The sequence below is a fragment of the Oryzias latipes genome, chromosome 23 (assembly GCF_002234675.1).
Source record: "Oryzias latipes chromosome 23, ASM223467v1".
NCBI lineage: Eukaryota > Metazoa > Chordata > Actinopteri > Beloniformes > Adrianichthyidae > Oryzias > Oryzias latipes.
Window position 1 is genome coordinate 13412314 of NC_019881.2, and position 72089 is coordinate 13484402.

The 72089-nt window shown below is 38.4% G+C and overlaps 2 protein-coding genes and 1 long non-coding RNA gene across 4 annotated transcripts in view; 1 reads left to right on the forward strand and 2 right to left on the reverse strand.

The window, feature by feature from the left end:
* Positions 1-13369, reverse strand: part of LOC105357079 — a 16610-nt gene extending 3241 nt beyond the window's left edge. The window contains exon 1 of the long non-coding RNA XR_911098.3: positions 12768-13369. This is a non-coding gene — a long non-coding RNA (uncharacterized LOC105357079). The remainder of the gene's footprint in view (positions 1-12767) is intronic.
* Positions 13370-15818: 2449 nt separating this feature from the next.
* Positions 15819-28681, forward strand: gpr37 (G protein-coupled receptor 37). The gene is made up of 2 exons (XM_004083134.4): positions 15819-19151; positions 26975-28681. Exons 1-2 carry the CDS (start codon positions 18117-18119, stop codon positions 27791-27793), a joined length of 1854 nt encoding a protein of 617 aa, XP_004083182.1. The 5' UTR covers positions 15819-18116; the 3' UTR covers positions 27794-28681.
* Positions 28682-51312: 22631 nt separating this feature from the next.
* Positions 51313-62383, reverse strand: LOC105357081 (serine/threonine-protein kinase pim-1-like). Of its 2 annotated transcripts, XR_002872829.1 has the most exons (7): positions 62173-62383; positions 61852-62019; positions 61515-61601; positions 60975-61128; positions 53082-53252; positions 52166-52993; positions 51313-52044 (listed from the first exon to the last, which is right to left on the reverse strand). XR_002872829.1 is itself a non-coding variant. In XM_023952593.1 (5 exons), the coding sequence occupies exons 1-4, from the start codon at positions 54170-54172 to the stop codon at positions 52896-52898; spliced, it is 654 nt and encodes a 217-aa protein (XP_023808361.1). In that variant the 5' UTR covers positions 54173-54183; the 3' UTR covers positions 51313-52044; positions 52166-52895. The 2 variants fall into 2 exon arrangements, 1 of the variants encoding a protein (XP_023808361.1); XM_023952593.1 differs by lacking the exons at positions 60975-61128; positions 61515-61601; positions 61852-62019; positions 62173-62383 and adding exons at positions 53327-53507; positions 53969-54183.
* Between the last annotated feature and the right edge of the window lie 9706 nt (positions 62384-72089).

The following is a 72089-nucleotide window of genomic DNA, read 5'->3' on the forward strand; positions in this document are numbered from 1 at the left end:
AAAAGATTTGCAAGTTAAAAAAAGATATCTGCTCATACATGTTCAGACACATAGTTGACGTTCGGCTTAAATCAGTAACATCAGTTAATGTGATCTTTTTTTTGGAGGCAAATTAATTCTTGGGGGAGTTTTTTTATTTCTATTTCACTGGATCCAAATTGTATTCAACCTTGTTTGTTTTTATTATCCTGTGTTTTTTTTTCACATGACCTTTGTGCTCATGAGAAAATAGACATTTTCAACTACTTGTTTACCCAGATCTGATTCACAGATGTGTGTCCCAACCTTTACGTCGCGGCTCGTATTCTTTTGTCTGTTCCATGTCAAACAGAAGTGGCGCTTTGTCTCTTTTATGAGGCCGTTCTCGCTTTCTCCCTCATTACATTCAGAAATGTTGACAAATTGGAGCCATTCTTCAGCGCGGACATGTTGATGTGTTTGGCCTCTGCAAAAATTGCCCCGTTACCGTTTAGCTGTGTTGTGACTGTTCTGACAGGCTGTCTGAACGTGCGAGTGGTTCGCTCACTGCCTGCCTTTTGTCATTTCTCTGGGTGACTGATTTGCAGGACAGCTGAATGACCGTCCAGTCATACAGGATGACAGACTGATTAAATGTATTTGTACGGGTGATTGACTGGATGGTATCGGTTTGTGGGTCTGAGTCATTGACTATCTGACAGAATGAGTTGTTAAGGAGTTGCACTCAGCTGTACCTCTATGACCCAATTGTTTCGGCTTGAAAATTGATGTTTACCAGATGCTAAACTGTTCTAACAGGCAAATAATTTACAGCAGTCTGCTTTAGCTGTAACATTCAATGAATGGCGTCAGCAAGGCCAAGCTATTTTCAAATTTGAAGCATTAAAAGAACATTTAAATGTAGCAGTTCCTTTAATCGCCACTGGGGGCTGATTTCAAAAGAGAGTAACTTCCCATTTACTCACTTTACACAAAAAATAAATGTATTCATAATTTTGTTCCAGACATATTTTTGAGCAATGTTGCTTTACAATTTATTTTCTTTGCTCTTCACTTCTGATATGACTGTTCAATTGTGTACATTACTAGGGTTAGGTTTCTTTGATTGGCAGGGAGGTGGATCAAGCAAAATATCATAAAAACAAATAAAAAAAACGTATTTTTTAACTGAAATTTACGAAAAGCATGTTTGGAAGAAATCATAAAAAAGACATATAAAAGTGTATATTGTTAGATGTTGGCCTTAAACAGCAGGACTGCAGGAAAAAAATTGATCAAATACCTAGCCAAAATTGTAAGCCTATTGATGTAAATCGAACCACTTTGACTCCAAAATCACCTTAATTTAGCAATCAAATTGACATGTAAAGTAGCATCTGAGAAAAATAAAAATCTTCAATCATTCTGGGAACAAGAAAACAAAAGCACACACACACAATATAGTAATACAGAACAAACTAACAATGAGTTTGTGTCTTTTTTTCTGGCTTGTAAACCTGCTTGTAAACTTTTTTTTTTCATTTTGTCATTTTACTCATCTTCCTTCTTTCTTTTGTCTGCTTTGTGCTTCAGTGCCATCGGTGGAACTCTGATTCAGAGAGGATGTTCTGTTTAAGTATAAAACTGTACATAACGATTGAACTTATGCATGACCTATTAAATGTAATTAAACTGAAATGAAAAAAGAGTTAGTATATGATTTCACATCTCAATGTTTGTCTTTCGAGCAAGAAAAACAAGCAAAAACTGGTCATCTTCACTTTTTTCATTAGCAGCTGTTAGTTTTCATTTTCACAAAGACTTTCAGATCAAATTGTTATCATTGACCAAAATCAAAGTTTCCATCCAACAGATGTGTTTTTAATATTTTATTTTGTTTAATGAGTTTATTTTTTTGGTTTTCCTTTCATGATGACAAAATTTGACTGTAGAAAAAATGTGACGAAAGTAAAACTGTTTGGTTCACATTTTATTTTGTGTTTTTGTACTTTTATTGAATATTTCAAGTTATTAAAACTAAAAAAGAACAGAAATCCTTAACTGTTGAAATTTGCTCGAGGGGTTGAAGGTTTTCAGCACCATGGATAGCTCCAAAATCATCCTTCCTTCTTTAAGTAAGTATAATAGGAAAGAACAAGAAAACAAAAGCATGAGTGATTTTTTTTTTAATGGCTGGATAACATTCAAGTGTCAAGGGGTTAACGATGTCAAAGTAAAAGCACAGACTGAAAACTAGAAATCCAGTGGTTGCATTTTGGTAACAAGTTAAAGACTGGATGTATCATTTTTGTTGTGCGTATTTGCTTACAAAGGTCAAAAAAGAAAAAGCATCAGCATTAAATGATCAAAAAGACGGTCATTATTATTATTTTCTTCCCTCGCCTGCAGTGAGTCATTGCAGTTCATCACATGTTCCCTCCCTTCATCTCAGTCTGCCCTCATCCAAAAACTTTTGAAATTATTCATCATTTCTCTGGTTCTGCAACACTACTTTCCACTACATTCCGATCTTTTTTATTTCCATTCGTCTTCCTCTGCCTGTTCCCATCAGTGTCTTCCTCTCTTGAGCAAACCTTGCGAGCAGGAGAGCAGGAAGAAGGTCACCATTCGGCTTCCATCAGTTTGGCATCCTGTTCCCTCCATTCGAACAAATGCATTATTCATGGCTTCATGTTTTTTTAATTGTTTTTTTTTTTTGTTCATCAGTATCAGACTATTTTTTGTTTGCTTTCATCCCTCTTTAGCATTTTTCCTCTCTGCATCTATTTGTGTCCTTTATCTTATCTCATCGCCACAACGATACACTTCTACTGTTCTACTAATAATAGCTACAATAATCCTAACTCTCTTGTTCGTCGTGTTATCAATGCTTCACACCAGCATCTACAATGATGATATTCCACATTACTTTTATTTTTGTTTTAGCCAGAAAATGTTGGTATTCTAACCCACTACAGTGATGAAAACTTGTTTTTTCCATTTATTGGCATAAATTAAAAAAAAAAAAAAAAAAAAAAAAATCCAAGTCATGACATTATTTTACCATTCAGTACATTTTTATGGAAAATTAATGACACATTAAATGAGCAAATGATAAATTGTTTTTTTTTTTTCCTGTTGGGGGGTAATGTTGCTTTTCCCCCCTTGACAATTGTGACATTACTGCTTACAGAAAAAGCTGAAGTCAACTACCTCTAAAAAAAAAAAAAAAGAAAGAAAAAATAACGAGAAAACCATTAAATTTTCATAATGAGAATCATTTTTTATCTTTACAGTAACTAGTAAAAAGTCAAATTTTCGACAAACGTACAGAGTCTGAGTCATTGAGTGAGGTGAGCTGCTTTTAGTAGGCTGTCTCATTTACCAACTGAAATTTTATTTTATTTTGTCAAAATTTGGGATGTGCAATACATTTCTGGAAAAAAAATAACATTAAATTACTACCACTGTGATCCCATAGTAATGTAGGCCTATATTACTGAAAAGAAAAAAACTTGGTGTACCTGAAAAATAAAAGTAAGAGCAATGGGTTATTAATCATTTTGAGGTATTCTGCTTTGTTCTGCCTTTTTATGTTAGTTTGCTCTCCTTCTTGGAAAAAGATTTAAGGAAAAAAAAAAGCAGAAAGCATTTTGAAATCTGCAGCATCACCCAGAAAATAATTATCATGCAAATCATCTCAAAACAGCATCTGTGCTTGGATTATATAAGTGTTTACATAATGATCTCCTAAACACAAAGTTAGAGACAACAGACGTCACAAGTGTTTACTCTAGTAACCAGCTTCTATTCTTACCTCAAAGGCGGCTCGATCATAAATAGGGTTTAATTACTTCTGTTTTATTTAGGTTTGTCGATTTTTGGTTTAACTTTTTTTGTTCATTTACACAAAATTTTAGGCGATGCTATAAGATCAGTGTTTGCTGTGTGTGTTCGATTGTCTTTTGTTTGTGTTGCCGATTGGTTTGGTTATGTGACAAAGTGCTGATGAATGCAACGCTCACTGTGATTTTCTGAAAGCTAACCAGATCTTCACGCATTACATGTCTTTGACTTTGTTTAGCTTTCTTTTTAAACAATTTGAAAAGATGAAAACTATTGTAAATTGGATGCACGTTCAGGTGATACCAATATTTGAAAAAGAACTAAAAGTTTTGTTATGCTATATAGTATGCTATAAATGTGGTCTACAGGTCAAACCCTTTTGTAACCAAGTATGACTCTGCAGCAAGCGTTTGACGATGTGAAACGGTTTTTCCAGAGAACTTCTGATGCTACATTCACACGAGGCTCGGAAATGCACCGTCGAGCGACCGCTTCCAATGAAAGGTCTACATAAATACACGTTTCAGGCTTCTGCGTTGAAAACTCTTGTTATTGCGTCGCCATGCAAGTCTGTTCTTGGGTTCTAAGTACAAAACACGCTGCAATTACATCATGTGGCAAGTTAAACCAGTCGAACTGTGACCAACTAGGCACTTGGATTTGGTAGTGATGTATAGGAGCATCCTTCTCTAAACACAGAAGTGCCTGTTGACAAATGATTATGGAGGAGAAATTAATCATTTCAGTTTGTGCCCAGTCAGCATTATATGACACCAAGTCTTTCATGTATCGCAATGGAGCTGTGAAAGAAAAAACTGTAACATAACTCACAATATTTACAAACACTCCAGTATTTCGCACCAGGCCTCTTCTACTGTGAATACTTGAAGACCAAATACTAAAATCAACGTTCAGCGAGTTCTTGAACGCTCCACACATGCTTAGTGTAAACGTAGCTGAAGACTGCAGTGGATCACACATCAAAAGCCAGTAGTGGAATGAGTATTAAAACTGTTTCCTGTGGTCTTTTAATATGATTATGCCATTTTAGCCTAAATTTCAAAAACTTGTGTTGTTTTTCTAGAACATCGTTTCTGCAAAGTGGCAGCCCGGCCCCTTTTCCCCTCCCCGTTGCTAAGACTTCTTAGTTTACAAGCTCTGCCAGAAGTTTCCAGCCCCGCACACCTCCTACCCAACATTACCAGTGCAACAAAAACGGTGCGTTTGAAGCTATCCAGCCGTACAGTTCTGATCCAGGTCAGACGAGGAAAACGAAGACGTATGGATCTAGTTGTCCAAAAGTGGATGCATCAGAAGGATGTGGCCCAGTGTCATTTTTTTTACATGACAAATACAACCTTTTTCAAACTCAATATTTTTGACTCCTCTTGATTTTTAATGATTTGAATACAGAAAATACTCAAATGCAATTTTGATATTAAATTTTATTTATACATGGCCTCCATCATCAGAAAAATGCCATAAGAACATGTTATGAACTCCAAAAGCACAATATTTGTCAGTGTGGGTCTTTAAAATAAACGTCATTGAAGTTCCAAAACTTCTTATTAACTTGATCACTTCTGGTTGATCCCATTGATCTCCTCACCCCCCCGAATACTGCCTTCATAAGCGATGTGGCTGTTTGAAGCGCTCCTTATTGTACATTCACAAAACCTTCATACATTAAAGTCCTATCTGATGTCAGGGACAAGCTGCGAGTGTGGTTGCCTCTGATAGGACTTGTTGCTCAAATGACCTGCTGGCACGGGATGTAAACTTTCTTATCTCCTATTGGCGGGGTCTGCCAGCTGATTTATCCCCTGTTCTCTCTGCAGCAGCATCATAACTCCAAGCCGCTTTTAGTATCCCAATTTCAAGCCGCACTGTTTATTGCAAACTGTAATGTTTGGCTTTGTCGTAAAATATTACATGAGCCCTTTTTCATTGGAAGAAGCGGCGGCGGTACTGTACATGGACGTATTAGACAAGCACCGCCGAATGCTCCGCCATCTCAATAGCTTGTAACAAATGAGTGTAGATAAGGCTGTTTAGGTGGAACTGCGGCACTTCATCATTTTCTGCGGCAATAATTATTGTACTTCGGCTTTTTTTTCTTCTACTCACTCCGGCTAGAGAGGCTGGTTGGTTGAATTATGCATATTTGTTTGCTGCTTTCATTACAGAAGCAGATGTCTCTGTCTAAATAATAAAGGGTTTTAGAGTGTTATGTTGCTTCTCTGTCTCTGGCTGCAGAGATGATGAGCGCTGTGGGGCTCGCAGCTCACCGTGACTAAAACCTTTTGGCTGTGCTGCGCGTGATCTCGCCGCAGTTCAAGCTGACATCCAGTCGCTGCATGGTCAGAGGCTTATTTTGCAAGAGAGTTTCTTTTTTTTTTTTATCTTTGGGTCGTGTCTTTTCGCCATCATCGTCATTGCTTTCCGTGTGACATATAAGGCTGTCAAGTGGCTAATTCACTGCAGATGCAAACCAGTTCAACTGTGAAACTTGTCACAAATGTGCCTTTGCACATCATTTGCTTGTTCCACCTAGTTTTTCTTTTTTTTTTTTAAGTTGCTTGAAGGCTTACAAGCTTTTTTCCAAATTGTTTGTTATTATCACCCTCAGGTTTCCTCAGGCTAAAAGAAAACCCTGATAAATGTTTCATTTTTTCCCATTATTATTGTTGCTTGCTACATAATCGGCGCATATGCTTAAAGTTTTGGCTTCCGGCAACACCGGTGCAAAAACCAAAACGGAATTTCATGTTTGTAGGACGTGTGAAAACAAATGGGCTTTAAAAATAAAGACGTGCTACTCCCCCCCACATCCTACGGTAACACACATTGTTTTCTTCCCCAACAAGCTAAATTCTTCTGCTCCGACTTGCAGATTTGAAAATCGAGTTTTAAACTGAATTTATTTCTGGCTCTTGCCTCCTTTCAAATAAACTCCTTTTGCTGGATCTGGCTCTCCCCACACATCCTTTGCTCCTCACAGCTGCTCTGACTCCCATTCTGACTCTAAAAGCTTGTCAGAGTGATAACTGTCAAGCTTTCAGTGAAATGTAGCCCGAGGTGAAAGCAAACCTCAGACATCTCAGATGTTAAAGGGGTGGATGTACGAGGCAATGTGCTTTACAAGGAGCGAAAAGGACTTACAGCAGCTTTCCACTGGTTTTGCGGCTGGGCGGAGAGGCTCTCGAGTGTTTTGACTTTGCTGGTTGTTTCTTCACTTTATTTTTTTAAATGAAGGATTGATGGAGGGCACAAATGCAAGAGAAGTGGATGTAGAAAACTCAGAGCATGTAACAATTTGCTACACTGGCCAAAAATATTTAATTTAACTAAACCATGACAGAAAAAAATACATTAGCATTTGCCCAGGAACTAGTACAATAGTCTTTAAGCAAAGGGGCAGGAGGATGTGTAAGCAAAACAGGACTTTTAATAATCAGAATGTTTTGAATACAAGGAAGCAGCGCCCTGCGACAGACAGCCGAACTGTTCAGGGTGAAACCCTGCCTTCGCCCACAAGTGGCGGGATAGGCTCCGGCAGCCCTGTGACCCCGAAAAAGGAATAAACCTAAGAAGGAATGACAAGGAAGCAGTGATCGATCTGACTTGGCCTGAGTCAATATTTCTATGGCAACCACTCTCGCCAATCAGGAGAGGGCTTGTTGGAATGCCACACCCCTACCACTTGAAAGTGAGCTCCAGAGCAGAGGTGCCCAATCCAGGCCTCGAGGGCCGGTGTCCTACATCTTTTCCAACCAACCAGCCACTGAAGCTTCTTATTGGCTAAACACACTTGATCTAGGTAATCAACTGCAGACGAGGCAGGGTTTCTGGCAAACGAGCAGGAGGCTGGCCCTGGAGGCCTGGATTTGGGCACCCCTGCTCTAGAGGATCTGTCAAACATTTTTGAATGTTGGATGTGAGGCCACAATTTTATTGAGAAATCTGATTGGTCAGTTTTTAACTTCAATAACTTGCACTACAGAAAACATGTGAAAAAAATAAGATTAGCATTAGCAAAAACATGTTAGCAAAGGTATTAGAGCCAGAATGGTTATTCTGTCAAATAGAATGAGTAATAGCTGTTTATTGCTCAATAGAATTCTATGGGGTTTTGGCTCCTTGGAACCAGCTGATACTTCATGTTTGTAACGTAAAGGAGGAGGGGTCCCTCAGTCCAGTTCTCTTATACAAGTCAATGGTTTAACCCAAAAATCCAACCTCTTAATGCAGTGACTGACTTGACACTAGATTTGAACCCACAACCTTCAAGTTCCAGAGCGGACACTCAGCCACCCATTTTTGTCACATTCAATTGTTACTGAAGTTATCTGGACACCCCTAGAATGTTTTCTGGAGGTGCCACTGCAGCACAGTCATATATAAAAAAATGGGACGTTATTCCTGGGAATTTATGAAACTACAAAAGAAAAACTTATAAAAATAAATACATGCTTAAACATTTTAGCTCATCTTACATTACTGGAATTATTTCTATTCAAACAAGATCACTGACCAAATATATTTCTTACCTCTTTAACTTTCCACAAAGTCACACAGAATTCAATTTAGTCATATCTGTGTAACATTTTAAACTAAACTCAGAAAAGTTCCATCAACAGCTTTTACTCCATGTAGTCATGGGGTAATATAGAGGATATCCTGCCCTGAAGGCCTGTGCTCTGTGAACACAAAGAGCAAGTGAAATGCTAGAGCTGCAGCGTCAGCAAAGACAGACGCAGGAAGAGGTGCATATAAAAGTGTGGGGATGAAACTACTGACTATTTTAGTTGTTGATTTATGTACATGTTATGTCTGTATTTTGTTGATTACTTAGGATTATTTTTACTTTATTCACTACTTTAAATTCTTTGGTTAAAAAAAAACAAAAAACATTGGCAAACTCCAAAAGACTGAAACTTTTATTAATACTTTCTTATGCTTTGAGTAAGGTTGAATAATAAACATTAGTTAACTGTTAACTAATACATTAAATAATGCACTTGATCCAAGGTAATTCATAAAAATGCTTCTTAAACATAACAGATAAACAATGCTAAATTATGCATTTACCAACGTTAATAAAGGGCATGTTATTATAAAGTGTTACTGGCATTTTGTATTCATCTTATTGCATATTTGCATCAAGGTTGCAGCAAAAGTATTCTAATTTGGCTTTTTAAGATTAGATTTTGAATTATCGTGGATGTTCTCTCATTTCAATTTTTTAATCCTCTTAAAAAGTGTGAGGAAACGTACCTGCACTTTCATTAGCCAGTTTTTTTCTGTAATTATTTCAGTCAGATGTTTCACATGTTTTGCAACAGATGTGTGCCATTTTTTTAATTTTTATTGTTATAAAAAACAGTTTGTGAAATCTGCTTTTAGTTGAGTATCTTAGTCGACATAAACGTCATAGGTAAAGCAGCTTTTAAAGACTCTATTTCTCATTGACATGATGGGCATGGGCAAAGGGGGACAAAGCCCCCCAAAAGGCTGTGACTGATTCTCAAAATGTGATGGCCTGTACCTAGATTTATTTGGGGGTGAAGAAATACATTAAAAAAAAAAAAACGAATCACAAAAAAAAACAAATTTTGCAAATAAAAGGCAAAAAATATCCAGGGATGGACAGACGCAAATATACAAACATAAACACAAAAAGTAAATGCAGCCTAAACAATGCACAAACCAGTGTCCTGCTTGTGCCTGTTCCAAGTCTGGTAAATGCAGAGGGTAATATGAGGCAGAGCATTCAACATAAAACTTTTCAAGACACTTTGGGATGTAGATAGAATACCTACCCTGGTGTTTTTACTTACATCCCATAGTTGGGCTGGCTTGATCCTGGCCTGATTGACATGTGAAGAAAAACTGTTGTGATTTCCCCAAGTAAAGAATTCATAAAAGGTTCCTCTCAGGCAGTCTGTTATTGACTTGTCCAAGGCAAACACACAGTTCTTCCAGTGAGAAGATGAAGGTGAAGACGACACACCAGAGGGAAGCATCTACATATGTGAGCTGCACAAGGACACTCGTGAATGTTCTACACCTAAAGCAAATGCATAAGGAGCTTCCATCCATCTCCGTGCTTATAGTCTTGAATACAACAAACAGTGGAGTCATATTCATAACAGACTTAGATATGAACAGTGTTTTCAGTGTATAGATGTGAAAAAGGAACACTGAAATATTGTGTTTGAAACAGATAATTCAGGCATATAATTTGTGTTTTACCTGCGTCTGTTTTCCACTTTCGGTGAAACGGGGACACCTGGTGGATATGACTGAAAGTGCATACAGTATTCTGTCTTTACATCAAACCTTCAAGGTTTTATTGGTGATCTTAAAAACCATATTGCCTAGAATGACTTTAGACATAAATAAAAACATACAGGATGTAAAAAAAATAGTAAATTATATAGCGCTTTTCTACCTTACTCGAAGGCCCAAAGCGCTTAACAGTCACACACACATTCACACACTGGTGCCAGCTCCGCTGCCGAACACTGGCAGAGGCAAGGTGGGGTCCAGTGTCTTGCCCAAGGACACATCGACTCATGGGCGTGCAAGCCGGGAATCTAAACTTCAATCTTACGATCTTCGGTCGACCGCCCTTCCGCTGCACCATGGCCGCAGCGGAAGGGCAACAACAACAACTTTAAAACTAGGAAAATATTTATTCAAGAAGAAAGTCATGAAAGTGTCAAAACATTGACAATGTCATTACTTTAGTATCTTCCAGTTAATTTGTTTAACGTTTTTACACAGCATGTGTTTCTTAAGGAATTCATTTATTGTGTTGGTTCATATCTCATAGTAACTAACTGTAGAAATGGATTCATAAAAAGTAAATGAAGGCAGTACGGACAAAGATGTTCAGCAGCAGCAGTTGCTCAGATCTACTGTTTGCAGACACAGGTAACACCGAATGGATGTCTGATGGTATCAAAGGAGCAACTAACTGATTGTTTTGCAAGACTGTCTCTAAAATCCCAAGGAAATCAGTACACTCAAGAGCAAGCAGATGAGCTATAGGTGGAACCACTGGAGTGTGCTAAAGACTCACTTTTAACTGTTTTAAGTATGTTCTTGTGGCAGTTTTCTCATAATGGAGGACAAATATGCATTTTGCATTTTGCAAGTATGCATTTTGTTCAAATTGTAGTGAATCAGGGGGAAGACTATAAAAGGTTGTTTTGGAAAAAGCTTGTAAGTATGAAGCAGGAGCCACAAGCTCCCTGCTCTGCTAAATTTCTGATGCATCCACTTTTATTGGCAAAATATTAGTATTTTTCAGAATAAAACCCTTGCAACTGAGAGAATCCAAACTAATAAAGAAAACCGAGTTAGCGCAGTTAGCGGCCTGCAGGTGACGCTGCAGCAAAGAAGAAGAAAGTGTGGAAGACCAGCAGATGTGTGGTTTGGTGCCCTACTGTTAGAAATTTACAACTTAAAGGTTGTGAAAAATTCTCGAATCCAAGCAGGATTGCATTCTACTAACATCAGTGTGAGGAAGACATAGGAAAAAATCCTGCGGATTTGAAGTGTTCGTTATGTGGATCGCATATTCATGAGGTCAGAAGTCCTTGTTACAGACAATGTTGTGTTCAGGGGAATTCAGCCAGAACGGAACATGGTGACTAATACCCAACATGACAGCTCTCGTCTTCAGTTTCCACCGTTTGCATGCTGACATCCTGTTTAAAGATGAGATTTTGAAAAATCCCTGGAGGAATAACAATCAGTCATGGCAATGACTTACATCGGAACATCTGTCAACAAACCTTCTCATCAACTCCCTTCTGAACAATGGCAACTAAAGTCTGCTTACTCGCCAACTAATCACTGATCTCCTCTACTCTCAGTGTCAAAAACAGATTAGGATTTTTAAAGCATTTCTCACCACTTGGCTTTAGCATTCTTTAAACGTTGCTAAAGCGCCGTCAGCCACCAAAGCCATAGTTATTACCTTGCTTAGTTTTTTTTCCCCACCCCTTTTATTATCCATTACAAAGAAAGAAAATGGAGGGAAAAAAAAGGAAACTTCCAGCACACTGACTCTTATTGTCCTCATTCTTCAAATTCTGCATCACCTGCCAACGGTCGATATCCAACTTCACAAAAGGTGGCAATATTCTATTTCAGTCGCTTTTTTCCCTCCTGCAGTGCAGCTTTTTAGAACCTGATGTTCCTACTCAAAGGCTCTGTTCTCATGGCTCCGCCCATTGTCAATCATGGCCTAATTCTCTTTATTTTTTGGGGTAAATGTTCAGTATAAAAAAAAAAGTTTGATTTCAGAGATTAAAATAATAAGATGACATTTTATGTTTAAAGACACTAAGAGTTTATTTCTTGATTTTTCTCATTTTTGGTCTTTTGTGCACCCACAAAAAAATAAATAAAATAAAATAAAAATAGAGTGCAAATCTTTTTCCAGGCTTATTCTTTCACAGCTCTATTCTGACATATGAAAGACTTGGTGTCATAGAATTCTGCCTGGGCACAAATCAAAATTATTCATTTCTCCTCTACGATCAATTTCCAAATGGTCTGCACTTCCGTACATTAAAAAGGAACGCCATCCATACCTCACTAACAAATCCAAATCCCTGATTGGTCAAAGTTAAACCTGGTTTGACTTTTAACATGCGTTCAGCAGCCGCATGTTTTGTATGTAGAGCCTGAAAATGGTCGTGAAAAAAGGTGAGAGTTTTGAACTCAGAAGCGTTTTCATTGATCACATGTTGCTGAGGACGATGTGATGTTAGCTGGAAAATATTTAGGACATTGTGTCATATAATGTTTTGGAATTTGTCTGACTGTCAGGACAGCAGGGAGTGAAGGCAGAGCTGAGCAGGAACTTGGTGGCAGAGGCGGGGATTGGTTTAGGACAACAGTTACAAAACTGGAGGAGGATTCTATGATTGTAAAACAATACTCACTTCTCAGATGATCTTGTGAGCAGCGACTTGAGAAACTGTGATAAGGTGGTATGGAGAGACTTCTGTAAAGGTTGGAGATGTCCAGGGGGAGATAAGTCCAGGGTGAGGATCCAATTCCAGGAGAGAGGACATAAGAGGGGGAGTCCACCAAGGTTTTACTCCAAAAAGGTTAACGGATAATCTAAAACCTAGTCAGGGAAGAAACCAAGTCCAAAAACAAGATATTTGCAGAGATTTGAGGCGGGAAAATTTAGCAACCTTCTGACTGAATCAGGCAGTAAGGCTGCTGAATATAGAAGAGAACAGGTGAGAGGAATGAAGCTTGATGGCAGACAGAGCATGAGGTTGAAGGGGAGGAAAGGAGACAGAACCAACAGACAAACTTTTGATCAAATCCAACTTTTTTTTATGAAGGACTGACTAGGGTTAGTGCTTTACACGCTTCAAATAAATAAATAAATAAATACACAAAATGGCCAACCCCCCACACGCACCCTAACCTAATAAAATGAAACCTAAACAAAAAATGACTCATGAATAAAACTCAAAAGTACAAGCGACCCAGTCATGATCAAAGAGGATGTCATGGGAGACCAACGGATCAAACTAAGCAGACCGACCCAGGAAGTCCCATTACAATGACCCCATTCCATGAGAGGGGGCGGTTCACTGTGTGGAGAGCCCCCCCCAAACACACACACACACCCGAGAACACCACTGAGGTTGACAAAATCTAGAGAGAAAGTTCATAAAGGTACAAGCAGAGATAGATGAATGAATGAATAAAGAAATGAAAGAATGAATGAATAAATGAGTAAATAAATAAGTACATAAGTAACTATGTAAGTAAGTAAATAAATAAATAAAACAATGAATTGGTAGCCCATAACAGTAAGGTAAAAATGCCATTCTGCCTTTTAAGAAAAACAAAAAAAAGAAACAATAACATTAAATATTTGACAAGACGCTGATGCTTCTTAGATTGTGCGTAAGGAAAAAAATTAAAAGAAAACAGAAAAGGCAACAACTAACGTGCAGAGAAATATTCAGACAAGACTGAACTTCAGTCAGTACATTAGAGTTTTGAAGTCTGTATATTGCCACATTTTATCACATTCTTCTTTGACAGTATCTTTTTTAATTGAAGAAGATTTCAGATGAAGGAATTGCAATGATATTAAAAAAAAGGTTTGTGTAATTTTAATAAAATCCACCAGATGGCAGCATTGTCTTTGTTACCGAAGCATTAAAAAAGTCTGAAGAGACCTAAAAAGAAAACTGTAGTAAATATTTAGAAATAAGGGGGGAAATGACAGCATAAGCAGCTTCCGCAGAATCACTATTAAAGTTCCAGTGTTTGCCTTACAGCTCAGATAGAAAACAATGATTAAGACTCTTTCTCTAAAAAGGTTTTCTACTCTTTTTTCCAGGTTTAGCGTGGACTCAAAGGAAAAGTTCAATTTAGCCACAAATTACTTTGGAAAAATCCCTGAGGGAGAAACAAACAAACAAAACAGTGATACAAGTAAATATGTCAGGATATAACCATGTTTTGAAGCTTTATAAGTGTTGGAAATTCCCTTAATTTTGTTAACTAGATACAAACAAATCTGGTTATAAAGCTCTAATATTATTGCAAACATTTGGTAGTTCAAATATTTAAAAAAAGGCAAAAAAGGCATACATTTGGTCGGTTGGTCATTAAAAACCACAGGGGAATGTAGAAAATGTCTGCATTTGGATTTTTGGAAAGATGACAAATAAAATATTTTCCCATTAACTGCAAATTTTTCTTTTTTTCATTGCCTTTAAGTATAGCGAAATATCAAACTAAGCAGATTTGGAGGAAAGTAAGCAGCTTTCCACTTGAATTAGGATTACAATAAAGATTTCACACTTCGTTTAGAATTGTATTTCAGCCTGCATTAATGCAGAAGAAAGTGCTTGGGTTAAAAAAAATGTATCAGACATATGCGTGCATGCATGTAATTTATTCAGCACACATGCAGAAAACTCCATGAAATCTTGATGACCCAAACTTCTTGCAGACTTCATGCCCTACTAAACTCAACACTCCTGCTGCATTGTCTCCCGGTATCCCGCCGTCCATGTGTGCGCTCACTAAAGTTGCGTGTTTACACACATGGTGTGTGCCCTTCAACGTCCCTCTGCGCTTCAACCACCGGGTTCATCCACGCATGAGCTCCCCTCCCTTTTTATCTGCACCCGCACAGGCCAACTCACAAGGTCTCTGAGGTCCACGTTTACAATAGACATGATAATTACATGCGAAGTGTTGCCTCGCTCCTTCCGGCTGATTAAAAAATGCCTGTGCCAGTTGTGGCATTCAAGGTCGTGTGTGGAGTGCTTAACTTGTAAACCTTCACTCATGCAGAAAATTTTACAGCACCACTAATTAATAATGCAAAGATTTTTTTTTTTTATTGTCTATTTGAAATGTTTTGAATTTTCACATTCACAGCAGGTAAAGAATGCCTTTAGGCCACAAAAGAGAGTCAAGTTTTACTTAATGGTCAAATTGAAGTCAGCTACAGGTGCTGGCATGTTAGGTTCTATGGTTAAACTTGGCTCAGTTTCCAAGTCCATGGTTTTATGTGCACCCCTACTGGCTGGAATTGGCTCCAACATCACATTTTATGTGGAAGCTCACTCGCTACACGTCTGTTTTTGGGCCTTTCTCTTTTTCACAGCTGACATGGCCTTTAAAGACCCACCCTAATCATCTTTTGAGCAATCTTAAAAGTGTTCCCAGTGGTCTTTTCATTATGATTATGCCACCATTAGCCAAAATTTTAAAAAACAAAACAAAAACAGTGGTTTTCTAGGATATTGTTTCCACAGAGTGGAAGTAGTTCATTGGAAATGTATCTCTGAGTTGTTGGTAGGATCGTTGGCCTCCCTGGTTCTGAGAGGTCTCTGTTTCCATGCTCTCCCGCTAGTTTACAGCCCCTCACAGCCCCAACCTAACCTTACTGGTGCAACAAAAACATCAAGAAATATTGGAGCTATCCAGCCGCACAGTTTTGATCCAGAGACCAGCTCCGACGAGGAAAACAAAGACGTACATGGATCTATTTGTCTGCAAGTGGATGCATCAGAATAGAGCGGAGCAGGGAACTTGCTGGGTGTATTTTCTATGCCACAAATATTATCTTTTTCAAATTTAATTTTTTTCATCTGCTTCTGATTTCATAATTATTTCAACAAAGAAACACTCAGAAATACTATTTTTTGCATAGTTTTCTTTATATACAAAATTGTTCTCCTACTTGTGCGTCTTCAATGAGTCGTTGCACGTGGTCCAAGACCATGTACAGCACTCAAAGAAGACATAATGTTCCCACTTCATTTAGTCCTGAGAGTGCGTTGAATTATTGATCGCTCTCAGTCACAGATAGGGGTTTTTCTGACTGTATGTTTAATCACTTCATGTCTGTGCTCTCAGAAAGACCTGTTAGACTTGGACTTGTCTGATTTGGTTTACTTTTTACTATTTAAAGATCCACTCTGATGAAAAAGGTGCATTTTAGTGTTTTTGTGGCATTTTTCTGCGTAAATAGTCTCGCTCTGCAGAAACTATGTCCTAGAAAACAACACAGGTTTTTTGTTTTTGGCTGCACAAATTTTTCAGTATTCCGCCTTTTCATTTTGATCTACTTTTTTTCATACAGAATTCTTTGTAATGTAAGAAGGCTGAAATTTTCCCTGATAAAGTTCATCCAGGGCCCAGAGGAAAGCATAGCTTGTTAGTTTTCAAAGGTTAAGTCTTCAACATTGACTTCCATTGATCTCCCATGTTCTTCAGCAGGTGGTGGAGGTCAAAGGAAACAGCACGTTCAGGTAGAACACAAAGACTCCAGCTTCCTGTCCTCCAGGGTTCTGTCATAATAACCCTCCAGAGCCTGGCTGTCCATTTCATGATCGATCCGACTGACCTCCCCATTCCTTCTGCTGCTCCATGCTGCCCCTCACAAACTCTTTCAGCAGTTTTTAGGGGTCAGCATGGGCCCGTTTAAAAGCTGTTCTGTGTTTAAAAAAAAAAAATCTCTCTTAGAATTTCAGCGTTGGTGGAGCAGCAGATGCCATGTGGGAGTCAGACCACATTTGTACTCCATGTGCATAAATCAAAACATCAAGATGAAAATGCTTACTTCTTTTAAGATTCATCTTACACTTTGGCAGCACTTTGCCACCATGGAACAGATCTTGGTTTATACATTTCACAGTTATCTTTGTTAAAGATTCGTTTAAATTTTTTTTATATAATTGTTTAGCAAAATTGTGTCAGAATCCTTTGAAAATCCTAAAAATGTGTATATTATTTGGAAGGCTTAGGTCTCACACATTTATTTTTATGTTGTTGTTTTTTTTCCCTTTTTGAAATCAAATTTTCAGTCATAGCTTTAAAATTGTCTCAAGTAAATTAAAGCAGCAATTTTTTCTTATTTTAACAAACAAAATAAATTCATTCAGGTTTTACAGGTTATTGCATTACTCTTTCATCCACTATTAAATGGTTGGTTATGCATCTTTGGCACAAATCAGAGCTGTCAGCCCCAAGTCCGCAGAAATTACAGTGCCGCCTGTGCGTAAAAATCACTGTAAAGCCTGTAATAAATGTATTAATGTATTAGCACGTCTCATATCGGGCGTGGCAGGCTCGCCTGTTGGTGGTGGTGGTGGGGGGGGGGGGGGGGGAGAAACACACGACGCTACTCTGCTCCCGGGCTGTTGGATGCTCCATGATGGATGAGGAATGACAGATCGGGGTTAGCCGCCAGGGGAGTCCATTTTCCTCCAGCACACGGTCCTACCCGAGCGCAGAGAGGAGGAGGAGGAGGAGGAGGAGGAGAGAGATCGGCAGCAGAAGAGGAAGAGGCAAGGTGCCTCCCTTTCTTCCCTTTAACTCTCGCTTCCCCCCTCGCTGTGCACCACAGCCTAGCGGGCTTTCCACGGACTGCACCCGCATTGCCGCTGACCCAACCCAGAACGCACAGAGGCTGAAGCCGCGTGCCTGGAGATGCAGGTGTTTTGTTGCTCTGTGGCATCGCTGCTGTGTCTGCATCCCGAGTTGCTGCACTGCTCGAAAATGCTCAGACTTTGCACGCGGCAGTGACGCTCCTGGAGGAAATAGTGCGGCTCTGGCGCATGTCCGTGCGCTTGGATAGTACAAGTTTGAAAGGCTTCCATCGCGGATGCAGCCGTACTTAGGTGTGTTTTTTTTTTCACCATGGGCGTTGACTAAAAGACAGAGATTTACCAGCTGCCAAGTGAGTATGAGGAGGCACTTGTGAGGACTGTGGAACTCCGCTCAGTAATCGCTGGATCATGCAGATTCTCCCGCCCGGGACGTTCTTCCTCTTACTTGCCCACGCACACGTGTTGTCATCCTTGAAATATAATGGAGAGGCTCACGGCAGAGTGGAAAGCAACAGCAGCAGGACTTTCCACGGCTGGCCCTGGGAAAGTCATCAAAACAAAGCCCGGGAGCGCGCGTACCTGCCGGCGCACGCCACAGGTGCGTCGTCGGCGGAGCAGCCGGCGCAGGGGGCAGTTATCAGAGCGAAGCTAAACGCCACTCATCCCTGGATGAGGGTCGCTGCAGAGGAAGTAAGGCGAGCCGGGCACACCAGGCGGGACTTCAACAGGACCGTGACGCCCCCGGAGGATCCCAGCAGCGCCTCACACTGGGACGCGACGCGCCACCACAATAGGAGGATAAAGTTGAATGGCGCACTAAGTATCACGGAGACGCCAGCAGGTGGACACTACAATGCAGCTAAGGCATCTATAGTAGGAGGGGGGCAAGAGGAGGGTGAGGAACACACCAGGGGCACAAAAGACGAGTTGAAGAAAACCCTGAGGAGGGGGAGAAACAGACTGAACAAAAACTCCGGAGTTGTGGCTCAACCTCACTCGTCGCCTTGGGAACCCATTCCTAAACCAGTTGCCCTCACCTCCACCGACCTGCCCTTTGACCTATTCACCAGGAGAGCTGAGCTTTTCACTTTCAGGGAGGAGAATCCCTGGGACGCCACTCCAATCACCCCTCCCGGGTCGCAAGATTTTGGGGAGGAAATTAAAAATCCCTTCTACCCAGTGACAAGTGAGACTTTTGGTGCATATGCCATCACCTGTGTGTCAGGGGTCATTTTCCTGGTGGGGATAGCAGGCAACATTGCCATCCTGTGCATTGTGTGCCAGAACTATTACATGAAGAGCATCTCCAACTCCTTGCTGGCCAATTTGGCAGTTTGGGATTTCGTGCTCATTTTCTTCTGCTTGCCCATGGTTGTTTTCCATGAACTGACAAAGTCCTGGTTGCTGGGGGAATTTACCTGCAAGGTGGTTCCCTATGTGGAGGTAAATCTGTCTTTCTCTGATTGCTCAATCTGCTTTTTAGGTTTCAAGGACAATTATTTCATGTTTCTGCAGGTTTGAAATAGTTTTCAACTGGGCCTCTTGCAATTAGTGTCGTTTTTGCACCATGTCAGATCTTGATCACACCTTTGAAGTGAAAAGACAACTCTACTGGACGTTTGTTTATGTGGAAATTTATTTTAATGGAAGATTTCAGACATCTCTGAAATCTTTTTAGTTTCTCAACAGGCTTTGGATGTGATTTATTATAATGATGTTTTGCGTCTTGTAAAACCCGCTGGTGCACAGTTCTCTTACCCTTGAGGCCATAAGACACACCAGCCCAATTACAGCCTGTCATATTTAGCAATAGTTCTCTTGCCTTCAGCCTTGCTTTACTGGAAATTTAAGTCGTTGTTTTTTAATGTCAAGAGATATTAGGTTAGCTCGTTGTAAAACACAAATACTTTTCTTTTGTCTCTTCCATAACAGCATCAGATTCACCCTGGAAAGTTTGACTCCAGGCTTAAAAAGCCAGAGGGATTGATGAGTAAAAAAATGATCATTTGAAAGAAGTTCAGAAATTAAAATAGCATTTTCCCCCTTGCCTGCCATGCTCTGTCGCTTTTTCAGCTTTGAAATTCTCCACCAGGTCTATGGGAGCTTAAGGGGTCTCCTTAGCAGAAATTTGGGGGGCTTTCCTGCTATATAATCGAGAGCAGGGGTGTCCAACTCCAGGCCTCAAGGACCTGGAGCCTCCTCCTGGTTTTCCAGAAATCCTGCCCTAGCTGCTGCTGATTACCTGGATCAGGTGTGTTTAGTCTATCAGGAGCTTTATTGGCAGGTTGGTTTGAAAACATGTTGGACACCAGCCCTCGAGGCCTGAATTCTGACACCACTGATCTAGATTAATTAGTGCAATTAGTTAAAAATGTCGAAAAATGACAAAACTAACACTAATTTTGCTCTGATTATCAAATGGTAAATGGCACATACTTACTGGTATATAGTGCTTTACTACCATCTTTCACAGTCCCATTTACCCATGCAAACACATTTACACACTGCTGCTGCTGAACATTGGCACCAACGTATAACCACCAGGAGCAATGTGGGCTTCAGTGTCTTGCCCAAGGACACTACGACACATGAGCAGGCAAGGTGGGAACCAAACTTGCATTCTTCCAATCAGAAGTCGATCGCTCAATCTCTGCACCATGGCTGCCCTCGCAAATGTCAATTAGAGTTCTTCACCTTTTTTTTTTCTTACTTCCTATTTTTGGTTCACTGAACAGTTTGCATTCACATGAGGTCAACATTAATATCTTTATTTTTAGGGATTGAGTTTGCATGAGCTTTCATGTCTACTAAACAAAGAGTTTTGAGAAAACAAACTACTACCATAAACTTGTCTACAACCATTTTACTGGTTCTCTGTCTTAGATGCATTGGTCCTTGTTCTAATGTTCAGCAATAGATTATTTTTTGCTATCGTCCATTAATCCATTTCAACCATGAGGTGTCCCGGGGGGCGTCTTTTGCCTTGTCTGCTCCTTAGATCTTCCTTGGCTACGTTCAACTCAGCCTCTATTGCTCTAGTACTCAGGTCTGTTACCATCTTTTAATGATCATCACCTCTACTCTGTCGGAACAGTCATCAAGACTTGTAGATATCACAACCTCCTGAAATCTAATGATATGTACCATGCATGGGGTTCTCTTTCCTTGGTGGGGCTCCTCTTCATACATCTTGGGTTTTTTTTTGTTTGTATGCTTCCTTTATGGCCATTCTTTTATCTTTGATGGTGGCTTTGAATGCCAATTATATATTTCACAAGTGCTCCATCCACTCAGTGTCCCATCTTGGTGTGATGGTCTTGAAACTCAGCATGCATTATGAGGAGCTTTCTTTTCATCATTAGCTTCCATCCCCTAGTTGCCTTGTGTGTCAGTGTGGTATCTTATTACAAGCATGCATGTGTCAGTGTTTTTTGGGATTTGCCTTACTCTTTCTAGGTAATATAAATCCGAAATCTGCATAACCTTTTTGTAGCTAAATGTGCATGTCTATAGAGAATCGATGCTCCTCCAATTCCTTTTTTTAACGTCATCCATCAGGCCAAAAAGCCATGCGTAATGCTCCCTGAGGCCAACATCCTCCCTCAGGAGCATTTGATTAAGCGTGCACACACACAAAATTTGGAGTAACTTCTTGACTGACACCAAACAGATGGACAGGAAACTAATGCTCAGACTAAAGAGGCTCAATCGCGTACAAACACAGCAGATGCAAAATGAAAGGATTGAATATATAATGCATGAGTGTTTAGGTGCTGTCTCGTTTTATCCAGAGTTCAGTGGAGTTTTTTAAAAGAGGAAAAATAAATCAAGGTTATGCTGTGAGCAAATGTGTTGAGTTAGATTCTTAGTATGATTAAGAATCGTTAAAACTCTGTCATTTTGTGATCACTTTAACCCTTTAACACTTTAGATGTCGCCGGCGACACCTAAATAACACTTTGACATAGCGTAGGTCTGCGGTGTTAAAGGCTTAATTTAAAAGCAATGTCGTCCTTTTTGTGGGTCAAATGAGTCCTTCTATCTGTGTTTCATTCAGTCATTTGCTTTTCAATTAAAAACAGGAAAAAAAAATTGAAAAAAGACTAGTTTTTAATTTTTTATTTCCAAAACAGAAACGAAAAAACATATCTTATCTTTTTAATTGAAAAACGAATTAACAAATTATACACTGATAAAAATATTACGTTAGTACCCAGCGCAGTTTGAAATTCATATTTCAACACTGGATAGTAACCTTCTCAACAGGTCTTGGAACAATATACGCACCCATTAAAATGGTGGTATAGAGGATAAAATGTTACCCTTTAAGACGAGAGTTACACACAGTTTCCTGCTGAAATCCTCTGAACCATGGCAGATGGCACAGTGGATTTAAGAGGGAAGATTGAGCAAAAGGCGACTGAAGAAAAGCAGGAAAAGAGATAAATGGATAGCAGAAAAACACAGATTGGTGGATGGACTAAAGAAAAGAGGAGGGCACGACAGGAGCTTTATAGAGCCACAAAGGAATTGAAGGTGATGCAGGTATAGTGTTGAAACTCGTGGTAATGGAAGGACATATATCAGCTTGATACTTTCATTATCCCAACACTCCCGTGCACTGACACCCACACTCAAGAAACTACATCACTGTTGCAGTTTTGGTTCCTTTATATGGTTATGAAATGTGATATTATAGTTCAATTCAAGCCCAGATGAAGTTTCTTCTGTCTTTACAGCGTCTATATGTTATGAAATATTAACAACCCCATGAATCACAGTGAAACCTCCATTAGTTTATAGATAATAATAGATACATTAAGATTTTTTTTTTCTAAAGTTGATTACAAATTAAGGTCCATCCATTGCTGTGATGTTAATTTTTCATAATACACACACAGACACACACAGAGTCAGCAATGTGCTGATCTTCCAGATGGGTGGGATGGCCTTGCCTTTCCTGATCACTGCCTGCGGCTGTTTTCCCCTCAACCCCTCCTTCTCTTTGCATCAGCTATCTGTGATTAGAAACAAGCCCCAGGGGGAGTGCACACACAAACACAAATTTACACACACACAACTCAGAAGCACATGGTAGCCCTCATTCATACATTTCTCTAATGTGCTTAGCGTTAGCTATAGAGTTACAAATACTACTCTTGGTCATCTACAATGATCACGTCAATTCAATTATTCAGTGTATCTAATTAGCAGCTCTACATTATGCATGTGGGTTGGTCTGTGGAGCCAGCTCGCTGTCCACGGATGAATAGATGCCATGTTTTCCAGTACTGAAACAAGATTTGAGTTTGGTTAACCAAAATGATACGTGTCAGAAGCTAAAAAAGAACAGAAATTTCATGCATTGGAGGGAAAACAAGTATGAGTTTCAGATTAATCTGGCACAGATCTGCAAGACCTGTCTTCTGAGACTTGGGCACGATACAAAAAAAAATGAAAGCCTTCAAATGCTTTAATTGCTTACAGTTTAACAATCGCATGACAAGAATTTTGAGCTGAAACTGGATTCTTCTAGCATGTACTGTGCACAAAGAGCACGGACTGCTTTCTTCCAATGCCCCAAAGAAATCTGCCACAGGTTAGGAAGGAAGAGAAATAGATTGTGTGGAAGAAAAAGTCCACATCTCACTGTAGCAGCCTGAGAGAAACAATAAGACTAAGCATTATTACTTGCGGTTCAGTGAAGGAAAGGACAGTAGTTCTTGTGGTGCTTATACGGCAAGTCCATAGATGTTCAGACATGTAGAGAGGGAAGAATAGGATGGATTTCTTTCTCAGCTTTCAAGTATAGCTCCTTTCCAACAAAGCAAAGAAAAATTCAGAATGTGTAATAGATACACTTACTACAAACCCAATCCTGTTGTGTTACTTTAAAGAATAATACGTTTTAGGTATCGTATGTGAAGCCTTGGGTTTTCTTACAATACCAAAACAATCAAGTTAAGGTCATAATGTAGAACAAAATATAAGGAATTTCAATAACTCTGAATGGGGCAACCATGGTGCATATGTCGATGTGTCCCTGTGCAGGACACTGAACCCCACCTTGCCTGTGTTTTGGCAGTGGAGCCACTATCCGTGTGATAGTGGGGCTGTGGCTGTAAAGTGCCTTCGAGGAAGTAGGTTTGCAGACTGCAGTTTGCAGTCTTCCTCACCACATTCCTCATCTGGCCAAGCAGCCAGCTGATTGATGGTTGCAGTCAGAGGCAGAATCCAGCTGATAAGAGTTATGGTCAGCTGGAGCCTGCACTGGGTCACATAATCAACCTGGAATAAATATCACAGCAGGAATAACCCCATCCACCCAGACGTCATTACTTTCACCTTTCATAGTGTTGTGTTTCAACACGAGCTCATTAATCAGCTGTTAACGTCAAGTAACCCCAATAGCGGCTAGTTGGCCACACGTGGCTGCACATCCTCCACAGACCTTTTGCTAAGGCAAAAGCTTTTATGCCACCATTTCTTTCTCAGATGCTTAAACAAGATGTCAACAGGCCTCTATTAAAAATTGAACTTGAAGAAAATGTCTTTTTCACCTACTGTGCACAAAGCAAAATGAGCTCTTGATTAAAAGCTTTTTTAAGCTTCATTTCTTTTTCAGATCAACTGTAGTCAAAGGTGGAGAAGTTCATGAATAATTGGTTTTTATAAATTTGGATTAAAAACTCAAAGAGCTTAAAGTCAAAGCTTCACATTGGGTCATTAATAATTGCCTATTCATGCTAGCTGCACCGTTAACCCTTTAACACAGAAGTTGTCGTTCTTTTTATAACTTTTCGTTTACACAGTTAGCGTTATTCCAATGGATTCTGAAGCTGAACACTTGTGAAGTAGGTCGCTAGCACTAGCCACTTTTAACCCTTTAACACTTAAGCTGTCGCCGATGACAGCAGAATAACACGCTCTTGAACTACCAAGATTCGCAATTAACCTAACTGCAATTAATTCTGTTTCTTTGCATAAGAAGCAACTGGTTTGCATTGATAACCTACAAAACAATAACAGAGGGGCATTTTATTCATTTTTCTTGGCTCATGAATTGAAATTGCTTGTTGGTTATTTTGGTAATTGCTGTGTAAAGCTTTTTAGCTGATTACCCTGTTTGTTTTTTTTGCTAAAACATGCTAGGTTTTTATAGTCAGCTTTGTGTGTTTGCTTTACCTACGCTCGTCTATATTATTTCAAATGCCAAAATAAATGCTTTCTTTACAAATTAAGTAGTAATAGAAGTGAAGAGTTGAAACACAGAATTAAAACTAGGGTTAAATTTGCTGTTTTTGTCGTCTTTAGGTTGTTAATAACTAAGGAGTTTCTTTCATTTATTTCCTTCGAATGCTTTTTTTCCCCCCTCATTTTAAAAGTGAATAATTGCAGTTTTTAAATGTCAGAAATGAAAAACCACAATGCATTTCATTAAAAATAAAATAAGTAGAGAAGTGGCTAAGCTAAAATATGCACTCGCCTCATATTCTGCTGTAGTGCAGTACTTGAATTAATGAAGGTAATTACTTTTCCAACACCTATTATTTCATTACTGTTTGAAATAATTAGTAAGCCCTCCAGGCCTGAAGCTGTCAGGCCTGTTTGCTCCGCTCCAGGTAAAGCGAACATGGCAGGGTCAAGGCTTCTGCTGGGACCAAATGCCACATTAACATTGTTACTCATTCTCAGTGTGTCGGAGCTTATTTACCTCTTCCTATCGCTTTGCCCCAACTCCACCTTACTTCTCTTTTGGTTCTTTTACTGCAGCGTCTGACTGCACCCATTTGCATGTGCCTTCCACAAATGAATAGTCCCCCCCCCCATTGCCCATGTCTCTTTGACCATCTCATCTTACCACTACAAAGCCATGCTTGTTCGTCCTGCCCTTGCTCTACGCCCTGACACGCTGATCAAAGGGGCTTCACTCCACTGGCTGCTTTTTAAAGTCATTCCAAACCTGTTGTTCAAGCAATAAAATATTTACCATGTGCAAACACCTGTGCACAGGATAGCTATAGCACAGTCTTCAGTGATGCCTATTGAAAAACAACACGCTTTCCAGAAGAATCACTCAAAACACACAAATGCAAGGGTTGTACAGGTTGGTGATTGTTTTACCTCGTCAATTTATGATGCAAAATCAGATTGGTCTTCATTCTTGAAAATATTTTACATTTACAGTCAGGACAAGATATTTGGAACTGATGCAAATACTAATTACAGTTAAATGATGTTGGCATGATGACAAGTAATAACCCTTTATGGTCCAACAGTCACTTGATAGGAGTCACTGCTCACTGTGCTGCAGGCTGTGGAGCTTTTCTACCCCACTTACTCCTTGTTGTTCCATCTGGTTGCCCTTCATTAGCCTGGTTAGGGCCCTTTTGTGTCACAATGAATGTCTGCAGTCATGGGGGCTTCTGACACACACTATAACATCTATATCCGTCCAGGAAGACTGGAAGACCAGTTGGCTATTGTAATACATTCAGTATGAAGGAAATCAAAGGAGAGATTAGTGGAAATCAAAGAGGAGGTAGACTAAAATGATGAACAGCAGAGGTTTGTTAAGATGTGGTTCATATAAGGACAAAAATTCAAATGCAACCGTGGAAAAAATCCTTTGGAGGGTTTCTTTGCCAAAGGGGTGTGTAATCTGGCAGATGCTTTTACACTCAGAGGAAATATACATTTAATTTTTATTAAACCGATGTTAGTACTTTCATTGGATATTAATCCACCCCGTTCAGACATGTTGCTATCTGGCCTAATTTATTATTTTTCTTTTTACACAGTTTGAAGGACAACACAAAGAGATAAGAAGACCTCCATTGTTCATTTTTTGCAATAACACTTCAATGTGCACCTTTGGGCCACACAATATAAGCATGATGCTTTACCAGCAGCCATTCTTTGTCATTTGAAAAGCAAATGCTTTCCATCAAATATAATTAAGTAATTACATTTTATTCTAGACAGAATGACAACCTTGACTATGAACAGTGTCACCACGGCACTTGAATTGTTTGCACAACAGCCCACCTGCCTGTTGATGTAATTATGGGTTATTATTCTCTTGCTGAAGCTCTAAGTGCTTTAATAAACATAACTGTTGAGGCAATGGGACTCAATCAAGTCAATTTTATGAACTCTACAAGACTTCTGAGACTAATTGTGACAACATTTAATGTGCATTTAATGACTTATGTGAAGTTAGGTTATGACACCTTAAGGACATTTCTTTTTCTGTTTGTTTTTAGGTGGCCTCCCTTGGCGTAACAACCTTCACTCTCTGTGCGCTCTGCATTGACCGCTTTCGTGCAGCCACCAATGTTCAGATGTACTACGAAATGATCGAGAACTGCACTTCTACCACTGCCAAGCTAGCAGTCATCTGGATTGGTGCCCTCCTTTTGGCCCTCCCAGAGCTTCTCATTCGGCAGCTTGTAACAGAGGACGCCGCACTCCCAGATGAGCCTCCAGTTGAGCGCTGCATCATCAGGATATCCACCTCACTTCCTGACATCCTCTACGTGCTGGGTCTCACCTATGAGGGCGCTCGGCTGTGGTGGTGCTTTGGCTGCTACTTTTGTCTGCCGACCCTCTTCACCATCGGATGCTCTTTGGTGACAGCCCGCAAAATCCGGCATGCAGAGCAGGCCAGTGTGCGCAGCAACAAGAAGCAAATCCGGCTTGAGAGCCAAATGAATTGCACAGTTGTGGCATTGGCTATCGTCTACGGAGCATGCGTGGTGCCTGAGAACATCTGTAACATAGTTTCTGCATACATGGCTGCGGGCGTTCCGGAGCACACTATGTCCATTCTGCATCTTCTTTCCCAGCTGCTATTGTTTTGTCGGGCCGCTGTGACTCCAGCACTGCTGCTGCTTCTGTGCCGCCCACTGGGCAGGGCTTTTCTGGACTGCTGCTGTTGCTGCTGCTGTTGCAACCGCGCTCCATCCTCGGCGACGGGCAGTGACGATAACGAACATGAATGTACGACAGAGCTGGAACTGTCGCCATTCAGCACTATCAGAAGGGAGCTAAGTAACTACACACCTGCCGGATCCAACTGCTAAGCTGGCATTTCTCATCAGTGACTGACCTACATTTCCCATATTCAACTAGAAGAGCTTTACCTAGCTAACACATACTCTGAAATGTGGGCAATTGAGATTGGACCAAAACATGTCATTGAGCCAAAAGTCTTACTAAGTTCGTGCTAAAGCCCTAATTTTCTAGTATAAACAAAAAAAGAATATTAAAAAAGTAGTTTTTTAAATGGTTTCGGGTGCTGATCAAAGTTGAACTGTGTATAATTATACTTACCAATCTTGCCTAAAAGTTTTCCAACTTCCAATTTCTCTGGTAGGTCTTTAGTTTAAAAACCAAATCCTGGGGGTTTCAAAATCTAGGTCCTCAGAGTTAACTAAATCAGAAAATATGAAGGAAATTGTTTTTATGCAGTTCAAGGACCAGACAAAACAAGAAAAAATAATTTTCAAGAGTTTACAATAAAGACACATTTGGCAGTTATACCTTTGGAGATAATCAGTGCCAATCACAATAGGGAGAATTGACTGATAACATATTTTGTCCTTTTGTGAAAGAACTCTTTGTCTAACTAAACATCTAAACTCACACTGCCTTTGAAAGGACTCAACCTTGTTTACTGGATGCAAGTGCACATTTAAATGTGTATATGGTGTACATATGGTAACAACACTCACAATGATTACGCTACGCAAAGGAGATTCTACTACAGGATTCCCCCTTAAAACAGGATCACTAAATACTTTATATCAAGAACTATCCGGTCGATTCAGACACAACTGGGCTGGTCTCAGAGTGCATCAACATATAGATGAGTGGAATTTTGAGAGGGACATCAGAAACGGATTAAAATCAACCAACACAATGAAATGAACTGAATGGAGTGAATGTTTGATGGAATGGTAAGCATAGGAGAATAATGGAAAAGAAACCACTTTGGACAACTGCATAAAGACAATATATACAGTATGTCTCACTACAATGGATCGTATTGCGCCGTACACCTTTGGGCTGTATATATATATACATATATATACATATATATATATATATATATGTATATATATATACATATATATACATATATATATATATATATATATATATACATATATACATATATATATACATATATATATATATATATATATATATATATATATATATATATATATATATATATATATACATATATATACATATATATGTATATATATACACATATATATACATATATATATATATATATATATATATATATATATATATATATATATATATATATATATATATATATATATATATATATATATACACAATATATATATATATACACAATATATATATACTTTACACTTTCTTTGGTGCTCCTTGAGTGAAAGTATTGTAAGAAAACTCATTGGTTCAACTTAGAAAATCAAAAGTAACCCAACTGACGGTTAGACATTGTGATTATCTGTAGCTCCTAATGTTCTTGACTCACATGGAGTTTGGACACTGCCTTTCTTTAACTACAATACGGTTTCTTCAACCTTTTTACAAGTTGTAAATAATAAAGTAATAATAAATAATAAAATTAATTAATTTATTTATCCCACAATGGGGACATTTTTTCTCCGCATTTGACCCAGGGAGCGGTGAGCTGCAGGCTAGCCGCGCTCTGGGGGCGACAGCTGGCTGGGAAGAGCGGGGATCAATCCGCCATCCCTTCGGTTGTTGGACAACCTGCTCTACCGCCTAAGCTAAACATGAGCACTGGATTTGTAATCAGAATCAGCAGGTGTGGTTTATTTATTAATCTATTTATTGTTATAATACAATCTAGATATGTCAGGAATAATATCTTTATTGGAATTTACATCAAATTGTAATAAAATTCATTTTGTTGTGACCACCTAAAATGAGTGTAGCTGAGATGTCATCACTAGTATCCCAGAACAAAGTTTGGAATCATTTTAACCCTTGTGCTATCTTAAATGACCCCACCCTTACACTGATGTGTTCTCCCTACCATGACAAAGGTGGAAAGATTTCATGTAATCCATGGAGACCGGTGAGGTTCACAAATCATTGAAGAAAAAAGGTTCAGCGCACTGTCTAGTGGGTCTAGATGACCCAACTCCCAATGGTAAAGTGCCCAGGATAGCACAAGGGCTAAAGATGTGGTCCATTGTCAAGGTAATTTCTACCATTGATATTACATGGAGGAAAGAGTATCATGGATTGTCATTGAGAGTTGTCACTTTGTTGCTTAGAGGATTTTGTTTACAGTTTTTGATCAGTAAGACAACAGGTGCTTCTAGTGACTAAAGCTACGTTTACAGCTGCCGCAGCAACACACGTTCAAACAATCATCAAAAGACGTAAAAGATGTAAATGCAAGTATATTTTCTGCGTCCAAAACTCTCGCATTCAAGCATCCCTACCCAAGTTTTTAAGCTTCATCAGATAATCAGGTCATCAGATAAAAGTGTTGTCTGGTAGTTAATTTTAACATCCTTTTTCTACCTCTGGCTCAAGTCAAAGACTCACTTGGCCAATAAAGACAGTTTCTGTTTGTGTTTTTGTAATACCAGACTAGCGTCAAAGCATAAAAGTCTTTTATAAGACTAGCACAGCAACAAGAACTATTAACCCTTCAATACCAAAGCTGTTGCCAGTAAACAGGAAATACACATGCTCTTCAAACTACCATAATTCTTTGCACCTTTATGCCGAAATGCAACTCTTTACAATAGTAAAGTGCAAATACTTTATGGAAAGCTGCTTTTCTCCACCTCAGACTCAAATTTACTTCAAGTGTGTAAACAATTTACACTTTACCGATGTAGAGGTTATGGATCACCACAAAGCTGCTATTCCTATCTGCAGAATTCATTGGATTTACATCATTTGCGTAAACACTTTTGTGTTGTAAAGCGTTGCATATCAGCGCAAACCTACTTTTTTCTCAGCTTAAGATTTTGTTAAAATAACACTGACTTCATAAACACTTTGTAACATCTTGTACAATGCCCTGGAATTACGCTAATTGCGTAAACTGTAGAAGAGTAACATGAACATCAACATTGCAGCTAAAGCTTTCGTGTTAAACGGTAAAAGGATTGGTTTAGTTAAGAGGCAAAAATTAGCACCAAAAACTTTTCCCATCAAAAATCCTTTTCAGTTTGTTACTTGAGCTTCTATGAAGAACCAATGACGTGTTTCTATACAGTGTAAACAATACTGTACTGTAAATCCACTGAAAGACTACCACTCATCCCTGGGACAAAACAAGGGTTAAACCACTGTTTAGGAATTTAGGAATAACAGAACATTTAATAAATGGGTTGTTTACAGGACGTGTATGTGGTGGTTTTGGTGAACGTGAAACAGAGTTTTTTTTTTTTCAATGTTTTGATTTGATAATTTTTTAAACTAACAACAGTAAACTCTGTGACTCTGGTTTAACATTCATCTGTATAATGGCAATGAGTCTTTTTTCACAAAATATTTGCACTGCCAAACACCTTTTATCTGTTTATTGTGCTTATATGCTAGTAGTACTCTATCACCAGGTGTCTCAGTTAAAAGTCGTGTTTACTTTTAGTTCCATCACTGCAGGAAAAGGAATGCTTCTTAGAGAACAAATCTCCTGCCATCTGTTGGCTTTTACAAACTTGTAATTAGTTCATGGCGATCTGCCTCAGGTTGGCACTCGAGGTGGTTCATCAAGTTAAAAGTCTAAATTGACATAACGGAGCAGATATATTACACGGCACTGCAGACTGCTTAGCAATTCTTTTCATTACATTCACTATTTCAGGCCAAACCTGCACAAAAAGATGTTTTTTTACATTTAATATTGCCTACTAACACTGACGGTGTCTTTGCATGCAGTTTGTCAAATGAAAATTTCCATCTACCATGTTTTGCTGCTGGAACTTTAATGTAAACTTGTCTCTAAAGCTGATTCTCTTTTTTTCTGCATATTTCTGAAAAATATAGTCCATGAATGGCTCAGTTTGTAGTACAGTTCAAACTTTTTGATGGAGTAATTCTTGTTAGTCGATGAGATGTATATTTTGAAGTTTGTGAGTATTCTCTTCACTCTGAGCTTAATGTGTCTGTATTTGAATCCTGGAAATGTAAGCACAGAACCACTATTGTCTCCAAGTCTAGTCACTGGTTTCTAAATAGCTTTTTTTATATAGCCAAAAACCGTCCATTTGTTTATCAAAGATGTTTATCTTGAAAATTGTAAATTAAAATCTTAAATGTGCACTTAAAGTGTGATAAGTTGATCAATTTCTAGTCCGTTTCTACAACCACCACAATGTATACAAAAGTTGGGGATCATTTCGAAAACAATTTGGATCTGGATCTGGATCTGGATCTGCAGTGACAGAGGCACCTAACCAAATGTGAAGGATCCACTCACTTTGCACAGTGACCTAACACTAATAATATTTGATGAAAGTGTATCCAAGCCCGGGAGATTAATGTTTTAGCAACATACAACAGTTTGCAATTCTCACACTGTCAGGATGGAAGCTAATAAACTCAACAAAGTGTAAGAAGTTGAGCTTGAAGCCTTTAGACATTGGATCGCTCTATTTAGGTGATTTATAGGAGTAATGTGAAGCTTTTGGTGCTAACCTTATGGTGACCATGCATTATTTGCTCATCTGAACGACAGCAAATGCGCTTGGAGATTGATGTGATCCGAAGTGCAAAGTTTCTCACATTCCAGTTTTTTTTTTCAGGCTAGAGCCACTTTATTTTTTCACACCAGCAGGCAATAGAGCACAATAAGGTTGCCCTCCAGGCTATCATCAATCCAGGTGCCATTTGTGGCCAGCAAAACATACCCATTAGAGGCCATACACACAAATGCGGCACTATATCTGTGCTTTTGAATGATTTGCTGGGTTGCTGGAACAATTGAAAACACAAGGGTTGACACAAAATATTTCCGTCTTTAATTTTCCAGCATACTGTCTGATCCATACAGAAGGCCTTTAGAAGCATAGTCTCCATAAATGCAGGGAGAATGCCCTACTCTGGCTAATGAGACAGATAATGAGCAGAGAATGACCATGGCACATCTGCTATGAGTGTCATTGGAAAAGTGGGATGTGTGCATCACAGCACATTATACTGATACAAACTAAAAAAGATTCCATACCCTGATGTTCACAGTTCATAGTTGTTCAAATATTTGACATTTTCTTAAAATTGGTAAGCTTTACTGGAGCTTCCCTGAAGCACTTATACTGCTTACAAGGTAACAATATGTCAAGAGATGCCTTAAAGTTCTGGAAAAGCCCCAACAGTGTGTCGGTTCTGTAATTACCCAGTGATTCAGCGTGTAATGGAGATGTCAAAGGTGGTTTTCAACAATAAAACTAATAGAATTAATTGTCTGAAAGAAAAATAAACTGAATTATTAAGGATAAATGTAAATAACATATATTTATAAAGCACCTTCCCTTTTTAATAAGGCCAAGAACGCTTTACAGTCCTATTCACCCATGCACACACACATTCACACACTGATGGTGGCTCCTCTGCCCAACACTGGTGACAACCTTAACCAGCAAAGGCAATGTGGGGTTCAATGTCTTGCCAAGAGACACTTCAACACGTGGACAAGGTGCAAACCGAACCTACTCTTACCCTGACAAATAGTCAACTGCGCCTGCCCTGATTCAATGCTGGATTCTATAAATGGTTTTTCTATCCTAAAATCAAGAGTTGAGGTGTCCACGTGGCTCTGTGCATGTATTTTATTTTATTTTTTTTGTATTTTTGATCTTGGAAAGTTCTGTTAAATATCATTATGCAGGGCAGCACACATTTCCATTACTATGCTGATGATACTTTCCTATATTGATCCATTGAAACTGGTAGTCTGTAACTACACCTGGCTGTAACCCTGTTTTAAAAACATCCAGGGATTTACTGGTTCCCATGGACTGGCACATCTATCATGGCTTAAGTGCTTTTAAACAAGATACCTTATTCCCAAGTGCTCCTTGAGTAAGTCACTTGGATTTGCCCATTTTTCCTGGTGGAACTGATGGTAAGGAAGGAAAATCCCTTAGAGGACAAATAGTTAGAAATGTAAGACTTTGGTTCTTTGTTTTATTTTTAAACCAAAATAATCTCAAGGATTTTTTGTAGCTAAACTAGATAGACAAAGTTTAATGCACACTTGGACCATACTCGCTTCTTAAGGCCCGTACACACCGGGACGAATTTCGCGCGCGATTTTCGCCGACGTTTAACGCCTCGTGACAAAACAAAGGGCACCAATGAGAGTGTGCACACCGACGCGAAAAAACGCCACGCATCAAAGCGTCAAAAAAAAAAACGCCTCGGGTTCGTTTTTTTTTTTTTTTGACGCCTCGCGTCGAAATCTATTCGACCAATGAGAACGGCGCTTTTGCACACGTGTCTGGAGCTTCTGAAGTTACAGTAAAACACAACTTGGGGGCGCTCAAACACAAAATTGCCTTGCTAAGCAAACATACCAGCGAAGAAGATAGACGCCAAGTTGCATCTACACAGCCGCGAAGAAATAATGACGGACATTCTAAAATATCCCCGAACCAACTGGAGCAACTGGTGCTTGAAATATTCATGTTTTCTTTGTATGATTCTGACAAGCGCGTAAATACTTGCTCTCTTCTTCTGAGTGAGGCGACTTTAAGAAGCGTAAAGTTGCGCAGCGCAACCTTGTGTACAGGAGTATTTCTGTTTTACATTAAGCGCCATCTAATGTCAGGGAATGAAATTGCATGTTCACACGGCTCATCGTCAGCGGAAATCGCCTGGGTGTGAACACAAAAAACGTGGCGAAAAACGCTGGCGAATAACGCCTGGCGAATATTCGTCCCGGTGTGTACGGGCCTTTATAGTGACTCCAAAAGCAAAGTAGGAGTCAAAAGCTTTACTTCTCATGTTCTTCCCTCATGGAACCTACTAGACCAACTATTTTAATGTTATAGATAGACATAATCTCTTTTCCTTTCTGGCTCTACTCTCAGTAAATGTTTTGTTTGTGTCTTGTGTGTGTACTATGTCTCTTGGTAAAATATTGCAACTGTTTTGCTTTTCATTGTCTTCATACACTCAAACTAGTTGAGATCACCAGATGGCAGATGGTCACACTTCCAAAATGGGTTTAGTTACAAATGTCTTCCTGTTAGCAGTAAGTGATTTCTCCACTCACACCTCATACACAAGGAAGAAAAATAAATACTCTATTTTCTCTTCTATCAGGTTAATTGAAGAATGAAAACTTGAAAGGATGTTAGATATAAATGTAGATCACTTTAAAAAATGTTATAACTTGTATCATTGATATTGATACATTTTGATTGGGTTGATTTCTATAACTAATATTAACCAACATAAAAATAATGAAGCTCCTCTTTATACGTAACAAACTATCAGAAAAAAGGAAGTGAAGCTAAAATTGTAAAGAGACAAAAAGGAAGACAGAAATAATTAATATGTGCAGAATAATGGGAAAGCCAAGTCATTTTTACGCACCAGTGCACAAGGGTAGATAAGTGCAGAAGCTTATCTGCAGGGCAAAAGTCTGCAAATATTTGAAAACATCCACTCCTAACTCATTTGCGAACAATATGGCAGTTTTTTCTGCTTGCATTAAAAAATATGGCTATAATTTTATGCATTTTGAGTAAAAAGGACTATTTATACCATTCATTAGTGTGTTATCTTTCAAACCATCCTACACATCCTGCCTAGCTGCACTCTCCTGCCTTCTTTTGTCTTTTGGATCCAACAAGTGCACAGCAAGAGGGATGGCAACTGACGCTGTGAGTCTATATGTGATAAAAACGGAACCCTTTGAGCTTCAACATAGCGGAAACCAGGGATCTTGCATAATCACCTAAGATCTTCTCTCTGATCTCTTGATTTGAAAATAGCATTTTATCAAAACAAAGAAGGAAAAAAAAAACAGGTGAGATATGTACTTAAAGCTCAGATTTATAATGTTCTGAAAATATGGCGCACATAAGAATCTTCTGAATTTCTTTAAAGTCCCCTATAACATTTAAATTCAAATAAAAATGTTCCCAGTGGTGTTTTATATATGATTTATATTTTTTTTTACCAAAATCCCACAACCTAAATGTCTTAAAAAGCCACATATCATGTTCAACAGCAGGGCAGACAGATGAAAGCTGAATGCCTTTTGTGTTGGACATATTTTATTTTAACAACAGGGGTTATGAATCTTCTGACAAACCAGAGGTATGTCTGAGTAAACCCCTTTTGTAATCTAAGCCAAACTTTATTCATTCCAAATTCAACCATTCAAAAGGTCATCTTTAGCGGTAAAGAAACTTTACAGTATTTTTGGTTCCAAGATTACACTTTTGGAACAATGTGTGGAATGAAAAACAAATGTGTGTAGCCGACTCTGCTGTTTCTTAAAATTACACATGAAAAAAAACTTAAACAAGCCCATGAAATTTTTACTTTCATTATAATTTAGGCTACATTGCACCAGAAAGCAGGGCTGACTGTGGCTCAGAATTGATTTGATGCTAGCACATGCAGGCTGTTGAATTAGCTTGTACAGCAAATAAAATGAAATGCCATAAAGTTCAGCACTGGTGGCGTGTATTTCGAAAATTACGTGCGGCCAGTGCTGACGTTTTTTCTTGTGCTCCCAGGAGTCGAGCTGGCGGCCCGACAGAGACCTGCTGCAGAATGGGGAGCCAGTCTGCTCAGGCTTCCTAAACTTTATGACATTTTTCTTATTTTTATGGAGGCAGTAATAAAAAAAAAGGTCCATTGATTTTATTCTTTTATTTTTATCCTTTTGATTAATGTGGGACACCAAGCCTTCAAAATCAGTCAGAGAGAGAACACAAATATGGAAAACACATTTGGGACTTTAACTTTAAGTGTAAATACGTGCAGCCAACAACAAAACCCAGCCTTGGACGCACTTAAAATGAATGCGGTGAACGAAGCAATGTGCCATCTTCTCTTCTTCTGCACCTGAGCTTGTGCATGCTGGAGAGGGTAGATCAGGGAGCTTGCGCAATGCGCATAAGGACCATTGTGACATTACAACAGCTCATTAATTCAAACCAAGCGTCTTTCCAAAAGTTTGATTGACAGCAATTTAAAAGGAGAAATATTCAGAAATGCAAAATGAAATTATTTTTTTTATATTTGTTTCCTTTATGAGAAAAATGGCACACATACATGTCAAAAACAAAAAAAATAGATTTTCGTCTTATTTTTAATGACTTTTCAATTAGCCTTGCATCCATTTTTACAGTTAGAAGAATTCCAGTTGTCTGGCATTTCTCTCTTAAGAACAAATATGTAAAAGCCCAATTATTCACTATTTGCTAAAAAAAGGGAAACATTTCAGTGTTTTACAGTATGGTGTCAGTATACTGGCTCTAGATTGGAACAGATCAAATGTTGCCTGTGCTTGTGTGAGAGCAATATGTCTGCATGTTATGGGGATCTTTTTTTCTGAATTGCTGATACTGGTGTTGCTTTCTCATCTGTTTTTATTCTTTATTCTTTTTTCATACCTTGGTCTCTTGCCAAGGTGCCAGCTTTTGCTAAATCAGCAACGCACTTGCTAAAATGTCTGCATCCCTGTTTGAGGGAGTCTAGAATTCTTTCCTTGTCATATTGTCTGAATTAGAAAAAAATGCCACCAGGATGATCAATCAGAAACTTAAAGTTTGATGCCAATTTTCCACCTCCAGTTTGAAATCAATCTCTTTGCTTAACAGCACTGAAAAAGCACTTTGATTTGCTGCTTTTACTATGAGGTTATGATGGTTACCTTAAAACCTCACTTTATTAAAATACCATAGACATAGAGATAAATGTCTCTGACATCGCTTATAGGGTTCTGAGAGGTGAAAATAAACTCAGCCCCTGTCAACAACATTTAAAAAGTTTGAGAAACAACACATTGACTGGTTAGGAGAGTTGGACTGAGAGACTCCTCCCCCCTCCCCTTCCAAACAGGAAGTACCCATTGGTTCCAAAAAGCCAAAATCCCGTAGACTTCTATTGAGAAACAAACACTTATTAAAAAGTTATTTAATTTTATATCATTTTTACTCTGTAACCTTTTTTTAACATGTTCTTGTTAAATCTAATTTATTTTAATTATGTTTTTTTTCTGCAGTTCACAATACTCAATTTAAAAACTGGCCAATTAGATGTTTCAATAAAAGTGTGTGGTCTTACGTTTGAACGTTCAAAGAGTTTGATGGACAGATTATCCAGACCCTGCTTTTAAGTGGTAGGAGTGTGGTCTTCCAACAAGCTGACTCCTGACTGGCAAGAGTGGTCACCATAGAAATGTTGACTCAGACCAACTCGGACTAATCTTCTGCCTACTCACGTTGTCTGGCTCCAACATGGTGATGTCCATATTGCTAAAAATAATATCGACTGAAGTGATTTCATTTCGTTGAAGCCAGAAGTAAACCATTTTCTATGGATGACATCACACTCACTTGGTCCAGTTTGCATATACAGTCAATGGAACAACTTACAAAATTTTCTATCCAAGGTCCCACCCACCTGCTATGTGCAATTTCGAGCTTTAATGAAATCAAACAGCATGAGTGGAAAATAAACTATCCAAATATTAAGTTCTGGCCCTCATGCTGTTCAGAATCATTTCCTCCTGCTTTATTTCATCACCAAAGCTGTGTCAACTTTTAATTATCCACAGACTTATTATACATGCACTATATTCCTGTAGGTGCTTTGGACACGTCTTTGTAGATCCAGTCTATTCCGGTTTCTGCTTTATTTAATTCTTTCTATTTGATATACTGTTTAGTTTGGTTGTTTTGCTGCACTGCTGCTATTGATTTTCCTATAAATCTTACAAGGGACAGTTTTCACAACAGCTCCAGGTTCATGCACCTAAAGCTTGTGCATAAATAACGGAAAAAAAATTTGCTCCTTTTGAGTGCAAACCATTTTCTATTTTTATGCACGCAATGGGAAGCGTATGAAAGCCTGACAATCACATAAACCATCATGCAGTAGAACTGCCAAAATCTGTCCTTGTGTGCATTTGCATGCAGCTTAGCAACTGGAGTACTGCACTTATACTCTTTCCTCTCCAATAAAAGAAGGGCCCCTCTCAACAAGGCATAACTGAAGCATGCAGTACAGTGAGTTTTTCCTTTGGAAGCTACCGAGTGATATCCTCTTAATTTTCTTGTCCTCTTTTTCTTCCTCTTTCTGCACACCTTTTCAGAGCACTGCTCTTCCTTTCTCATACATTTTAATGGCAGCAGTTTGATCCAGCTCCACTGCATCTGCTCGTGTTTAATACATGCATACTTTAGCAGCACGACTCGACTGTTGCTCAGCGTTGTGGAAAAGACGAGATACATTTTTCGGATTCTGAGCACTGGCTGGAATGGGGTTTAGCCCGAGACAAGATGCTGGATAGTGTCAAGGTTCCAACTTCAATTTAGGAGGAAGTCTGCAATTTTGGAGGCTTGTTAGTTTTTCTATTTAAATGCCAGTAGGAATGTTTGTAAGTCAAATATAAATCAGACTAAAAAGTGGTTAATAAATGCCATCTGGCAGTAATGTCACTACTGTAAATGTTGTTTTAAATGGTGTCGAGAAATAACTTGACACGGAAAACAGATTGGCCCAGACATGTTTCATCCTTCTCCTTGCCGTGTCCTCCATCTCCTTCTGGAAAATCCCAAAGCTTTCCCCTTCCAGATGAACAGACATGTTGAGTGGGTTTCCAATATATTCATACCCCATTTATCCATTGACCTTTCTGATATTTGTAATCAGTGGAACTTTCTTTAGAAAATTGCGGATTATTAACTAAGTTTACTTTAAACTACATGCACATTTAGTGAATTAGATCTTAAAAATAAGGAAATACAACTTTCTTGCAATCTTTAAATGTAGACAGACATTTGTTGGATAAATTAGCATTTATCCAACAACTATATATTTAATAAACCTCAGGCAAAAAGAGACTTTATACTATGTTGAATTTTAGGAAGTTGTGGTGCTGGCAACCCACGACTCTTTTATGCCTCCATTCTGCTTCTTGGATTTAATGAAACATGCACAAAAGTTGAAAAACTAATAGGTTTTTTAGTTCTGTGATAGTTCTTGTTGTTAAGTGGTGTCATTTTTTTTTTAATTCAAGTAAATCTGCTGCTGCAGTAAGATCATATTTTATTTTGAAAGAACTTGTATTTGCTGTTAGCAAAAGAGAAATGTCAAAGTATAAAAATATAACCCTGTTATAACTCAATTATTGTAAATATTCAAAAAGTATATTTTAGAAATGATTGGCTTAATTGCCAAATAAATATTTAAAAAAAGGTATATTTTTTTCTAAACATGAAGTGAGACTTGCTGTGTTTTGGTCTGTAAGAAACTGGACCCAATGGCTCTTTTATTGTGAAAAGTTGCAGACTTCTAGTGTATAACTAAAACAATAATTTAAAAAATGACATAGTTTGCCTCAATTTAAATATTTTATGACGACAAATTTTGATCGAACAAAGGAGATTTTTTACTCCATGACATAACAGGATGGCTTTTTCTTTGTATTTTAACCTTTACTTTGAATGTATGGGTACAGTTGTATTAGTACAATCAACTTAAAATGTGTGACTTTCATTTATGTTACAGGGTAGCTATTATATCCAGTCAGATTTGTGAATATCTTTACTGTCTTTGATTGTTTTACAAGACTATGAAAACCATATCAGTGTTTTTAACCCTTGTGCTATCTTAGATGACCCCACCCTTACTTTGACGTGTTATTCCTACCATGACAAAGGTGGATGAAGGATAGCACAAGGGTTAAAGCCACCCTCAGTGACTTTTTATACATTTAGTCTCATCATCCCAACTACCAAGTTGAATGTGTATATCTGCTTTATGGAAAAAATGTGCTTTTGCAGATGCCACACTTCCTGCAAGCTGATAAATCCGTGAACCATACAGAGAGCAGAGGGCTATGTCCCCCTTTGTTTGCCCTGTCACTCATTTCTAGGTCACTGGAAGAAGTGAATGCTTGACTAAAACTGAGACAAGCACAGTAAAAGATCTCCACATCCCTGCATCGATAGTTTTTTGTTTTTTTTTCATGTGTATGTATTCAGGCGTACGTGCATGCATCCGTATGTGCACAAACCACAAAGCCCAAAAGGCACACACTCTCAGACAAATCTTTGATGCACACTTGGCCTTATTTTTTCCAGCCTAATGCTCCAGCCATTTTTTTTATTCTGCTGATGCTGTCAGGAGAGAAATTTAGAAGTAATCTTTCATCATGCGGTGTCTTTAGGCTGCTACTATGTGAAACCATAGCAACTTTCACAAGATATATTAAACATCTTGTCAGCATTTCAAGAGTATATAAAAAGAGTGTTTTTCCCAGGCCAGCATTTACACTTCAGGTATAATGTTCAAGTTGACGAATAAACACATCAAAATCAATGCTTAAAGCGCTCACTTACTTTGGAATTGATGAATATTTGTTCAGCTGATTTAATGCATCGAAGTCAAAGTCAAACTACTGCGACTCTGACCTGGATTAAAAAGTTTTTAATAATAAAACATTTAATCTGTGCATTAATCAAATTTTTAAATACCGGAAAAAATTGCTTTTTTTAAAATTTACCCACTTATGCAACACTCTGTGAAGTTCTTAAATGCAGTCGCTGTAAATCAGCCAGAGCCTTTATGCAACACACTACATTGGTAAAAGTTGGATATCCGTGCAAAACGGATATGAAAAACTGCTTTACACCACATCAGAATCAGCTGAATTATGTTGATCAAGTAAATGTTTGTTACTGCACGTAAGAGTTACAGTACGTCAAAGAGAGTGTGTTTTTTAGGTGTCGCTGGCAACATGTCTGGTGTGACAAGGGTTGATGAACCCAAGTGTCAGCTAAACTTTATTGTTTGTGCTAATCTTGAACAAACTCAAACAGATTGGGACATAAAGTTTAATCTTATGCCTTTATTACTCTTAAAGATCAACTCCAGTCATTTTTTTAATCTATTTTAAAATTGTTCTCAGTGGTATTTGAATTATGATTATGTTTTTTTAGCCAAAATAAGAAATAAAAAACTGTGTTTTTTTAAGGACCTAGTTTCTGAAGAATCTCGGGAGTTCATTAGAATATCGCCTGTGGGTCCTAAGCGAGTCTGTTGGCGCCCCCATTTCCCGTCATCCATCTGTTTACACTCTCTCCCGCTAGCTCAGGTCACAACCCCAACCTAGAATTACTGGAGCAACAAAAATAGTGAGCAGTACATTTTTGTTTTGAGCCAGACAGCCGGACAGTTTTGAGCCAGATGCCAGCTCAGACGAGGAAAACAAAGACGTACATTCAGTGTTTTACAAGTGGGTGCATCAGAATGGAGCGGAGCAGAGCAGGAAGCAAGGAGCTTGTGGCCCGCCATCTGTATTTTCTATGTTACAAATATCATCTTTTTCAAAAAGCCTTTTTTTTCATCTGATCCTGATTTGTATAAAGAAATACTCAGAAATATAATTTCCTGTCTATATGTCTTCACATTCAAATTCGACTTTATTTACACGGCACTTTTCCTGCTAAAGAGCATCTGAAAGGTTCTTTAATGCCCTCCATCATGCATTAAATGCCACAAGAAATTGTTAAAAACACCAAATTTTGGCTGGAATGGATCTTAAAGTAACGTAATAAGTATAATAATGATTATTTAGTGATGCAAGTTCTCACACATGCTTGTTTCAGTGTGTGATGAAGTAGCGTCACAGGTTGCAGGACAGCGCCTGAACATGAGCCTTAAATGTTTTTCTCTTTTCTCACAGTTTCTAGTTTTGTGGGACACAAATCATTCACATTTCATGTTTTGTTTAATTCTAAGGGTGCACACTTGGTTTTAAACAGAATCGCACTCACCATCAAAGTTTTCCTCCACCAACAGCCAAACCAGAGCAATGGACACATCAGCATTTACATCCACAGGAAGTGACTTCACGTCAGAATTGTTTTTTTTTTGGCTTTGTTCCCCTTTTTGTTTAATTGATTTTGTTTCAAACCTATTTCTGTATTTCAGTTGTTGTTGTTTTTTTCTGTTAAATATCTGTAAGTTTGGAGTTATGTTGATTCTTCCAGTAATTTGTTTTAAGGAATTGTTAGGATAATTGGCCTGTGGGAGGGGCTAAGCCTTTATAAGGGGTGAACTTTTCCCAGTTGAGAGAGAGCAGTCTTGGTTGCAGTGGTGGCAACAGGCTCTCCTGAAATCAGCTGAATTTGTTGTCTGATTATTTCTTTGGGGATCAATAAAATCCCATTTTTGAAATTTTGAGTTTGCTGGCTTGGCCCTCTTATTTCCGAGTGATTTATTTTTTCGCTGCTGAGAAAAACCCAGTGTTTGTAAAAAAAAGTTTCTTTATTCTGCAATTCAGACAGCCCTCTTCAAAACTCAAAGGTTTTTTTTGGTCCAAGGCTCAGAGTTTCCTCTCTTCCCACCTTTGCTTTGAGAACATGAATGTCTTTTTTATTTCTACTTTCTGCCAGCACGCATAATGTGCATTTTTGAAAACACTTGTTAAAACAAAGCATAAAAAAGCACAGGGATGCCAGACTCTGATCAGTGCTTTGCATGTTTTTCTATTATTTCATGGTACAGACGGCGTAAGGGTTGTTAGTCATTCTATTGCTAAGTGAGACATGTCACTGTGCCACTGATTCAATTGCATCCTAATTGTTACTTTAAAACCTTGTAATTGATTGTCGTAATCTACAACATGCTATATTTTGCTTGAACTCAAAGTTATCCTCAGTCCAAATTCTACGGATCTCTGACATATTGTTTACTACAAGAAAAAACAACATAATTCGAAATGATTTATGTGTTGAATGCAAAACAATCCATTAAGATGATGAATGGCAAATTAAAAAAAAAAAAACATTGCAGATCAATTCAGTTAAAAAAAGACTACCTTCTTCTGACATTAAAAATACAATTTCATAGAATGTGAAGACAAAAAGAAAAACAAAACTTGATGCTTGAACTTTATTATTTGCAAAAACAAACAGAAAAAAAATAGTTCTAGTAATATTTTCAGAGGTTTACCAAGCTCAACTACTTTGAAATGCCATTTTTCTGTGTTTTGTTCACTCAGATTGTAAGAACATGTTTGCTCTTTGAGTTTTATCTCCAATTAGGACGACTAATGCAGCTTAAAAGATCAGAGGAAAAAGCTCCCCAAGGCTCCTCAGGTTTTTTGGTTTTTTTTGTCAGAAGTTTTCAAGGTTGTATATTTAAACTTCTCAAGACAAAAAAAGAAATAAAAACAGTTTCACTTACAGGAACGATTAGAAGGTTCTCATACTTTCATTTTAGTCTTGAAAATTTGGCAAACCTCAAGCTGAACCTGGATTTATGAAATGCTAATCCTTTTTTTGCTGCTTTGACCTCCTGCAACAAATCCTGCAATGATGACTTCACATGATAAGCAGAGAATCTTACCGTTTTTAAGCCGACAATCATTTAATCGAACAGATAAAAAGATTAAATTAAAGCCGTGAGCGGCGTTGTATGGCCCGCAGGCGCTACCTGCACCCTCCCTCACCTCCCTGCCCCCCACTCCCCATCTCCTCTGCAACCCTCAAAGCTTCATGTGACAAATTCATTAAGAAAAAATGGCGACTTTTCTGTTGGCAGCAACCGTTGGATTTTTTGGTTGCCAGTTTGATGTCATTTTTAGAAGTAAAAGTAAATTTTTGGATTTCCTTGGCCACTGAAGTTTTATGTTAACCACGCTTATATTCCTAAAATATTCCTAAGTTGATTGTTTTAATCAGCTTGAGCCAGAAATTCCTTTCTTAAATATTCACGACAAAAAATGTGCGACAACAGGGGAAACACCAATTTTGCGAGTTCACCAGGCGAATGCCGTTCAGAAATCTACCAACTTTAAGACCAAAATTTTTTCCAAATAGCTTCCTAACTATGCTTAATGAGTTAGGAGGTGACAGAACCAAATCCTTAGAAGTTTAAATTAGCAGAATGTGCTAAAGGCGTTATATTTATTTATTTTTAAATAATTTTTAATTCTAGACGGCGGCCTCTTCCTGAGGTAAAAAGTAAAGAGAACAAACCTTCTCTTTAATGCATATTAAGGCAACTAGTTTCCTATTCAACAATGAACTTCAGAGCCAAATATTAAGTGGCTTAATAAACTAAACTATAAATGTCACGCTGCTGTCAAAAGTGTGGTTAGAAAAGCCAAGTGTTTACCTCATTATCTTTGTAGGATTTGTATTCTGCAAAAGTCTTTGCTGCACGAATTCTCAGAGGAAATCAAAGAACTCATTACAGCACATAAAGATAAATAAAAGGCATTCTGAGGATTGCAGGCAAAAATAGAAGGGTCGGTGCATAAAAACGGTCAACAAAAGTGGGTTCAACCCCTGTAAATGGTTTCATTTTAACAATGAAAGGTATGATGTGGGTGTTTTTGTCTGACAGTCTTCTAGCTGCAACCTCGAACAAAAGGGATTCACAACAACAACGGGATAAGTGAAAGCAGAAGGTTATAAAGGATTAAAATTACAATTATGGTAAGAAGAAATTTCTTTGAGGTCGTAAAACTTATCATAAATGCTCACACGAATAATGTCAAAGTCAGGAAAAAAGCTGTACTCTTTATTGAAGATTTGCTAGAGTTACTTTTTTTACTTACTTCTACAAATATTGCACGCATTGGGTTTAGATTTTCTTTGAATCTTTTACCAACTTTTTATATTTGTCAAACAACAAGTGAATTTGTTGTCCATGAAAGCTTGACAAAAGCTGGCTGGTGATTCATCCACACGCATACCTACTTTTCTTTTTTTTAAAGGAGGTAAGACTAACACACAAGAACAGGTCACGCTGTGTTTAACCCTTGTGCTATCCTAGGCACTTTACCATTGGGAGTTGGGTCATGTAGACCCACTAGACAGTGCTCTGAACCTTTTTTCTTTAATGATTTGTGATCTTCACTGGTGTCCATGGATTACATGAAATCTTTCCACCTTTATCCACCTTTGTCATGGTTGGGAGAACACGTCAATGTAAGGGTGGGGTCATAGGATAGCACAAGGGTTAATGTAAGAGATACTGGATTGCAGGTTTGCTAGTTTTTGCATGGGCTGTGTTAGTTCAGAGGCTAGTGTAACACTTACAGTGACAGTGTCGCACAAGATTCCATTGTTCCAAAGTAAAGACAGATTAGTACCATTATCACATATTGTTCTACTTAACCCAAAAATGTTGACTAATAACAAATGGCTTAGTTGTTACCAAGACTATTTCTCCCTCCAAATGTAAAAAATAGGTTGTTTTTAGATTAAATCAAAACCCGATTTCAAGAGTTCTCATATCTTTAAGGTTGCTTCTTAGAGAAAAAGTGATTCAAATACCAAAGTAGCAACTTTTATTTTGGTCAAACATGTTTCTTATTTTCTTAATTTTCTTCCCCTAGCTAATGTTAAAACTGAGGAAAGCAACACCAAATGGTGTATCCAGGGAAGGTGTTTGGGAACAACTCAACTTTAGCCATGACAGAAAACCAAAGGTGTGATAAAACAGAAGACCTGCAAAGGCCAACAGCAAACTAGAGCCTTAATGTACTGTGGCTAAAACAGAAACAGCTGTGGATGATTAACTAATGAAAGCAGGTGCCACGGGAAACCCGCAAAGCACAACGTTTATCTAAAGTGGGCAAGGAAATGAAGCTTTAAAGCTACATACTCACTGGGCATGTGTGACACGTTCAAGAACATGCTAAACCTGGGTTCTTGCTTTCAGCATAAGAAGTCTGTCGTTACTTGATGCTAGAACATGTAGTCAAAGTTGGAAAAGGCTTGGTGCGAATTGTTCACCTGATTTAAGGCTGGTAAAACACCATTACAAAGCAGCAAGCATACATATCAGCTGGCGTCTCTGGAGTCCTACAAACATCAAGTAGTAGGATACCCCTTGCAGTTTTACATAAACCTTCTATTTGGCCACGATAAAGGTGAAATAAAGGGGTCATTGTGCATCTTGACCAAAGATTTTCACTTCAGAGAAAAGTCTTTTTGATATTATTTCCAAATAAGCAGTTTTCTTTCTTTTAATTTCTTTTCTTTTACAATAAATGATAGCACCAGTGTAATTGGATAGCCCACCTAAACTCACAACAAACCTACAACTGTCCTATAATGTGTTATATGGGATGGAACACGGCAGAACACTGTTTTTTTTAAAACCCTTTTCTGTGTTTGGAGAGGAAGAAGGAAAACCAAGCGGGCTCTGTTACTCTTTTTTGGTCTCCAGGAAGAAGTCATGCTCAGGTAACACAAATCAAGTGGGCTGGCGACAGATGGACACCTGCTGCTGACTACTTGATGGACTGTCTTTTACGAGGGCCAATTATCACCATGGCAACACTCCAGCTCTCACACATGCAGCCCTCAGTGAAGGCTGCACACTCATCATTAGTCTGTGATCTTTTCTGTGTCCCCCTTCTGTCCCCATTACCCTTCCTTTGAGTCGGCTGCAAATTGCACCCCTCTCCTTTATCACGTTCTCACTCTCAACAACCCCCCCCCCAACACTGTCTCATTCTTTTCCCCCAAATATCTGCTCTCCATTTGTGCATAACGGTCATTCCACCTCTGTTTATTCTATAAAAAATGTTCCTTTTTTCATAATTTCTCATTTTTCCCTTTAATCATTTCCCTCATTTCTGCTGCATCTGCTCTCCTCATCGTTTTTCTCTTCTCATTTATCCCTTCATTTGATTCTTCTGTTCATCAACCCCCTTTTTTCTCTCCGTCAGGTCTTCCAATTACAACCCAGTTGGAGGTTTAAATTTCAGAGAGGAGGAGCCTTTTGGTGTGACAGGGACCTAATTGAAACCCCAATTATGATCGTCTGCTCATCAGCGTGGAGTCATTATTCTGCTGAAAATCAGATATCAAGTGCGAAATTTTCTGAAATGATTACTTTTACTTCCAATCAGATAGAAAATCAAAACTGCAGACAAGGAGCTCTCCTTATTATCACATTATAGTCGCCTCAAGCACTCTCCCTCAGTCTGTTGTGAAGGTTAACATCAGGACGCTGTGGCCTATGGGCAAGACAAAAACAAGAAATAAGCATTAACCTATGCTGTTTCCCTGCTGATTACCATGGAGATAAGAGGAAAAAATTGTGTCTTTATGTGATTCTTACATAAGTGTACGCACAAACACAGACACTGAAAGCCTAATGGACTCCACAGTGGTCTGAAGTTATGGTTTGTTTGCCGACTCTGACACACATCATTTAGTAATCCATTAGCTTTTTGTGATTTCAGGCGAATAATTTTACTAATAAAACTTCAAAAATGCAGTCCAGCTTAAAAAAATGGTAAATAATGAAAAGTACCTTTTAAAGAAAATTTCATTTTATTCGTTTACTCCTTTAAAATCTGAATCTGGTTAAAATGAGTTGCTTTTTAGTGCATTTTTTAATTTGTACAGAAAATGTAAAACAGACTAATTTTAGTGAGCAAAAGTTAAGGTGGCTACACCTGTAACTTTTCAAATTTCATATTTGTATCATCTTTATAGCCTTTCATTTGAAGTGGATGCTTGAATGAGTGTTCTGGTTTGAACGCAACTTGCAGCGCAGTTTGGTTTTGAAATCAAGAACTTGCATTGCTCTGTATTTATGTGTATTGATTTTTCTGCATTGTTGGAGTTTTTTCTAGACTGTTATTTCACTTATTTTCATAAAATGTTTTGAAGCTGTGGGACAACAAGTTAAGGTGAAACTCAGGAGTGACTCAGCTTTGTTTTTATTTGCTTGTGAGAAAAAAAAATGCGTTTGTTACGCCTAGGCTGGATCACTGTAACTCTTTGTTACCAGCGTGTCCTAAGTGTTCCTTAAGAAGTCTCCAGATTGTTCAGAACACAGCAGCTAGATTGTTAGCAGGAACTAGCAGAAGAGATCACATCACTCCTGTGTTAGTTTCACTTCACTGGCTCCCTGTTGATTCAGTACAGTCGGAGGTAGGGCCTTTAGCCACCAAGCTCCTGTTTTATGGAATAAACTCCCAGCTTATATAAGAGAGGCCGACACAGTTTCTACATTCAAAGTTAGACTGAATACATCCCTCTTTGGACAGGCTTATTGTCAGAATAGTTATTATTTAGAGATTATTTAATGTTAATGTGTTTAAATTAAACTTAATAACAATAACAATTAGTTTTTAGTAGGCTGCTAGAAGTTGGAGCTGGGGTAACCATGGTGCACTGGGGTTCTGTCCTCTTTTCTCATCTACTTCTACCCTCCTTCTCTTCTCTATTCTTGATTATTATTCATCATATAGTTCTCAGTGCCTCTGTTTGGTGCAGTGTGATTCATGTACTGTGCTTCCAGATTCCAGTTGGCTCATCCGTGCTCCTGTACCTGACCGTGTACCTCGTCTCTGGCTCGCCTCTACTCCTGCTCCTACACCTGGCTGTGGATCCTGTCTCCGGCTCGACACGCGCCCCCGACTGTCCCCCCAACTCCGGCTGTTGCTGTGAATTTGGGCTATACAAATAAAATTGAATTGAATAGAATGTTAGCTGAAGAATGTTGCTTCATTTCACACACACACACACACACCCACCCACATACACACCTACACACACACACACACACACAGTCACTGGAGACTGAAGTCTTACAACCACAGGATGCAAACCTTGTGAGAACACAACTCTGACTCTCATATCCTATTTATACATCCCTTCCTGTACATTACAATCCTATTTAGTGCACCCTGCTTCCCACACAATCCTATTTATGGACTCAGTCCCTCCCAGTCCCCCCCCCCCCCCCCCAGCACACCCCTCTTTCCACTCCTGATTGTGTGCCCCCTCCTAGTATGCAGGTGTCATCCATTCAAAAGACTGCGAGTTAGGTGTGTGCGTTATCTTCATGACATAATTTGGTTACATTAAAGGTATCAATAAATTTGGGTAAGATACATTAAAATGAGATCGATTGTCTTAATTTAAAATTATATTCTTAAAAATAATATTTTGGTTAGGTTACATTGTAATTTGTATTAGTGATTGAAATAGTATTCATATTTGGAATATTTTCAGCTCCTCGCAGCTTAATCCTTTTTTTTTCTTTTCTAATTTCAAGTGTTTTATCATCTCTGAGGTTCCTGTGTTTCAGTTGAAATGTTCCCATCCATGAGGCACGTCCTCTGCATTTGGTTCAACGTCTCCTCCATTCGGTTCAACGTCTTCCGCATTCGGTTCTGCGTCTCCTTCGTGCTTGGCACACTTAAACTTACCTTGTCTTTTAGGAAAGGCACTTTTATTTCCAGTGAATCAGTGCTACGTTTGGAGTTCATTCCCCTCCTTTTTTATTTAAGTGGTTAACTTTGCCCTCATTCCCTCAGTTTGAAGCAGGAGGATCTTTGTGGTTGAAGACTTTTAACCTTCTTCATGTTGGACTTCAGTTCAAAGGAAAGTTGGGACCAAATCAGGAGACATTTTTTCAAATGTTTCAAAACATAAATATTAAATCATTTATACTGTCAGCAGCTCAGCCTGCTGTTCATCTGGAAAGTTTTTGTCCACTCTTGACCCAAAAAAAGTCCAGTTTCAAAACAAGTGACTGAGACCTCATTTTTTATGCAAAACTAGTTTTCCTGCATTACCTGATCTCGTCAAACCAACATTTCAGTTGTCTGTGGTGAAAAACCTAATATTCGTCATTATTTTCTACAACCTCACCAAATGCTAAAATGTGCAGGAACATTCTTCCAACATATTGTCTTGCATTGCAGCAATGTTCTCCGTAAGTTTTTCTGTTCAGTTTTGGTTGCACTAGTTCCTCACTGCTACAGAAATAATTTAATCGAAGAGATAATGCAATTGTTTTTACAAAATATTGGAGAATGTTTAAAAACTGACAATTACTGTGGTACTTCCTAATTTGATTTTATTTTTTCAAATCTCAAATTCACAGGATTAAGTTATTTTGTTGTTTTGATTAGCAGGTGGGTGGATGTAAAGACAGTTATCAAACTCTAAGCTTCGTTTTGTTCAGTTTCTAAAAGCCAATGTTTCTTCCAATCAGGATGTGGTCACACCACTTAGGGCTCTTCTTCACTGTTTAGAATCCTATAAAGAATTTATTTTCAGTTAAAAATATAAATACATATATCTAGTTTTTTTCAACAAAGTATAATATATATTCTTACTGCCATTTGTCACTACCAATAAACTCATTCAAGTTTATTTCAAACACAATTGCTGGTAATTTAAGAAAAGAAGCTTTAAAATACTGTTAACTTCATTTCGAGAGAAAAAAACATAATCTTTTTATTTATTGTTGGTAGATTATTAGACCTTGTTTTTAAGTTTCTGTGTTTAACCAACAAAAAAACATAAAACAACAAAAAACATGACAAGTCTTCCAATTTTGCCTTCTTTATTTCATCAATGCCAAATTAAAAAAAAAACAGTGCTTTTTAATTGACTGTTTTTGCTTTTGAAGACCTAGTACGGTTTTGTGCAGGCTCTTAAGTTTATTTTTGCTTTTGCAAAAGTTCATGTAGGAAGCCGTTTGAGGTTTGGACCGTCCTACTTTTACCGATTCTTTTCAAGAATTTTAAATCCCAATTTATCAAGAAAAGCTAGGTTTCGGTATGCAACAAATAAACTTTGAGACACGTCTTTAAGATGTGGGAGAAGGCCAAAGGGCCCAGGGAAAACCCATACACGTGTAACGGGACCACATCTGTCTTTTTAACTACAGAAATATTGATTGTCCCTAAGTTTCTTTCCCCCCTGTATTCAGTTTGTGTTGGTAGCCCCTTCCTAATGCATTCTTCCCTTTATACATTTGGCGCATGCTTTCCCTCTCCCTCTATTTGCTTGTTTTCGGAAAATAGTCAGATCCGCAATAAACAACATCTTTTGATTCCCTAAACACTATGCAACCTTGTTAGACTTAACTACGCTTCTAATTAAAATGATTTCTGAGCTTCTAATTTTACGTTTTTACAGATGAATTAAAAAGCCTCGTCTGGTGTTTGCACGTCCCCTCCTAGTTTTTAGGTTTTTCTTTCTGCCAATTAAATCCACCCGGTTTGGGTGGAGCACGCTCCTCTTCTGCCCAAGCTCTCTATGAAGACGACGGCAGGGGGGTCAAAGGAGCTGCACCACCACGCCAAGGAGTCCTGTTGAAAAGAGAAGAACAGCATGTTAGGGAATGACACTGCTGTAACATCTACAGCTTGATTTTGGGGACATTTACTTTATTTTTACATACTGTAGTGATTGTCTAGGATAACAACTCACCGAAATTTGACACTCAGAAGGTCCTGCCAACTCTCTCTGGAGGAGATCCCCACACGGCATCGACGAAGGTCCCAGCAACACAGACGGGTCCCGGTCACTGGAACGAGGAAAACGAGGCAGTTCTTTCCGGGAGAGTCAGCATTAGCACAATCAGTGGAGACAGAGAACCCAGAAGGCATTTAACGCCAGTGAGGAGATGTGTCCAGTTTTCCTTTAACTAGTTGGATCGCTACCCCATCTGAATTTTCAATTCTACTATACTATGTTTCTTTTAACAACATTCTGGTTTTAACGCTGCCTAGTGCCGTGTTTCCAAACATCAAAGCAAAGGAAGACTGAAAAAAAAGCAGGGTATCGTGCAAGTCTGGGGTACTTTAACAAAAGTGTTGGTAAACACTAGTAATCATGGAAAATGCCACTTTTGAAACCAATTCCAATTTGAAATTTGGCACAGTTACCTACGTAGTACTAAGAGTAAAAACTGAGCCAACTTTCATCTTAGAACATTGCCATCATTTGCCCCTACTTGCAGCTAAACTTTAGTATTTATCATTTTCCTTTACACTCTACATATATATTCTAAGGTCAATTTAGGTTTATGATTTTTGCTAACATTTCTAAACTTTCTCAAATTTCAGACATTTGAGTTCTCTGTCCCTGTGTGTGTGTGGGTGTGAGTGTGTTTTCTTTTTCTTTGTTTTAGCATCTTGAAGGTCTCATCCGTATTGTCCTAGATTGATCTGAGCCATGGATGGTGGAGGAGATATTGGAGGAAGGGGCGCTGTTCTTCGGAAGTATTTAAACATGCTTGGAAAAAGTCTTGGCACTCTGGAGAAAGTAAAGTAAAGTAAAGTAAAGTGAAGTAAAGATGAAGGTCAGAGCCCAAGCATCCATGCAGAGAAAGATTATTTCTTACCTTCTGACAGTTCATTGTCAATCATCTGATCCCCTTTGAGAAAATGTATTGTTGAGAAATCGTTGCAGTAATGGAGAGTTTCATACAGAACTACTCCAAGCTGCCACACTGTGGTTGATCCAGGGCTACAAAAGCCTCTAAATGCTTCTGGGGGGCCATTTATGGGAGTTCCTGGAAAAAAAATAAACATTATTCATATTCATGCTCATTTTCCATGTTTTTATTTGTGGATGCAGATCTTCTACCTGAAAATCCTCTGAGGATGGAATCCTTTTCTGCCATGCAGCTCACTCCAAAGTCTATCAGACGAGCTTGTGGTGTATTTTTCTGGGTTTGAATGAGGATGTTATCAGTTTTGATATCTTGATGGAAGATATTTCTGTCCTCAAGGTCTATGGCTGTGCGAATGATCTGCTTCATTATGATCTGAAAGACATAAAAAAGAAGTAATAAGCTGAGTAATATGCTTGTGTTGCAAGTCAAACCAGGTTGAATTTTGATCAATCGGGAGCTCGCATTTAGTTGTGAAGTATGGATGACATCCCCTCCAATTCACAAAAGTTTACATTTTGTGTCCAAATCGAGAGATTTGCACTGCCTTAATTAACATCTTGCACCAGGCCTCCCAACTGTAGGTGGCAGACGTGAGCTTGGAAATAGTAGATAAAGGCGAAGAAGCCCGCCCCTGCTTGTCCAGTGTGAAAACCATGGGCTAGATTCGTGTTCAAGAAGCTGCGTTTAGCACGTTCTTGACCACGCATCACATGCCCAGTGTGTATGTAGCTTTAGAAGTACTCCCCTGTATTCATTGAACACTTAACTACTTTATGAAACAAGGCTGCATTGAATAAACGTTTCAAACCAACACAGACTGTACACGGGCCTACCTTGGCTTCTTTTTCTTGCAGTTTGCCTCCATGGCTATTAATGTAATGACGTAGGTCCTCACAAGGGAGTGGTCTCTCCATGACCAGGAGGATTTCTCCAGCTATCTCATACCAGTCCAACAGGGCTACTGGCGCTGCTTTTCCGTCTGAATGAATGGACTCATCTTGTAACTTTAACATTATGGCCACTTCAGAAGGAATCATTTTTCCATTGCCATCATCCTGAAGAATCAAAACAAAGAGATCATGAGGAAGAGAAGAACAGAAACCCATTTAGAGCAGAGATAAGCAGAAGAATTTGGCTCAAGCATCTTACCATTCTGTTATTTGGGATTTTTCGTTTGAAAATGTGCTTGATGGCTACCTGCAAGACAAAAACAAGAGCATTTCTGACTGTGAGATGACTGACAGGAGACTAAATGGGATCATTTAGATTACCCCTTCATCAAAATCTATTTTAATTTAGACCATTCAGACCACAAACATCAACAGTCCGATTATAAATTAATGCATCCAAGTACATAGTTTTATAAAAACTCTGTAGCTCATTTACTGGAGCTGCATACGCAACACTTACTGGTAGGTCGTCAGATTTGCGAAAGCCACTATATATGGATCCATAACCTCATGCAGCAAAGTAATATTCTTCCACATATTTGGCTTCAAATTTATCTGAACACAAAAAAAAAACAGAAATGCAATATTAGTTCATTTATTATTGAAAATTATATTATGAAACATAAAGTAACAGTAGAATCAAAAGGAACATTTTATTAAATCATCAGACCTTTATCAGTAATCAAGTCGTCCCTCTTAGTTATCTCTGAGGATGTTGGAATTTGTTTGGCGTCACTGGAACTGGAATCTGAAAATGACAAAAAAAAGGGTTTTCTTATTGCAGAACTTTTTATTTTGTACACCTCTACTCCCCCTTTGTGCTAAAGCTTAGAGGCAAAACTGTATTTAAGTGTGTTTTAAGTATGTATTTTTTTTAAATGAGCTGAGCATTTTAAGAAGCAACCTTAGGAAAGTCGAACTACAGACGGTTGCTTTGATTGTAACAACCAAACCATTTTAAGGTTCAGTACAGTTTAGATTAGTGCTCAGGAAATGTAAAATATGTTGATGAAAAATAGAGACATTCATTTGGTTGCAGTGTTTGCAGTTAAAGCAGAGTTAAAAAGAAAGACAACTCATTTTAATGTTTTAATATGAGAGGAGTATGATTCTTTAGAGGTCCGTAATTTGTTATGACTCTTATTGTTGATTTTTCTTTTCTTGTCCTTCGAAAAAACCATGGGGTCTGTGTCAGCTTTTTTACCTTTCAGAGTAGTTTTCATCTTCTTCGACTCTATTGTTTCTTCTTCCTCTTTGTCTTCCTGTCTTTTTCTCTTTAGGGTGCTGGTAGATGGTTGTGAAGGCTCAGATTCAGAAGACTCAATTGCTTCATGGAACACATGCTTCTGCTTCTGTTTCTTCTTTCTAGGTGAAGCCTTCTTCTCAACGTTTTGGTTTGTCCAACATCTGAAAATGTCTCATCTTGTTGTGCCATGCTAATACCACACTCTGAAAATGGAGGGGGGAAAAAAAAGAGATCATTTCTTTATATCTTCACAGTTTACAGCTCGGGTTCACATCAAGTATTTCAATGTGTTGGGGGCTTTTATTTGAAAAGCTGAATAAGTTGAGATGTTATCACAAAAACACAAAGTTTGTCATCGTTACGAAGCAAATGTGTAACTAAAGGTTTTCGGGGACTCTCATTTACCACTATCAGTGATGAAAGTCAGGTAAGGAAAAAATCCCTGAACTTTTCTTTGAGCGATATGGCGGGCACAGAGCGAAATTTTGGAAAAATACGTGGTCTTAGATGCATTCTGGTGCATTCTGGCAGCTAGTTATTCACTTCTTTATCAAGAAACTAAGACTAATTGGAGCATCATGATTTGTCATTCAAACCCCTAGTTTGACTCTCCATTAAGGACTTGCTGGTCCCAAAAAAGAATTTGGAAAATTGTTCAAAGTAACACAATCCTACAATCTACGCTTTTCCTTAAAGCTGCAAAACATACAATTGCTAAAATATAGTAACATCAAAGCCCCAAATGGCAAAAAGAACACCAGTAACTATGATATTCTATGAAAATACCTCAGTTATTTATACATTATTTCTGCTTTAGAAATGACTGATGTACAACATCCACTTGCACTGTTTTCTCAAACTATAATTACATCAAAATATGGGATCTGCTTTAAACTATAATTCTATAACATAATACATCAATTCTTTAACACCAATACTAAGTAATCTGGGAAATATCAAAACAAACATACAAACTAAGCTAAACATTGTAAACATTATTTTTTAAGGGAGTGCGGGTCCAAACCATCAAATACTTGTAAGTAATGTCAACTATACTGAACTAAATCATGGTAATTAGGAAATACAAATAAATTAGATAAAGAAATGTATTCAAATAAAAACTGAAACTCAAAACTAAAATTGAAATTATTTCAAAATGTGGTTTTGAGATTATTTTACACAAAAAAGTATTTGACCTACACTACCTTAAAAATCTTTTTTTTCCAGCCAAGACCACTTCAATTTGTTTTTTATCGTTTTCTCACAACTGAGGTCGTGACCACGCTCAATAATGACGATGCCTGCCATTATTTTAACACAAATTTGATCGCAAACTCTTCAGATGTGTTTGTGAAAGTTTAGCGTGGGTCCGCCAGTTTTGGTCTCTAGGGAAGCGAGTCACGCTGACCACGTGGTGCAGACAGAGCCAATCAGACCCGTCGACGCATCCGAAAGCAACTAAAACGTCCCGTCATTGGTCAATTAGGCCGGGAAGACGAGAGATGGCCACGACCATAGAGGAAGCGATCTGCGGAGAAATATAGAAAATAAAGCTAAAATTAGCTGATTTCAGACCATTTTTTAATCCGGAAAGCGATTTGTCCGTAGAGATCAGGTCTTTATTTCCCGGAAAGTACGTTCGGTTTGCTCAAAAACCCGGATTTCCGGGAATTCCCGGAAGACTTTCATCACTGCACTATATTTTGGTTTGTCCTTGGCAAAACCTTTGTTCATGATCATTCATTGTTTATTACAGAAAAACTTGATTAACAAAAAATGTTTACTTAGTTTTAATGTATGCGCCTTACTTTTTCTCTTTTTGTTGTCGGAGAGTGTTGCTAAGCGACTCTGAAAACCGGGCTCTCTGATATCAGTGATGTCACAGTCTGTTGCTAAGTTACACAGCACGTGACTTTGGCTACTTTTTAGTGTTTATGTTTAAATTGATAAATTCTGAAAAACACTTCAGTATGAAACATTCTCGAAAAAATGTTTATTACACATGTAATGTTGTGAAATGTACGTTAAAGGTTTGGACAACAGTTGACAGCTAGAATGAGCTTTGAGGCCCACAAAAACTTAAAAATACCAGCAACTCCACTTTTGAGATGGTCTGAAAGAAATTTGTCGTGCTAGTTTTATTCTTTTAATTTTCTGACTTTTAATTTCTTTTTGTTGCACTGTACCGTAAATTATTACAGACATGTCCTTTAAAAATAAATTAGAATTAGACCTATTCTGTTCAGCCTACAGGTTGTCGTGTTGTTTGGGGTCTGTGTCAGCTTATTTACCTTTTAGAGGAGTTTTCATCTTCTTTGGCTTTATTATTTCTTCTTCCTCTTTGTCTTCCCGTCTGTTTTTCTTTAGTTTTCTCACTGGGGTGTTGTCTTGGGTGCTGGTAGATGGTTTTGTAGGCTCAGATTCAGGAGTCTCAATTGGCCCAGGGAATGTCACTTTTTTCTTCTTTTCAGGACGGGTCTTCCTCTCAACTTCTTTGGAAAAGCAGGATGAGTTAAAATATTATCATAGCAACACAAAAACCAAACTTTGGCATCTTTACGAAGCAAACATGCAACTGAGTTTTGTCGGGACTCTCATTTACCAGTATATTTTGGATGGTCCATCTTTGTCTGTGATCGTTCGCTGTCTATTACACAAAAACTTGAGTAAATCGGAAAAACTTTCCCTCGTCTCAAAATGTGTGCTTCACTTTAGAGGTCGAAGAATGTTGTGGTTTAACCGTGTAGCTAAGCAACTTATAAAATGGGGCTCTCTGATATCAGTGATGTCACAGTCTGTTGCTAAGTTACACGGCATGTGACTTTAGCATTAGTTTACTTTTTGGTGTATGAATCGATACAATCAGAAAAATACTAAAACATTTGTGCAAATTTTGATTTTACAACACATGTACTTTATTTTCCAGACCCAGAGGTCCAACAAATTATATTGTGCATAAAGCATAAAAGCTGTCATGAACTTGATTCGACTACACTACCCATAATGCCTAGAGGAACTAAACGGCAGGGGATTGGTCAGACTGGTTGATAGGAAGATTTTCTTGTGAACTGAGTTTTAATTGTATATTTTTTTTCTTTTAAAATGAATCCATTAAATACTTTCAATTATTTCCAGATGCAAAGTTTTAAATGTCCTAGAATGCTTGAATGCATCACCGAGTCCACCAAACCCCTCATAAAGGGGAACTGCTTTTAACAGCCAATCAGAGGTCGTGGCTGTTCCGCTAGGCCCAGCAGCTCTCAGATCAGTTTCTGAGCACGTTTTTACCACGAGTCTTTTCACTTTAACCACGGAAGACAGGAGAGCTCTTGCTGTTCTAGCAGAGCAAGCTGTGGAAGACCAGAGAGGCATCACTATCTTTAGCTTTAGCAATTAACTTCTCTGCGGTCATTTTGTGAGTTGTAGCGCAGCTGAAATCCACGTTTTCAGCTTTGAATCCACAACATTGGTGAGAAATGTGTTCCTGTGGCTGTGATGCTGCAGTGTAAACCCGAACAAGTTACCAAAACTCATTTGCCACAATTATTTTAAGTTGATAAACTTAAAAGTCTGATAAAAGAAAATAACACAACAGCATAATTTTACCTTAACAGAACTTAATCTTTATTAGTTACCTTCTTGTACAGGCGTAATCATATTTTTTGAGTCAGTAAACTCAAAACCACGCATTTCAAAACTTCTATATTTTTAGGCAAATGATTGCCTAAAAAAACAATGAGCAATAGTTACCTAAATAAAGTGCAATGTTATAAAGATCTTCCTAACAATAATATTTGCTCATTCTCTCCTGTGCAATGTTGAAATTAAAGAAAATTACACTTAATAAAAACGTACATACAGTGTGAACTTTGAGGCTACTGCCTGAACAAATGCAGAATAGTGTACCGTAATTTCCGGATTATAAGCCGCTACTTTTGTCACACGCTTTCAACCCTGCGTCTTATTCAATAATGCAGCTAATTTATGCATTTTTTCTAACGGCTGCTAGGGGGGCGAGCAGAAAAGGTAAGCGTGAGACAGGGGGAATACGGTATTTGTGTAGAGGAAGACGCAAGTTTTGTGTAAATTCCCGCTTTGTGAAGGAATTGCACGAACACTCAACATGGAAAATTCAAGAAGAAATTCATATGACGCAGCTTTCAAGTCAAGTGCAATCGAGCTGGCGGATAAAGAAGGAAATAGAGCTGCTGCACGCAAAACATGGCATAAATGAATCAATGGTGAGACGCTGGAAACGGCAGCGGGAAGAACTGGAGCAATGTAAAAGGACGAAAAAAGCTTTCAGAGGTAATAAAAGCAGGTGGCCCGAACTGGAGAACATTCTTGAAGACTGGGTGAACACACAGAGAGCAGATGGTCGAGGTGTTTCCACTGTGCAGATCAGACTGAAAGCAAAAACAATCGCCACCGAAAAGAGAATTCAGGATTTCAAAGGAGGACCGTCATTGTGTCTTAGATCTATGAGACGAAAAGGTCTGTCCATCAGGACACGGACAACTCTGTGTCAGCAACTCCCTCCTGACTACGAGGAAAAAGACGCACATTTTCACAGATTTATTCAAAAAAAAAATATAACAGAATTCCATCGGACCAGACATCATAAATATGGATGAGGTGCCGCTGACGTTTGACCTGCCCCTCAACAGGACCGTCAACAAGAAAGGTGAAGCATCTATAACACTGAAAACAACCGGCCATGAGAAGATGCATTTCACCTGTGTTTTGGGCTGCACTGCATCCGGACTGAAGCTCCCGCCAATGGTTATTTTTTAACAGATTACTATGCCAAAAGAAAAACTCCCGAAAGACATTGTCGTGAAAGTTAACACGAAAGGCTGGATGGTAGAGAGCCTAATGAAAGAGTGGTTGACCGAGTGTTGTGGCAAGCGACCAGGAGGATTTTTTCATAGAAAAAAAGGGTTACTCGTTTTGGACAGCATGAGGGCCCATATTACAGATTCTGTGAAAGCAGCCATCAAGAGGACAAACTCCATTCCAGCTGTGATTCCTGGGGGCACAACTAAGTTTTTGCAGCCACTTGACATAAGTGTGAATCGTGCATTTAAAGTGGCCCTCCGAGTTGAATGGGAGGCTTGGATGACCAGCGGCGAGAAATCGTTTACCAAAACCGGCCGCATGCAAAGAGCAACTTTTGCACAAGTCTGCCAGTGGATCCTGACAGCATGGAGCAGTGTGGAAAAAAAATCAACAATCACCAATGGATTTAGAAAAGCCGGTCTACTGTGTGACGGAGAGGACAGCACAAGCGGCGCTGTGAATTTGCCAAGTGACACTGACAGCGACAACGGAGAGACTGAGAGGGTGCAGCGAACAATAGCTAATGCTATTCCAATCCGACACTAAGGAGGAAGACTTTCATGGCTTTAGTACACAGGAGGAAGACAAAGAAAGCTTTCAGTGACTTTACGTTCTTGTTTTCTGAACCAGCACTGTTGGTGCAAGAGTGTGTCACTGTTGACACACTCTTGCCTCCACGCGGCACGCGCCTCTGGTGTAGAACTTCCGTTCTACACCAAGTCAAATCTTTTGAGTAAATTCAACCGTGTTGGTCAGTGCTTTGGGATATTTGAGATGCATTGCATAGATGAGTCCAAACATTACCATGAAGGCATCACCGAATCTGGGGAAGCTGACACTTCATCACAACAGAGATTTTTACAGGCTCATAGTGCACTGATGGTCATTGATGACAATAAGAAGCTCCACTGCAACACCATCAAGCTCTGGCTCATCAGACTCATTCTGAATTAATTTTCTAAAAAAAGAAAAAGAGAGATGCCAATCATAATCAAATCAACAGAAAATATGGTGTATCTTTATTTAAGAGAGTCCTGTTAAAACCCAATACCTCTATAGTGATAAACAGAAACCACCTGTTCTACACACAAATCAATCAACTTACCAGAGAATCTAAATGCAGTGACAAATACATATTAAGCTGATGAACTAATCCTGTTCAAGTTTGTCTTACTGAAGATCTTATCACAGGAAACAATATGCCAATTCAGTTCCTATGTAGCGACACCAAAGAAAACAGACCATTTATGAAAACTGTATAGACTAAACAAAATTACATTGGCATTTTTATAAACCATTTACAAAATAAACAGTAGTATCTTTTGGTTACTTAAAGAAACTCACTGTGCAAGTTTTAAAAACTTCAGAGACATCCTCATGCAGATAAACCAGCAGGGCGTGAAGAACAGTAGTGCGCTTGGTGTGAATGTCCTGGATTTCCAGCTTACATAAAAAAACAAAAAGGTACAGATGCAGAAGTCTATTTACTTAAAGCTTTTGTCAATTTGTTCACATCGTCAATGCAATCAGAAAAATGGAAAATACAAAAAGGACCAAATGCAATATTAGGGGTAAAAACTCAAGCTAATTTGTCAAAAGAAGAAGAAAAAAAACCCTAAAAATAAACAGTAAAACACTCATCACTACTGGATAAACTTGAGATATCAAATAATTGATTTACCTGCTGATCATAATTTTTTAATATTTCTGCCAGAGCACCTGCAGTCCCTCCAGTTTTTGATGCCTTTTGTCTGAATATAGTCATAAGTCGAGGAAGATGATGGTCAAGTTTAGCATAAAAAGCGTTGGGCAGGTTCCGACTTGTAATCCGCTGAAACTCTGCATACACCTGAATAAAAATAACAGCAGGAGAAGAAAAACGCAACAACAGACTTCAATTAAAAATAAAAATATCTCACAAATTTATAAAGCAGCACATGGATGCCAAATGAGTAAGAATCATAATTTTCATTTTAAGTGGAGAGCTGATCCATAGTATTACCCCCCGACTCCATTTTCAGGGCAGGCCACAGGTCCAGAAGCTCAATAACCGTTGGACAGGACACTGCAGGCAGGAGGAAAAGCAGAGAGAACGTTGCTGGAAACTGAAAAAAATAAATGCTTTTGAAACCCAGGTTGCGTCCATATTACCACCCTTATCACTATATAGTGCGTTCGTCATTTTGCAGTGCCTTCCAAATCTACAATTCCAAAATCCGAGTGCCTTAGAAATTTCCCAGAAGTCTCTGCAAAAAAAAACAGTGCGCATCATGGCTCACTAGATTTACAAATATAGACCACAATGCATTGCGTCTGAACAATTTTTGCCAAAAGATGTATTTAAATGTATTTTTTAAATAAACCACCATTTTTTAAAAATCTTCAGAACAAAGTGGATTCATAAACAGTCGTCGTAAAACGCTAATATTAATTAGAAAGGGCTTGTCCAATGTCCAGCAGGGGGCGCTTGCTCCTTAGGGTAACTTAACAAGTTCAGAGTTGAGCGATGCCTCGCCATCTTGTTTCATTCCGCACATGGATCTAGGAAATGAATCCGTTCTCTCTCTTTCTTCGGCCTAACCTTACTATTCTATTATTCCAATATGATAAAGTACACTTTAATGCGCGAAACAAAATACCTGACAATCCGTAAAATAATTTAAAAAATACGTTTTTCCCCCCAACAGAACTATTTGAAGCTACGCAGCAACTACTGTACTAGTAGTGTCGGGTGGAATGTCCGGGCGAAGCCTACCATAACGCGCCAAAACGTTTACAAACTTGACAAATATGATACAACACAAATTCACTGCCTGAGTCTGCTTTTTTTAACACTCACTGAGTCCTGTTCGGTAAAGGAAAATTGTCTTGTTTTTTCTTCTTCCTAGCAAAACAGGTGGCAAATAAAAACACAACCCGAACTCTGATAATTTCTCGTCTTGTCTTCTGCCTTGTTTGGGAAACGTCGCTCCGCTAACGTACATGAGAGCTCTCAAATCTGCAACAACCCGATTGGCTGTTGCGGGTCACATGGATCATGTCAGCTAGAGACTGCATACCTTTTCAAAATAAAAGAAAAAATAAGGAAACCAAACAAAATGTTTACTAGTTTGTTTTTTCTTAAGCATTTTTCTCCAAAAACAAAAACAACAATAATATGAAATGACATTTTTAACAATTTCTAACAATGTATCTATTTTTTCTGTTGTCTTTTTCTATTTTATATATTTATTATTTAAATTTTTAAATGTTTCTTTTCAAAGGTTTTTTAAACTGGGTTGCAAAATGCTAAAGTATGCTTTGGAAAATTCCAGGGCTACCACATATTCAAATACATTATATTTAAAAAAAATTAACATTTTCGAGCAAAATCTGCGAGTAAGCGGGGCAGCGAACTTTTTAATCCACCTGTTTGAAAAAACAGAAATAAGAAATCCAGAATGCAATACTTAATTCTAGAAATTACACCTAAATTATGTCTTTTGTTTAATTTACTTAACTTAAACATATTTTATTTTAAACTAAAAATGATTAGTTACATATATTTAAAACAGGGAATGTGTTACGCAAACTTTATATGTTTGAGTTAGTAGAGCTTTTTTATTTTTGGTATTAGCTACTCGTCATATTTAATAACTTTGAACGTTCGGGTTTACAGTGTGCTAATGCATTAATACCACAAAAGGATAAGAAAGTATTAGATGCTGTGAGGGTGAACTGAGGGGAATAAGGGTGCTGTGTACCAACATGTGACTGTAGGTTTAGTTTTCATGCTGTTACATCCCACCCCAAGGGAGGGGTGGGATGAGGGGTAAGGTTTAAAGACTGTCAGTGCAGCCGTTTATTTGATTGACAGCTGCAAAGGTGAAAGAAGGTAACAAACTTAAATGCTCAGGCACTTAGGCAAAAAATAACAAAACCAAAGTGGGACTTAAACCAGAGGGATGTCACCAAGACACTAAACCAAGACACTTAATAACCGAAAACAAAGATCACACACAGAGGGAAAACCAGGCCATTTCCACAGGCTTCTAATGCCAAGTCCAAAAGCAGGGGCAAGCTAATGAAACAGAGTCCTCCCAGGAATTCAGCTGCCACTGGAACAGGGGTTGCTTGAGGCTTTTATGCTTCCCGCCCAGCCTGGTGATTGGAGGAGGGAAGGAGGGCGCAATCATCTCCTGCAGGAGGTGAAGTCAGGTGGTGTGGTGGAGGCTTCTGCAAAGGACACACACACACGCACACACACACACACACACATACACACTCGCCTGTTGAGCCTCTCTCATTCATCTGCGGCTGAATCCAGTCGGATAAACCCGGCTCAGTCCGACCCGCCTCTGGCTGGAGCTGCCGACAGCAGCAGTCCTCTCAGATAAGCCTGCAACGATTAGCTTTAGACGAGCTGGAAGATTGGACTCGTCACTGAATCTCTCCAGACTTGCAAAAATGCATTAACACAAATAATTACAGGGGGGAAGAGGAAATGATGGATAAAAAACCAAATTAGCTGTGACCAAAGGGTGACCTCTGAATTATATAAGGGATGGTGGTTCGGATTGGAATGGCTGATTGAAAAGAACGAAAGGGGGCAAAATAAAAAAAAACAATTGATAAACAGGAAGGAGTCAGAAGAGTAGATATAGAAATTTTGTCTTAAAAAATCTATAAAAAACAAGTCTTAAAGAATTAAGATGTAATATTTAGCTGTCTGGATAAACATAGAGTCTTAGCCATCTGTTTGTATTAAAGTACAAGGCCCACTTTAATGGAGTTTTGATGGTATAAAAGAGATGAGGAATCAAACAAGACAAGGCCAAATTCTAATCCTCGGCTTGTGAAAATCCATTCAGTGCTGCAACCCGCTGCGCCACAAGGACGCCTCTCCCTGAAAGGATGAGTTTGTAACAGAGTGAGGGGGCCCCTTCTGTTAAGGAGGTGTGACTGCATGATTGTTCCAGTCGGCTGCAAGCTGGGCCGTACAGATTCCTCCTGGGGAGGCTGCAGCTGATGCAGGGATGGAGAGAGCTGTTGCAATGGGCTGAAAATCATGCCAAGTTGGAAAAACTATGTTTTTATTGCTTTAATGAATTTGGGATGTGCATCCCTTAAGCTGCGTCTTAATAGCCTTTTTCTGCCTCCAAAGGGTGAGAAAAACACGAGCACCACAAGAATGCATTATGAAACCAAATTGCACATAAAAGAACCGTTTAGTGCAGTAACAATAGATAAATTAAAGTACTAATTCAACAAAAAACTCTTTTTTTAATAAGATCCAGATGTTTAACACAAACTAGGCTAGACCTTTATTAAAACCGACAAATGCTCTCACTTTTTTGACATGTATGCTACTTTTGAGACGACAATGTCTTAAAGATCTACCTCTATCTATCTATCTATCTATATAGTATTTTGAGACTAAAATACTGTTTAATAAACATAGTATTATGAACTACTACATAGCATTGTTTATGTACTAATAATTCAAAAACCAGGCACTAAGAGTACACAAATCTGTGTGAGGAGTTACTGTTGTATTAACAGATGATGCGTTTTATTACAAAATCAGAATGCAGTGACTATCGTATTTCATTCTCCGCTGGGGTGAGCATGTCCTTCCTGCAGAGCTGCTGGCTCCGTGGGCGGCGCTCCAGAAGCACGTGCCACAGGAAAACACTGCTGGCTTAGTGGGCTCGGATCCATTGGGCCGAAACTGCGGAGGCACGCGGGGCGATCCGGGCCTCAATAAACTCTCCAGTGGGTCAGAATGGTCTTCTGCCAGGGAATTGACGTGCCGCGGGGCAAGTAGCGAATTTCTGATGACGGACAGAATTTGTGCTCAGTGTATTTAAACACACGTGCAGTGACGTACGTATCAGAGGATGTCCAAATGGCCACTTCTGCATGCCAATCAAGTACTTCTCTGAAGATTTTGATTTGCTAACGGATTTTTTAGAAATATGTTTTTATTTTTTTGGTTATTTATCTTTGCTGGCCTGCGATCTACCCTCATGTCCTTAAAGATAGACCGGTCGATCGCGATCAACGTAATGAACACCCCTGCTCTAAAGATTTTCCAAAGGACTAAAGACTTCTCATTGACTTTATATGGTTTTTCCTAAAAGAGTACACTGAAAGCCCACCTCTGCTTAAAGACTCACTCAGATCTTTTTTGATATTTTATAAAAGTGTTCCCAGTGGCCTTTTTAATTATCATTTTGCCATTTTTTGCCAAATATTTTTTTTAAAATCTGTCGTCGTTTTCTAGGACATAGTTTCTGCAGAGCGACAGGAGACAATCAGTCAATGTGATGTGAGGCCACATACTTTTATTGAGGCATCTGATTGGTGAGTTTATAACTTGAATAAATTCCACTACAGAAAAAATTTGCAAAAACCTGTTTTAAAAAAGGTATCTGAACAAGAATGGCCATTCTGACAAATGAACTGACGGAGAAATAGCTGTTAATTTCCAGATAGAAGTCTAAGGGATTTTGGCTTCTGGGAGCCAGCAGGTACTTCCTGTTTGGAACGCGAGGTTGGAGGGGCCATTCAGTCCAGTTCTTATATCCAATCAATGGCTCTGGCCAATCTTTAATTCGATATAGCGTGCAACATTGTACTAGTTTAAGTCAATAATTGATGTTTCTGCTGCAGCTCTGAGGGAAAACCACTGTTCAAGGCTTTGACTGTGTGCATCCCTGTGTGTAAATGTTGGTGCCAAAAGTAAACCCAAAAAGTAGGAAATATCATTGAGCTGCAAGGCACCTCTGTATCCTCTCCTCTCCACTCCAATCCGCTCTCTCATCCTCTTCCCCCTGGGATTCCTTCTCTGGTATTTTCTTGCTCCATTTTCCTGCGTTCCCCTCCAACTTCCATTCTTCTGTTGATTTTTTATTTTATTTTAAAAGAAAGCATCTCTACAAGAAAAGCTACAACGGCAAAATGCATAAGAAAAATAAAATCCCAAAGCGGCGGTGATACAAATGTCACGGTTGCTGCTTTTCACTGCTTTTTTTTTGGTGTCAGTTTGTGTATCGTGTGTGATGGGAGGGTAACACTGGACTGCTCTTGACTTGCCCTGTTTCAGCCTCCCACAGGCCTTTCAACAAATTGAAATCAGCTGATTTAGCCGCTTTGGTTTTTAATTTGAACTCATCTGGTCTGATCGTTGTCCGATTCAATCCACTTTTCTCCTGCTGTGTTGTAATAGAATTGGTCAGGGTTACTCGTCATTGTTTCCTGAAGGGTTCGCAGACTGTAGGTGTTTGAGAACAAACCTCTCTTGCTCAGATCCCACAATGCCTTGCAGCTCCTCTGCAGAACAACGCACGCAGAGTCATGCATCACAGAGCACTCACCTTAATGTGACCTTAATTTGGGAAAGTGCTCTTCAATCCACTAAAACGTAAGACAGTCTCATATAACTTGATTTTTTTTTTTTTTATAACTGTCCATGTGACTTTAGTCATCTTTTGTTTGCATGTTTTTCCATTACCAGAGCTGAATGTTTTCTTTTTATTAGCAAAGTGCGTTATCTTCTTTTATTCATTTTTAATCTATTTGTCATTTTTATAAAATAATTCACACAGACTAAAATTGCTGTTCTCTGCCTTCTATTGTCCGGGTTTCTGGAGATTTGCTGTCAGCATGACCAAAGTAATAGCGTGATGAGTTTTGTTTTGTCTGGAACAGCTCAAATATGAGTCTAATTCAATTTTTCATTCACAAAGAAAAACTAATAAACTGTCTTAAAACATCAAACAATGATGGAAAAGCAAAACATGGACATCAATATTTTCTTTCAGTCTAGCTCAATTTCATTGACGTTTTTTCTGGCAAAGTAGTAAATACATTTCATATTAGTTTGGAATATATGAGCAGAATCCACAGAAGTCAGAAACATGGTTTTAATAATTAAAAGGAAAAAAGATATTTTGTGAGATGATTAATGTCTATGGCATTGAAATACAAAATGTAATGGAAAATGTTTAGGGTTAACTTTCTTGATGCTTCAGAAACTTGGACATCTGAAGCCACGGACCTTCCGAGCATGTGACGCACTTTCAAGAGCTATAGATACCGTACAATATAGAACAATAGACCCGTACATCACCAATTTTGGTGTAGACTACTTTATTAAAGTATTGATTACTCATTTATAAATGGAAAAATACAAGTGCATATGTAATTTTTAAATATTTCAGTCAGACAACTCACGCAGTAAAATATTTGTTTTCACATTCTTTTCGCTTGGCATAAGGCTCCGTATAATTCCATGAGACAAGATTTCCATAAAACCTTTGGGTAATAACTACCCCTAACGGAGCTCACAGGTGGAAGCCAGGTTGGAGGGTGGGGGGACGACGCAGCGCTTACGGTAAAGGAAAAGAATGAACAACTGCCCACCTGGACTTAAATAGGACACTGAATAGGTGAGTTGATTAACTGAACCGCCCTAGGGGAGTAACCGAGTAAAACACTGCTAGAGTTTTCTGCCTGAAAGGCTCCCAAGGTCGCTTATATTTGGTTAGTAGGTGAGCTATTCCCATGTTTTGTGCCAAAACACCCCCCCCCCCCATCAGTCACGTGACCAGAGGAGCCATGAGTTGTGCGTGTTACTTTTTGCAACACGGCACAGCATGAGTAGGTGATTTCTGAAAGAACTGTTTTGCAGATTAAAGTTGTTACCTGATCAGTTGCTAACAATATAAATATATATATTTTTAAAGATATTAAAAAATATTTATATATATAAATATATATATATATATATATATTTTTTTAAGATATTAAAAAAATACAACAATAAGAAATAACCAGGAATTGGTATCAGTAATTAATATCAAATATTTTATGTAGTCGGTATGGTATTGAATCTTGACAACAGTAAAAAAAAACAACAAAAAAAAACACTTTACTGACAAAATACATTGGAGGCCTAAAATTGATTTAGTCTTAAACTTGGTCAGAGCCCAACATGATTAAACATTTCAGCTTTAACCAAATACAGACTTAGAGCTGTGATCCATCAATAAACTCATGGTTTCATCCAGAAATACAGTAGAGACTTATTACATCTTTTTATATTGACTTTACATCTGCAGTATCATTCTAAGCTGTGTGGTGTGATGGTACATTGATTGTGTAATAAAATCGGACAGCTTGAACTCAACTCTTTTCTGCTATATTCTTATGATTGCTCCCAGGCTTTTCTACACACAAACACACACCCACTAACCACAAATGCCAGCCAATTTTTCACATTTTCTCCCCAAAATGTCAGCACCTTGGACAGAGCTTGTCTGGCTTTCATGCTGTCTGCTCCTTTATAACTCCGCTGTCATGGCCTGACATTTCACACGCTGGGGGTCAAAGAGCAGCTTCAGTGTGATAAATGAGGACAGGTGCGTTGGACTGCTGCATTATAATTGCAATGACTAACATTTGTAATTTGCAAAACCTCAAGTGTTGTGAAGAAAAAAAAAAGCATTTGTCACCGATTCTGCAAGTCGACCCACTTTAAAACCTTAGAGAGGTGTGCAGTGCCAAGTTGCAGTGATACTTTCATGAATTGGAGGATTCAGCGCACTCACAATGAATGCGGCTGCCAAAGATGCTGTCATGTAAATGAGTAGACGAGTCCCATGGCCCTGAAGTGTACATCACACCAACAAATGTCTCAAAAATACATATTTAAGATTACAATTTGAAAAGGGAAACAAATAGTAACAACAGTACATCCTAGAAGTCGCAACAAAATAAAAAAAATAAGATGAAATAAAAATAAAATAGAAACATTTCAGAAAACAAAAGAAATGTTCATAAATCAAAGTGAAATATATTAAAAAAAACACTATAAGGAAGCAGAAATGGTGGGAGATTGCTGATTGAATGATGATGTTTGTCCGTCATTTCAACTCAAATTTGGCATGAAGTTATACTTGAGATGTAATGTACTAATCATAAAACTTTTATATAAGAATACTGAAAAAACAACAATTGTCTACAATATTGAAAAAACTCAAATTCCTGAATTCAAACATTATCCAATCAGCGTTGTCCCCTGATACCTACTGTTCCGGTTTCCTATCTTCATTCTTTAACATTTCATTTTGAAGATTACTTCTGTTTTCTGAAACATTTCATTTTTATGTCATATTATTGTGTTTTGTTTTCTGGAATTTTGCTTTGATTTCTAAAAAGTCATGTTTTTTCTTATTTTTTGTTTTGCCTTTTTTAATTGTCATCTCTAGAATGTTTTTGAGTTAAGTGATTTTTTTTTTGTGGCCTCAGGGCCACCGTAGATGAGTCAAACAAGACCTAAAAACCTTTGGGTAGACTTCAGAGACCCATTTAACTGAAATCCAGCACTTATTCAAGTTAAGAACAAACTAAAGCAGCAAAGTGAAAGTCTGAAAATATATATACAAAAAGATGACTCCTGTCTAACACTCTCTGTATTTATGCAACGTGAATTTCAACTTTAGGAGACAAGGTATTTCTGTGAGCAGCTGTTACCCCATCCACCAGGAGCTGCTTTTGTAACCAAGCTCATTATGAGAGTTGCCTCTCTTCAGTCTTAAATCCTTGATGGTAAAGATAACAAAAGGCTGAGGGGGGAGTACGGAGGGGACACTTTCATAAGTCAGCCATAGTTAAGCTTTTCAAATCCACGCTTTTGATCAGATAACTCATCTCCGCTGCCCACCTTTATTCTCTCTGCGTTCTACTTTTCAACTTTAGGCTCCCCTTTGTAAGAACTCCATAAACCTGATCGTCCTCCATCTCGGTTTATCTCTGCTTCGTTTCTTTAACTGGTCTCGCTTTAAGAGCCAATGTCGGAGCGCGACCACACACTCTTAGCCACTTTGCGCACACACACAAAAAATCTCATGTTATACCTGCTGTCAGCTCAAAAATATGGATGAGGGACTGAGAGAGTGTTATTTCTTTAGTGACAGACATTTGAAGAACATTTCCTAGCCATTCACACGAGAGTCAAATAGCTATCTATTTTTAATAACATGGTCAGCTTGACCTAGTAATGCTAGGCTCTCTTATAGCAAAGAGAGGCAGCCGTGCAAGAATGTGATCCTGTAAAGTGTTGATTGTTCCAACATCTAGAAATTTCACTCCAAATAACTCCAGTTATGAAATCAATTGTTATTATGTTATAAAAACCTGAAGGACGTCTGACTTTATTTTATTTTGTATTACATCTTCCTTTATCTGGTATGTTAGCAAGACAGGAACCTGTTTTTAACATTCCCAAATGCAGGTCATTCAGGCATTATTTATTCATGCATGCACCCTTCACTCGTACCTGTCCTCAATTGCATTAGGGATTCTCCAAAGTCCAAATCCATGCCAGCTTCTCCAGTTCAAAGCAAACTCTAAACATAGAGCTGCTCCCAAAAAAAGTCCATGACTTGTGTAATTATTTAAGTTAAGGATTATGCCTTGATGGTGTTTTGAAATAACAGGAAAACTAATTTTAGAAAATGTTGTTTGTTTTATGTGTCATGGTGCAAAACTGACAAAATATAAAAAATGAGGAAGCCAGAAACTGAGGACCACCAGTTTTAGGTCTCACTCCAATCATTTTATGATCTGCTGTAAAAATGTTCCCATTGGTCTTTTAATTATGATTATGCCATTTTTTTAGGCAGAATCAAAAAAAGCCTGTGTTTTTTTTCAGGACATGGTTTCTGCAGAGTGGTAGTAAAATTTTGCCTCTGAATTGTAGGCGAAACAATTGCCACAAACTGCATTTTTTCATCTGCTCCTGATTCACAATAAAAATATTGAAATGCAATTTATACATGTCTTTCATTATTTAAAAGAAATGACCCAAAAGCATCCTAAAAACCCCAATAACAAAATTTCCATTGGAGTTCATTAAAAAAAAGAAGAGAAAAT

What these genes read in the sequence shown, in the direction of transcription:
- LOC105357081 (XM_023952593.1), bottom strand. Translation starts at nt 54,172, where the DNA reads ATGATTCCTTCTGAAGTGGCCATAATGTTAAAGTTACAAGATGAGTCC. An exon ending in TGCAAGAAAAAGAAGCCAAG is followed by an intron (nt 53,508 to 53,968) that starts GTAGGCCCGTGT and finishes TATGTCTTTCAG; the next exon opens with ATCATAATGAAGCAGATCAT. An exon ending in TGACAATGAACTGTCAGAAG is followed by an intron (nt 52,994 to 53,081) that starts GTAAGAAATAAT and finishes TACTTTCTCCAG; the next exon opens with AGTGCCAAGACTTTTTCCAA.
- gpr37 (XM_004083134.4), top strand. Translation starts at nt 18,117, where the DNA reads ATGCAGATTCTCCCGCCCGGGACGTTCTTCCTCTTACTTGCCCACGCA. An exon ending in AGGTGGTTCCCTATGTGGAG is followed by an intron (nt 19,152 to 26,974) that starts GTAAATCTGTCT and finishes GTTTGTTTTTAG; the next exon opens with GTGGCCTCCCTTGGCGTAAC.